The 60,948-nt window shown below is 53.9% G+C and overlaps 1 protein-coding gene across 1 annotated transcript; it reads right to left on the bottom strand.

The window, feature by feature from the left end:
- Positions 1 to 20,614: 20,614 nt before the first annotated feature.
- LOC140392924 (venom allergen 5.02-like) lies at positions 20,615 to 35,129 on the bottom strand. Its single transcript, XM_072478706.1, has 9 exons — positions 34,349 to 35,129; positions 32,534 to 32,696; positions 30,068 to 30,192; positions 29,867 to 29,946; positions 29,469 to 29,587; positions 28,788 to 28,823; positions 25,098 to 25,187; positions 23,716 to 23,814; positions 20,615 to 20,940 (listed from the first exon to the last, which is right to left on the bottom strand). The coding sequence occupies exons 1-9, from the start codon at positions 34,529 to 34,531 to the stop codon at positions 20,897 to 20,899; spliced, it is 939 nt and encodes a 312-aa protein (XP_072334807.1). The 5' UTR covers positions 34,532 to 35,129; the 3' UTR covers positions 20,615 to 20,896.
- Positions 35,130 to 60,948: the final 25,819 nt, after the last annotated feature.

Below are 60,948 nucleotides of genomic sequence, written 5' to 3'. Positions count from 1 at the left end.
TTATGTACGTGTAAAAAGCCTTGGGATTTTCCTTAACCCTATTTGCCAATGACTTTTCGTGACCCCTTCTAGCCCTCCTGACTCCTTGCTTAAGTTCCTTCCTACTTTCCTTATATGCCACACAGGCTTTGTCTGTTCCCAGCCTTTTAGCCCTGACAAATGCCTCCTTTTTCTTTTTGACGAGGCCTACAATATCACTCGTCATCCAAGGTTCCCGAAAATTGCCGTATTTATCTTTCTTCCTCACAGGAACATGCCGGTCCTGTATTCCTTTCAACTGACACTTGAAAGCCTCCCACATGTCAGATGTTGATTTGCCCTCAAACATCCGCCCCCAATCTATGTTCTTCAGTTCCCACCTAATATTGTTATAATTAGCCTTCCCCCAATTTAGCACATTCATCCTCGGACCACTCTTATCCTTGTCCACCAGTACTTTAAAACTTACTGAATTGTGGTCACTGTTACCGAAATGCTCCCCTACTGAAACATCTACCACCTGGCCGGGCTCATTCCCCAATACCAGGTCCAGTACCGCCCCTTCCCTAGTTGGACTGTTTACATATTGTTTTAAGAAGCCCTCCTGGATGCTCCTTACAAACTCCGCCCCGTCTAAGCCCCTGGCACTAAGTGAGTCCCAGTCAATATTGGGGAAGTTGAAGTCTCCCATCACCACAACCCTGTTGTTTTTACTCTTTTCCAAAATCTGTCTACCTATCTGCTCCTCTATCTCCCGCTGGCTGTTGGGAGGCCTGTAGTATACCCCCAACATTGTGACTGCACCCTTCTTATTCCTGATCTCTACCCATATAGCCTCACTGCCCTCTGAGGTGTCCTCTCGCAGTATAGCTGTGATATTCTCCCGAACAAGTAGCGCAACTCCGCCTCCCCTTTTACATCCCCCTCTATCCCGCCTGAAACATCTAAATCCTGGAACGTTTAGCTGCCAATCCTGCCCTTCCCTCAACCAGGTCTCTGTAATGGCAACAACATCATAGTTCCAAGTAGTAATCCAAGCTCTAAGTTCATCTGCCTTACCCGTAATGCTCCTTGCATTAAAACATATGCACTTCAGGCCACCAGACCCGCTGTGTTCAGCAACTTCTCCCCGTCTGCTCTGCCTCAGAGCCACACTGTCCCTATTCCCTAGTTCTCCCTCAATGCTCTCACCTTCTGACCTATTGCTCCCGTGCCCACCCCCCTGCCATACTAGTTTAAACCCTCCCGTGTGACACTAGCAAACCTCGCGGCCAGGATATTTATGCCTCTCCGGTTTAGATGCAACCCGTCCATCTTATACAGGTCACACCTGCCCCGGAAGAGCTCCCAGTGGTCCAGATAACGGAAACCCTCCCTCCTACACCAGCTGTTTAGCCACGTGTTTATCTGCTCTATCTCCCTATTTCTAGCCTCACTGGCACGTGGCACAGGGAGTAATCCCGAGATTACAACCCTCGAGGTCCTGTCTTTTAACTTTCTGCCTAGCTCCCTGAACTCCTGCTGCAGGACCTCATGCCCCTTCCTGCCTATGTCGTTAGTACCAATATGTACAATGACCTCTGCCTGTTTGCCCTCCCCCTTCAGGATTCCCTCGACCCGTTCGGAGACATCCTGGACCCTGGCACCAGGGAGGCAACATACCATCCTGGAGTCTCTTTCACGTCCACAGAAGCGCCTATCTGTGCCCCTGACTATAGAGTCCCCTATTACTATTACTCTTCTGCGCTTTGACCCTCCCTTCTGAACATCAGAGCCAGCCGTGGTGCCACTGCTCTGGCTGCTGCTGTTTTCCCCTGATAGGCTATCCCCCCCGACAGTATCCAAAGGGGTATATCTGTTCGAGAGGGGGACAACCACAGGGGATTCCTGCACTGACTGCCTGCCCTTTCTGGTGGTCACCCATTTCTCTGCCTGCACCTTGGGTGTGACCACATTTACATAACTGTGATCTATGACGCTTTCCGCCACCTGCATGCTCCTAAGTGCATCCAATTGCTGCTCCAACCGAACCATGCGGTCTGTGAGGAGCTCCAGTTGGGTGCACTTTCTGCAGATGAAGCCATCCGGGACGCTGGAAGCCTCCCGGACGTGCCACATCTCACAGTCAGAGCACAGTCAGAGCACAACACCCCTCTAACTGACATTGCGTCAATTAATTAAAATTAAAATTTGTCAGCCTCGAATGTTGTAAGAAGACTGAAGTCCGGACCCAGGGGAATTCTGGAGGAATACAAAAAAGAAGAGAAAGACATTTTAAAGAAACTTGGTGAAAGTTTGTTTTTCTTTTTTTTGAAGGATGAATTTTTTGTTTTTCTATAAAAAAAGATTGAAGAAGGAAAGAACGGTGAAAAAAAAGGAAGAATAATAAGCCGTTGAAGGATGCGAAAAGCAGCGTCGAAGAAGGGAGGAAATGCGGGCTCGCCGTTGAATGAGAGGACCAGCAAAAGCGCTGACAAGATGGCGGATGCCGGACCGCATGGTGGGGCCGCACTACTTACGGTGGAGAAGATGACCGAGGTGATGGCGGTGGAGCTGGAAAAGTAGTTTGCGAGGCACATGGAGGCTTTGAGGAAGGAGACGGCGGTCACATTGAAGTCATTGGTGGAGGAGGCAATCGCCCCGGTGAGAGTAGCTGTGGCAAAGACATCAGCCGAGGTGAGAGAGCAGGGCGAGAAGATGAAGGAAGTGGAGGAGGCCGTGTCGCAGCACAGCGACCAGCTCACCTCGATGGGGGACGAGCTGCGGAGGGTGGTGGAGGTCAACAGAGGACTCCGAGCAAAGCTCGAGGACTTGGAGAACCGCTCGAGGCGGCACAATCTGAGAATTGTGGGCTTGCCCGAAGGGACAGAGGGCCCAAGGCTAACAGAGTACTTCGCTAAGAAGCTGGCCGAGTTGATGGGGGAGGGTGAGAACCCCTCCCGGTACGAGCTGGACCGAGCTCATCAGTCATTAAGGCGGAAGCCCAAAGTGAATGAGCCGCCAAGAGCAGTAATTGTCTGCTTCCATAAGTACTGCGTGAAGGAGAAGGTGTTAAGCTGGGCGAAGCAGGAGCGTGAGGTGCAGTGGGATGGTGCTGGAGTTCGGATCGACCAAGACTTGAGTTGGCAAAAAGACGAGCGGCGTTCGGGCGAGTGAAGGCGGCACTGTACAAAAAGGGGGTGCGATTTGGTATGGTGTACCCGGCGAAGCTGAGGGTGACGTATGATGCCAAAGACTTTTATTTCGAGACAGCGGAGGCGGCTGAGGCGTTTGTGAGGGCAGAAGGCTTGGGACAGACGTGAGGAGCGGAACTGGAGGAGAGACTATGGACTGTGATTGGGGAGCTGGAAAATGTTTTAATGCTATAACTTTCTTTTTACTGACATGAATTGTAATTTACTTCACTTCACATTGTTACAGAGTTAAAGTTATTGGTTGGGTTGATTGGCCTTCTGTGTTGTGACGGTTCTATCTTAGTTTAGTGAATTGTATGGGTTGGGTTGTTTTTGTTTTTTTCTCTGGGACTGGGTGTGAGGGGACGGTATACCTTGGCGGGGGGAGCCACCCGCGCTAGCTAACTAAAGTCGGGTAGTGAACAGAGGTGAGGTGAGAGGAGTGCTGCGGACATTGGAGCCTGGTTAGCAGGTTTCGATGGGCCTACGAGGCGAGCGAGAGGGGGGGGGAAGGGATTGATGCTGGGAGATGTTTTTTCGAGAGGAAATGTAGGGGGGGGGGTTCTTGGGAGGGGGGGAAGGGGTTCGATGTTAATAATGGATCGGGGCGGGTCAGGCTCATGGGGCAGGACCAGGTGGTATGATGATGGTGGATAAGAAGGGTGAGCGGGGGTGGTGGTGAGAGACCCCTAGTTAGGATAGTCACCTGGAGCGTGAGGGGGTTAGGAGGTCCGGTCAAGAGGTCAAGGGTGCTTGCGCATCTTAAAAGTTTGAAAGCTGATGTAGCAATGCTGCAGGAGACTCACTTGAGGGTGAAGGACCAGGTGAGACTTAAAAAGGGCTGGGTTAGCCAAGTGTTTCACTCTGGATTTGCTGGAAGGGCTCGAAGGGTAGCGGTGCTGGTCAGCAAAAGGGTACGCTTCCAGATGGAGAAGGTGGTGGCAGATCAGGGGGGTAGATATGTGATTGTGACAGGGGCGCTGGAGGGGAGGTTAGTAGCACTGTTAAGTGTATACGGTCCCAATTGGGACGATGTGGGATTGGCAAAGAAGGTAAATGGGGTCATCCCCGACTTGGACACACACAAACTGATAGTGGGGGGGACCGTAACTTGGTGCAGGAGCCAAGGTTGGACAGGTCACGGCCGCGCTCGCTGATCCCATCAGGGGGCGAAGGCGTTAGCTGGGCGAATGGTGGAAATGGGAGGGGTGGACCCCTGGAGGTTTCTGCACCCGAGGGAACGGGAGTACTCGTTTTTCTCAGCAGTCCATAAGGTATACTCGCGGATCGACTTCTTTGTGGTGGGGAAGGCTTTGCTGGCTGGGGTTAAGGGGTCGGAATACTTGGCAATTGCAGCGTCAGATCATGCTCCGCATTGGGTGGATATGGTACTGGAGAAGGGGGCAGCGCAGAGGCCGGGGTGGAAATTAGATGTGGGACTTTTGGGGAACCAAGTGTTCTGTGAGAAAATTGAAAAGGTAATTAAGGAATATGTAGGTTTCAACTGAACGGGTGAGGTGTCGAAGGCAGTTGTCTGGGAGGCTCTAAAGGCGGTGGTGAGGGGTGAGGTGATTTCGTTTAAGGCCAGGGTGGAAAAAGAGGAGAGGTTGGAGCGGCAGAGGGTAATAGATGAGATGTTGGAGGTAGATAGGAGTTATGCAGAGGATGGGGACCCAGCGAAGTTGGAAAAGGGGAAGGAACTACAGGCGAGCTTTGACCAACTATCTGCCAGGAAGGCGGTGCGCCAACTGAGATGAGCAACGGGTGCAGTTTACGAACATGGAGATAAGGCATGGATGTTAGCATGGTATGTTAGCAGGTCAGCTTCGGAGGGAGGCAGCCATAAGGGAAATTGGTCAATAGAACAATATATAATAGAACATTACAGTGCAGTACAGGACCTTCGGCCTTCGATATTGCGCCGACCTGTGAAACCACTCTAAAGCCCATCTACACTATCCCATTATCATCCATATGTTTATCCAATGACCATTTAAATGCCCTTAATGTTGGCGAGTCCACTACTGTTGCAGGCAGGGCATTCCACGCCCCTACAACTCTCTGAGTAAAGAACCTACCTCTGACATCTGTCCTATATCTATCTCCCCTCAATTTAAAGCTATGTCCCCTTGTGCTAGCCATCACCATCCGAGGAAAAAGGCTCTCACTGTCCACCCTATCTAATCCTCTGATCATCTTGTAAGCCTCTATTAAGTCACCTCTTAACCTTCTTCTCTCTAACGAAAACAGCCTCAAGTCCCTCAGCCTTTCCTCATAAGATCTTCCCTCCGTACCAGGCAACATTCTGGTAAATCTCCTCTGCACCCTTTCCAATGCTTCCACATCCTTCCTAGAATGCGACGACCAGAATTGCACGCAATACTGTTTTGTACAGCTGCAACATGACCTCATGGCTCCGAAACTCAATCCCTCTATCAAAAAAGCTAACACACCGTACGCCTTCTTAACAACCCGATCAACCTGCGTGGCAACTTTCAGGGATCTATGTACATGGACACCGAGATCTCTCTGCTCATCCACACTGCCAAGAATCTTACCATTAGCCCAGTACTCTGTATTCTTGTTACTCCTTCCAAAATGAATCACCTCACATTTTTCTGCATTAAACTCCATTCGCCACTTCTCAGCCCATCTCTGCATCTTATCTATGTCCCTCTGTAACCTGCAAAATCCTTCCGCACTGTCCACAACTCCACCGACTTTAGTGTCATCCGCAAATTTACCTACCCATCCTTCTACGCCCTCCTCCAGGTCATTTATAAAAATAACAAACAGCAGTGGCCCCAAAACAGATCCTTGTGGTACACCAATAGTAACTGAACATTTCCCATCAACCACCACCCTCTGTCTTCTTGCAGCTAGCCAATTTCTGATCCAAACTGCTAAATCACCCTGAATCCCATGCCTCCGTATTTTCTGCAATAGCCTACAGTGGGGAACCTTATCAAACGCTTTTCTGAAATCCATATACACCACATCAACTGCTTTACCCTCGTCCACCAGTTTGGTCACCTTCTCAAAGAACTCAATAAGGTTTGTGAGGCACGACCTACCCTTCACAAAACCGTATTGACTATCCCTAATCAAGTTATTCCGTTCTAGATTATTATAAATCCTATCTCTTATAATCCTTTCCAAGACTTTGCCCACAACAGAAGTAAGGCTCACTGGTCTATAGTTACTGGGGTTGTCTCTACTCCCCTTCTTGAACAAGGGGACAACATTTGCTATCCTCCAATCTTCTGGCACTATTCCTGTAGACAATGACGACATAAAGATCAAAGCCAAAGGCTCTGCAACTTCCGTCCTAGCTTCCCAGAGAATCCTAGGATAAATCCCATCCGGCCCAGGGGACTTATCTATTTTCACACTTTCCAGAACTGCTAACGCATCCTCCTTATGAACCTCAATCCCGTCTAGTCTAGTAGCCTGTATCTCAGTATTCTCCTCGACAACATTGTCTTTTTCCTGTGTGAATACTGACAAAAAATATTCATTTAGCGCCTCTCCTGTCTCCTCGGACTCCACGTACAACTTCCCACTACTGTCCTTCACTGGCCCTATTCTTACCCTAGTCATTCTTTTATTCCTGACATACCTATAGAAAGCTTTAGGGTTTACCTTGATCCTACCTGCCAAGGACTTCTCATGTCCCCTCCTGGCTCTTCTTAGCTCTCTCTTTAGGTCCCTCCTGGCTAACTTGTAACTCTCAAGCGCCCTAACTGAACCTTCACGTCTCATCTTTACATAAGCCTCCTTCTTCCTCTTGACAAGTGATTCAACTACTTTAGTAAACCACGGTTCCCTTGCTCGACCACTTCCTCCCTGCCTGAATGGTACATACTTATCAAGGACATGCAGTAGCCGTTCCTTGAACAAGCTCCACATTTCAATTGTGCCCATCTCCTGCAGTTTCCTTCCCAATCCTATGCATCCTAAGTCTTGCCTAATCGCATCAAAATTGCCTCTCCCCCAGCTATAACTCTTGCCCTGCGGTATATACCTATCCCTTTCCACCGCTAAAGTAAACGTAACCGAATTGTGGTCACGATCACCAAAGTGCTCACCTACCTCCAAATCTAACACCTGGCCTGGTTCATTACCCAGTACCAAATCCAAAGTGGCCTTGCCTCTTGTTGGCCTATCTACATACTGTGTCAGGAAACCCTCCTGCACACATTGGACAAAAACTGACCAATCTAAAGTACTCAAACTATAGCGTTTCCAGTCAATATTTGGAAAGTTAAAGTCCCCTGTAACAACTATCCTGTTACTTTCGCTCCTATCCAGAATCACCTTTGCAATCCTTTCCTCTACATCTCTGGAACTTTTCGGAGGCCTATAGAAAACTCCCAACAGGGTGACGTCTCCTTTGCTGTTTCTAAGCTCAGCCCATACTACCTCAGTAGACGGGTCATCATCAAACGACCTTTCTGCCACCGTAATACTGTGCTTTCTTAAAAAAAAAATTTTTTTATTAAAGGTTTTCATAAAATATCAACAACAAAATGAGAAAGAAAAAAGAACCCAACAGGGTTAAATACAAAACACAATCTAAAAAAAAGCAACCCCCCAAACCCCTCCCCCCCCTGTACATAAATAATAAATTAACATTAACACCCCGACTTAACACAACAGGTGTATACCCCCCTCAGACCCTCCAGTGTGATGCGCAATCAATTACACTCAAGGCGAAGTGATTCCATAACTGAAGGCTTTAATCTGCTGGAACCTTTTCCCCAGCAGCTTCGATCCAGAAAGTGAAGGCTGCTGGGACGGCACCATCTCTTATACCCCGCCTTCAGGGCGGAGCTACGTAACATAGCCAATGGTAGACTCCTGGGTCTAACCAATGGTCATCAGCCTCTCAGGTACCACAATACCTGGTACTACCACACAGTGTAAATAACATAAACAAAAATAAAGTAAACCCCCCCCCCCCCCGAGCTGCTGCTGCCATTGACCAATGTCTATCGTTCTGCCAGTAAGTCTAAGAACGGTTGCCACCGCATAAAGAACCCTTGTACCGACCCTGTCAAGGCGAATTTCACCTTCTCCAATTTAATGAACCCTGCCATATCGCTGATCCAGGATTCCACGCTTGGGGGCCTCGCATTTTTCCATTGAAGGAGAATCCTTCGCCGGGCTACCAGGGACGCAAAGGCCAGAATTCCGGCCTCTTTCGCCTCCTGCACTCCCGGCTCCTCCGCCACCCCAAATATTTCGAGCCCCCAGCCCGGTTTGACCCTGGATCCTACCACCCTCGACACCGTCCTCGCTACGCCCTTCCAACATTCCTCCAGCGCTGGGCATGCCCAGAACATATGGGTGTGATTTGCTGGGCTCCCTGAGCACCTAACACACCTGTCCTCACCCCCAAAGAAACGGCTCATCCTTGCCCCGGTCATGTGTGCCCTGTGCAGCACCTTAAACTGTATGAGGCTGAGCCTCGCGCACGAAGAGGGAGAGTTCACCCTCCCTCGGGCATTTGCCCACGTCCCCTCCTCGATCTCCTCTCCCAACTCCTCCTCCCACTTACCTTTCAACTCCACTACCGAGGCCACCTCCTCCTCCTGCATCACCTGGTAAGTTTCCAAGATCTTCCCCACTCCCACCCACCCCCCCGAGAGCACCTTGTCCTGTACTGTGTGTGGCAGTAGCCGCGGGAATTCCACCACCTGCCGTCTGACGAATGCCCTTACCTGTAAGTAGCTGAAGGTGTTCCCCGGGGGGAGCCCATACTTCTCCTCCAGCTCACCCAAGCTCGTGAACTTCCCGTCCATAAACAGGTCACCCAACTTTCGTATCCCTGCCCTGTGCCACCCCGAAAACCCTCCACCTGTTCTTCCTGGGGCGAACTGGTGGTTCCCCCGTAATGGGGTCCACTCCGAGGCCCCAACTTCCCCCCTATGCCGCCTCCACTGCCCCCAAATTTTGAGGGCCGCCACCACCACCGGGCTCGTGGTATACCTCCTTGGAGGGAGCGGCAGCGGAGCCGTTGCCAGCGCCCCCAGACTCGTATCCACACAGGACGCTGTCTCCAGCCTCTTCCATGCAGCCCCCTCCCCCTCCATCACCCACTTGCGCACCATCGTCGCATTGGCGGCCCAGTAGTACCCACAGAGGTTGGGCAGCGCCAGCCCCCCCTATCTCTACTCCGCTCCAGGAACACCCTTCTCACCCTCGGAGTCCCTCGCGCCCACACAAACCCCATTATACTCCTGTTAACCCACCTGAAAAACGTCTTCGGGATAAACACGGGGAGGCACTGGAACAGGAAGAAAAACCTTGGGAGCACCGTCATTTTGATTGACTGCACCCTACCCGCCAGGGACAGCAGCCCGCGTCCCACCTCTTGAACTCCTCCTCCATTTGCTCCACCAGCCTTGTAAAGTTAAGCCTATGCAGGGCCTCCCAGCTCCTGGCCACCTGGACCCCCAAATATCTGAAGCTCCTCTCCGCCCTTTTTGGTGGGAGCTCGCCAATCCCCCTCTCCTGGTCCCCTAGCTGAACTACGAACAGCTCGCTCTTCCCCATATTGAGCTTGTACCCGAAAAGTCCCCGAATTCCCTAAGGATCCTCATTACTTCTGGCATTCCTCCCACCGGGTCCGCCACATACAGCAGCAGGTCGTCCGCATAAAGCGACACCCTATGCTCCTCCCCACCCTGCACCAACCCCCTCCAGTTCCTCGACTCTCTCAGTGCCATAGCCAGGGGTTCAATCGCCAGTGCAAAGAGCAGGGGGGACAGGGGACACCCCTGTCTCGTCCCTCGGTGCAACCGAAAGTACTCGGACCTCTTCCTATTTGTGGCCACACTCGCCATCGGGACCTCATACAACAGCCTAACCCACCTGACAAACCCCTCCTCAAACCCGAACCTCTTCAGCACCTCCCACAGGTACCCCCACTCTACCCTATCGAAGGCTTTCTCAGCATCCATCGCCACCACTATCTCCGCCTCCCCCTCCCTCGCCGGCATCATGATAACGTTCAAAAGCCGCCGCACATTCGCGTTCAACTGTCTCCCCTTCACAAACCCCGTCTGGTCTTCATGGATGATCTGCGGCACACAATCCTCAATCCTCGTGGCTAAGACCTTCACCTGCACCTTGGCATCTACATTTAGCAAGGAAATCGGTCTGTAAGACCCACACTGCAGGGGATCCTTGTCCCGCTTCAGGATCAATGAGATCAGTGCCCGGGACATCGTCGGGGGTAAAGCCCCCCTCTCCCTTGCCTCATTAAAGGTCCTAACTAACAGCGGGCCCAACAGGTCCATATATTTTTTATAGAACTCGACCGGGAAACCGTCCGGCCCCGGTGCCTTCCCCGCCTGCATGCTTCCTATCCCTTTGATCAGCTCCTCCAGCCCAATCGGGGCCCCCAGTCCCGCCACCAGTCCCTCTTCCACCTTTGGAAACCTCAATTGGTACAGGAAACGGCCCATCCCTCCCTCCTCCCGTACTCGGATCGGTACAATTCCTCGTAGAAGTCCCTGAAGGCCCCATTGATGCCAACCCCACTCCGCACCACGCTCCCTCCCCTGTCCTTAACTCCCCCGATCTCCCTAGCTGCGTCCCGCTTCCGAAGCTGATGCGCCAGCATCCGGCTTGCCTTTTCCCCATACTCGTAGACCGCCCCCTGGGCCTTCCTCCACTGCACCTCCGCCTTCCTGGTGGTCACCAGGTCGAATTCGGCCTGGAGGCTGCGCTTCTTCCTCAACAATCCTTCCTCAGGCTCTTCCGCATACCTCCTGTCTACCCTCACCACCTCCCCCACCAGCCTCTCCCTCTCCCCCCGCTCCCTCCCTCCTTGTGGGCCCTAATGGAGATCAGCTCTCCCCTCACCACCGCCTTCAGTGTCTCCCATATACCATCCCCATTCGGACCACCCCGTTGTCGTTGGTCTCCAAGTACCTCTCCAGACTTCCTCGGACCCGCTCGCTCACCTCCTCGTCCGCCAACAGCCCCACCTCCAAGCGCCACAGCGGGCGCTGGTCCCTCTCCTCCCCCATCTCCAAGTCCACCCAATGCGGGGCATGGTCCGAAATGGCTATTGCCGAATACTCGGTATCCTCTGCTCTCGCTATCAGCGCCCTACTCAAAATGAAAAAGTCGATTCGAGAATAAGCCTTATGGACATGTGAGAAGAATGAAAATTCCCTCGCCCCCGGCCTTGCAAATCTCCAAGGGTCCACCCCTCCCATTTGGTCCATAAATCCCCTCAGCACTCTAGCCGCCGCCGGCTTCCTACCCGTCCTAGACCTGGAGTGATCCAGTGCCGGATCCAGCGCCGTGTTAAAGTCTCCCCCCATTATCAGGCCCCCCACTTCCAAGTCTGGGATCCGACCCAACATACTCCGCATAAAACCCGCATCGTCCCAGTTCGGAGCATACACATTGACCAGTACCACCCTCTCTCCCTGCAACTTACCACTAACCATTATGTACCTACCGCCATTATCTGCCACAATGCTCGACGCCTCGAATGACACCTTCTTTCCCACCAAGATCGCCACCCCTCGATTTTTGGCATCTAGCCCCGAATGAAACACCTGACCTACCCACCCTTTCCTCAGTCTTACCTGGTCTGCCACCTTCAGGTGTGTCTCCTGGAGCATAACCACATCCGCCTTGAGCCCCTTCAGGTGCGCGAACACGCGGGCCCACTTAACCGGCCCATTCAGTCCCCTTACATTCCAGGTTATCAGCCGGATCAGGGGGCTACCCGCCCCCCTCCCCCGCCGACTAGCATGACCCCTCCTTGGCCAGCACGCGACCGCACCCCACACCCGGCCCGTTCCCCACAGCTCCAGCTCCTCCTTGACCTTAGCAGCAGCAACTCGATTCCCCCCCACCCCCACCCCCCGGGCTAGGACCCATCCTAGCTGGTTTACTCCCCCCCATTGCACTTCCGCAAGTCAGCTGACTCCTGCTGACGCCGGCCACTCCCGCCTCCTCTTCGACTCCTCCCATTGTGTGGCACACCCTCCTCTCCCGCTCCCCATCCACAGGCTCTCCCCCTCCCCCCTCTGTTCTAAGCGCAGGAAACAATCCTCGCTTCTCCGCCCCGGCCCCCCCCTCCAGTCTTCGACGCGGGAAAAAATCCCGCGCTCTCCACCTACCAGGCCCCGCCACCAACCAAAACAGTGCCCAACCCGCCCCATCCACCCCCCCCAACCCGAAAGAGAAAAACACAGAGGAAAAGAAACCTAAAACAATGCAAGGGCCCCCCCACCCCCCGAATAAAAAATAGACATAACATATCCACCGCAGTCCCCAATCGCCCATCCCGACCCTCAGTCTTTGTCCAGCTTCTCGGCCTGAACAAAGGCCCACGCCTCCTCCGGAGACTCAAAATAATGGTGCCGGTCCTTGTAGGTAACCCACAGTCGCGCCGGCTGCAACATGCCAAACTTCACCCCCTTCCTGTGCAGCACCGCCTTCACTCGATTGTACCCGGCCCTCCTCTTCGCCACCTCCGCACTCCAGTCCTGGTATATTTGAACCTCTGCGTTCTACCACCTGCTGCTCCTCTCCTTCTTGGCCCACCTGAGCACACACTCCCGATCGACGAACCGATGGAACCGTACCAGCACCGCCCGCGGAGGCTCGTTAGCCTTGGGCCTCCTCGCCAACACTCTATGGGCCCCTTCCAACTCCAGGGGCCCCTGGAAGGACCCCGCTCCCATCAGCGAGTTCAACATGGTGACCACATAGGCCCCCACGTCCGGCCCCTCCAGCCCCTCCGGGAGGCCCAGAATCCGCAGATTCTTCCGCCTCGATCGATTCTCCATCTCCTTGAACCGCTCCTGCCATTTCTTGTGGAGCGCCTCGTGCGCCTCCACCTTTACCGCCAGGCCTAAGGTCTCGTCCTCATTGTCAGAGATCTTTTGTCGAGCCTCGCGGATCGCCATCCCCTGGGCCGTCTGTGTCTCCAGCAGCTTATCAATAGAAGCCTTCATCAGCTCTAAGCAGGTCCATTTTAATCTCTCTGAGGCAGCGCTGGATACCCTCCTGTTGCTCCTCCACCCACTGCCTCCACGCTGCCTGGTCTCCGCCCGCCGCCATTTTGTCCTTCTTCCCTCCCTTCTTTGGGTCCACCACCACCTTTTTTGTCGCCCCGCTCCTAGTTAAAGCCATATACTGATGGAGAGCTGTTATTAACTCCTTCCCACACCGGGAAACGTCGAATAAGTGCCGTTGGGGGCCCTGAAAAGAGCCCAAAAGTCCGTTTTTGCGGGAGCCGCCGAATGTGTGACTTAGCTCCGCATAGCCGCAACCAGAAGTCCGTAATACTGACCTTGACTAACAATGCCACCCCTCCCCCTCTTTTACTACCTTCCCTGAGCTTACTGAAACATCTAAACCACGGAACCTGCAACAATCATTCCTGTCCCTGCTCTATCCATGTTTCCGAAATGGCCACGACATAGAAGTGCCAGGTACCAAGTAGACACACTTCAAACCACCTTCCTGCCTGCCGGTACACTCCTGCGACCTTGAAACCTTACTCATGACCTCACTACTCTCAACCTCCTGCACACTGGAGCTACAATTCAGATTCCCATCCCCCTGCTGAATTAGTTTAAACCCTCCCGAAGAGCATTAGCAAATTTCCCCCCCAGGATATTGGTCAGGTGAGGGATAGGGCGGGGAAGTTGGTGATAGCTCCGGATCTGATTAACAAGGTCTTTGAGGAATTTTATGAGAGGTTGTACAGGTCAGAGCCACCCGGGGGAGACCGGGAGATGCAGGAATTTCTAGATGGGTTGGAGTACCCGGGGTTAGGGGAGGGGGACAGGGTCACATTAGAAGAAGCGATACTGGAGCAGGAGATAAAAGACGCGATTGGGATGCAGTCAGGGAAGGTGGCAGGGCCGGAGGGGTTTCCGGTGGAATATTATAAAAAATTCAAGGATAAGCTGGCACCCCTGGTGGTGGGGATGTTTGATGAGGCGATAGGGAAGGGGGTGTTGCCACAAACTTTGGGGCAGGCATCGATTTCCCTGTTGCTAAAAAAAGATAAGGATCCGACGGAGTGTGGGTCGTATTGGCCCATATCACTTCTGAATGTAGACGCAAAAGTATTGGCGAAGGTACTAGCGGGTAGGCTGGAGGAGTGCCTCCCAAAGGTGATGGGTGAAGATCAGACGGGGTTTGTGAGAGGGAGGCAGCTCTTTTCAAACATTAGAACGTCGTTATGGCACCAGCAGAGGGGAAGGAAACAGAGGTGGTTGTGGCATTGGACGCTGAGAAGGCGTTTGATCGGGTAGAATGGGGGTACTTGATGGCAGTTCTGGAGCGGTTTGGGATTGGACCAAGATTTGTGAACTGGGTAAAGCTACTATATAAGGAGCCGAGGGCGAGTGTCCACACAAACAACGTCAGCTCGCGATACTTTTCTCTCCACCGTGGGACTAGGCAGGGATGTCCTATGTCCCCCCCTGCTGTTTGCACTTGCGATTGAGCCGTTGGCCATCGCATTGAGAAGTTCGGGGGTATGGAAAGGAATAGTGCGGGGGGATAGAGCACGGGATGTCCTTATATGCCGATGACTTGCTGTTAAATGTGACGGAACCGAGTGTGTCGATAGGGGGAATATTGGAGCTGCTTCGAGTATTTGGGTCTTTCTCGGGGTACAAACTAAATCTAGACAAGAGTGAGTATTTTGTGGTGCCTCGGCCGGGAGTGGGGGCAAGGGTGGGGGGGCTGCCATTCCGTGGGGGGGGGCTGCCATTCCGTAGGGCAGGGACTCACTTTAGGTACCTAGGGGTGCAGGTTGCCCAGGAGAGGGGGGGCTCCGCACGTACAACATTTCTAGTTTGGTGGGGAGAGTCAAAACTGATCTGGCAAGATGGGATGGTCTCCCTCTGTCACTGACGGGTCGGGTACAGGCGGTTCAAATAAACGCGTTGCCGCGATTTCTGTTTATTTTTCAATGCCTGCCGATTTTCCTGCCAAAGGCTTTTTTCAGAGAGATTGAGGGAAGGATTACTTCGTTCATATGGGGAGGGAAGGTGGCCAGAGTGAGAAAGGTGCTGCTACAGAGAGGAAGTCAGGCAGGGGGTTTGGGTCCCCCGAACCTGATGTATTATTACTGGGTGGCGAATGTGGAGAAGGTGCGGAGCTGGGTCAGAGGGGTTGATTCCCAGTGGGTCAGAATGGAGGAGAGTTTGTGCAGGGGGATGGAATTGAAAGCACTAGCAACAGCGCCGCTCCCGATGGCCCCGGGGAAATACTCAGTAATAGTAGCTTCATTGAGAATTTGGAGGCAGTTTCACCAACACTACGGGTTGGGGATAGGGTCAAGGGAAATGCCGATTTGGGGGAACCACAGATTTGAGCCGTGAAGTGGGATGGAAATTTTCAGAAATGGGAGGAGAAGGGGAGTAAGACGCTAAAAGATTTGTTTCTTAGGAAACGGTTTGCAGGATTGAAGGAGCTGGAAGCGAAATATGGCTGGAGCAGGGAGAAATGTTTAGATAAATGTTCGAGATTTTGCCAGAAAGGAGATACGGGGCTTCCCAGAGGAACCGGCCTCCACATTGCTGGAGGAGGTGTTGACGACAAGGGGACTGGAGAAGAGGGCAGTGTCGGCGGTGTACGGAGCTATTCTGGAAGAGGATAAGGCACCACTGGAAGGGATCAAAACAAAGTGGGAGGAAGAATTGGGAGAGGATATGGAGGAGGGGTTCTGGTGTGAGGTGCTCCGGAGAGTGAATGCCTCCACCTCGTGCGCGAGGTTGGGGCTGATACAGCTGAAGGTGGTATATAGAGCGCACCTCACGAGGGCGAGGATGAGCCGATTCTTTGAAGGAGTAGAAGATGTGTGTCAACGTTGCGGGTGGGGCCCCGCTAATCACGTTCATATGTTTTGGTCCTGTCCAAAGCTAGAGGATTACTGGAAGGAGGTTTTTCAGGTAATCTCTAAAGTGGTGCACGTGAAACTGGTCCCGGGCCCTCGGGAGGCCATATTCGGGGTGTCGGACCAGTCGGGGTTGGAAACGGGTGCGGAGGAGGATGTTATAGCCTTCGCCTCGTTGATTGCCCGAAGGCGGATCCTGATGGGATGGAGAGTAGCCTCTCCACCCAGTGCCCTGGCGTGGCGGGGGGACCTGTTGGAATACTTGACTCATGAGAAGGTTAAGTTTGAACTGAGGGGAAGGATGGAGGGGTTCTACAATTCATGTGCGATATTCATCATGCACTTTCGAGAACTGGATAACATCGAACATTAGTTGGAGGGGGTGGATGGGAGGGTTGGGGGGAGGGGGGCGGTGTGTGTTAATGGCGACTATGGGTGATCCCTAATTCCTTTTTGTCATTTGTTTGTGTGAACATGCAGGCTAATGTTTGGGGTTTGGTGGGAGGATGGGATCGTTGTTATTGATATGGGGATTGACATATTTGTTACTGATTATTGTTTATTGTTGGTGGGTGTAAATTTGGGAGAAAATGTGAAAAAGGAGGAGAATAAAAATTATTTTTAAAAAGCTAAGATTCTACCCCCAACACCATGGGCTCATCTTATTAAGTAGCTTTTTGTGTCATACCTTTTTGTCCTGTTCCAGATTTTGATCCTGAAGGGTTGGTACTGTCTCATGCATCATTTGTCGAAGTCCTTGAGAGATCCTGAAGAGCGCTCCTTAATTCCGATTCTGCCTCATCCTTGATTTTGGTCTCCGCAGTGGGCCATTGAAGAAAAAGGCCTGCGTTTTACATCTTGGTTATCATCCCGGACTTGGCTCCCTGTTAATAAGACCATAGGGACTTCCGGTGGTGGCATGCAGATGGAAGTCGCACATTGGGTAGCTCCTACTCGAGGTTCTGGTTTTTGGAGCTTAATACTTGATTTCAGGGCCAGTTTTTGAACAAGCTGTTGCAAGAAGGTGGGGAATGTCGAAGACCCAGAAAAAGCCGCTGGGAAGAAGGGGGCGAGTGAAAGCCCACCGTTGAGCGAACGGGTGAGCACGGCAGGAGGAAAGATGGCGGAGGCCGGGTCGCTGGGTTGGGCCGAGCCCCTCACACTGTAAACTCTGACCGAGGTGATGGCCGGAGGACTCGTGAGGCAGTTCGCCAAGCACATGGAGGTGATATGAAAGGAGATGGCTGCGATGAAGGAGTGGGTGGAGGAGGCGATTGCCCCGGTGAAGACGACGGTGTCGAAGACATCGGCCGAGATACAGGAGCAAGGAGAGAAGTTGAAATGGGGGAAGGAGGCTCTGTCGCAGCAGAGTGACCAGTTCACCTCAATGGGTGAGGAGCTGCGGAGGCTGGTGGAGGCCAACAAAGGAGCCAAGGTGGAGGACCTGGAGAACGGGTCGAGGCAGCAAAATGTACGGATCGTGGGCCTGCCGGAGGGGTGGAAGGCCCGAGGCCGACTGACTACTTTGTGAAGATGCTGGCAGAGCTTTTGGGGGAGGGGGCAGAACCCTCCCGATACGAGCTGGACAGGGCACATCGGTTGCTCAGGCCCAAGCCGAAGGCAAACGAGCCGTCAAGGTCGATTATAATTTGCTTTCACAAGTTTCATGTTAAGGAGAAGGTCCAGAGTTGGGCGAAGCAAAGGCGAAGTGAGCTGGTATTCGGATATACCAGGACTTAACTGTGGAGCTGGAGAGAAGGCCCGAGGATAGGTGAAGGTGGCACTCTACAGTAATATTGTGAGGTTTGGCAGGGTCTACCCAGCGAAGCTGAGGGTGAAGTACAACTCGAGGGATTTCTACTTTCAGACGGTAGAGGCGGCATCATCATAGATTATCATAGAATTTACAGTGCAGAAGGAGGCCATTCGGCCCATCGAGTCTGCACCGGCTCTTGGAAAGAGCACCCCACCCAAGGTCAACACCTCCACCCTATCCCCATAATCCAGTAACCCCACCCAACACTAAGGGCAATTTTGGACACTAAGGGCAATTTATCATGGCCAATCCACCTAACCTGCACATCTTTGGACTGTGGGAGGAAACCGGAGCACCCGGAGGAAACCCACGCACACACGGGGAGGATGTGCAGACTCCGCACAGACAGTGACCCAAGCCGGAATCGAACCTGGGACCCTGGAGCTGTGAAGCAATTGTGCTATCCACAATGCTACCGTGCTGCCCTATAGTGAAGGCCGAAGGACTGGGACTGAAATGAGGGATGGGATTGGGACTTGGACGGAGGGGATGGGGTCTGCTGCCGATACAGCACCTCCTTGGCTCTGTTGAACCCCGCACACCATTTTGCCAGTTCAGCTCCAATGTCCTGGTATATTCGGGGCTTGTTCCCTCCCATTCGCAGTTGCGCTTCCCCCTGGCCCACTGCAGAATCTTCTCTTTCTCCACAAACTTGTGGATTCTCACGATCACTGCCTGCTCTTGGCTTCTGCCTCAGAGACCTGTGCGCTCGGTCCACCTCAGGGGCCTTGTCCAGCACCCACCCCGCCACCAGCCCTGCCAGCATCCTCAAAATGTACCTTGTGGCACCCGCACCTTCCACACCTTCAGACAGGCCAACTATTCGCAGATTCTGCCTCCTCGACCTGTTTTCTTGCTCCTCAACCTTTGCTCTCAACGTCTTGCAAAGGTTTCCTAAGAGTCCCACCTCCGCCTCCAGTGCCACCCTCGATCGCTGTGTTCCGACATTGCCCTCACAATCTCTCGGTACTGCGAACCCTGCACCTCCAAACATTTCTCCACCCTCTCCATCAATCCCTTCAGGGGTGCCACAGTCCCTTCGATGGCCTTCGAGCAATCCTCCTGCATCTCCTTCCTCTGCTGGCGGAACTCTTCCTTGATGAAGGCCATCAACTGTTCCATCTGGGGCTTTCCTACTTGCACTGACCCTTCTCTTTCTGCCATCTTTCCAGCAGCTGCTGCGCCACAAGTCTCTTTCAACTCTTTGGCCAGGTTGTGGTAGTATGTATTGGGGGTCATGTGGGACTGGAAGCCCTAATGTCATTGGCTGACAGATCCCGGGTCCTGGTTGGCCGTTGACCTCAAGCTCCGCCCTGAAGGCGAAGTATAAGAAGCCGGTGTCTTCCCCCGCATGCCAGTTTACTATCGGGCTGCTGGGGAACAGACACGCTTAATAAAGCCTCATCGACTTCACTATATTCGTCTCATGGAGTCTTTGTGCGCTACACAGGTCTTTCACCTTCTTCTGCCAGGTTTGGTAACCAGCAGACATGCCACTCCCGGTGGGTGGGGGGAGGAGGGGGGGGGGGGGGGGGAGACTTCTCCCACCTTCAGGTATACTTTCCCGTCGAAGTTACACCCAATTTCGGATAAAAAGAGCTTTTTTCTGTGCCTTCAAGCAGGAGCTGCCCTGTGTACAACCACTCACACCATAGCTGCCACCAGAGGTCCTCTGCACCCTTTTGTATCTCTCCTCTCTAACCTTAAACCTTTGCCCTCTAGTTTTAGACCCCCCTACCTTATCTACTTTGACTATCTATCTTATCTATGCCTCTCATTATTTTATAGACCTCTATAAGTTCACCCCTAAGCCTCTTAGGCTCCAGGAAAAAATTCCCAGTCTACCTGCCTCTCATTATAACTCAAACCATCAAGTCCCGGTAGCATCCTAGTAAATCTTTTCTGCACTCTTTCTAGTTTAATAATATCCTTTCTATAAAAGGTTGACCAGAGCTGTACACATTATTCCAAGTGCGTCCTTACTAATGTCTTGTACAACTTCAACAAGACTCCCAACTCCTGTATTCAATGTTCTGACCAATGAAACCAAGCATGCCGAATGCCTTCTTCACCACCCTGTCCACCTGTGACTCCACTTTCAAGGAGCTATGAATCTGTATTCCTAGATCTCTTTGTTCTATAACTCTCCCCAACTCCCAACCATTAACTGAGTAGGTCCTGCCCCGATTCAATCTACCAAAATGCATCACCTCACATTTATCTAAATTAAACTCCATCTGCCATTCATCAGCCCACTAGCCCAATTGATCAAGATCCCGTTGCAATCTTATACAACTTTCTTCACTATCCGCTATGGCACCACTCTTGATGTTATCTGCAAACTTATTAACCATGCATCCTAAATTCTGATCCAAATCTTAATATAAATAACAAATGCCACAAAACAGTGGACCCAGCACTGATCCCTGAGGCACAACGTTGGTCACAGGCCTCCAGTTTGAAAAACAACTTCTGTCGCCAAGCCAATTTTATATCCAATTGGCTACCTCATCTTGGACCCCGTGAGATATAACCTTATTCAACAACCTACCATGCGATACCTTGTCAAAGGCCTTGCTAAAGTCCATGTAGACAATGTTCTTGTGTAACAGACTAGAGAAGAGCTGAATGGGCCTCCTCCTGTTTCTGTGTCACAGGCCCGAGAGGGGCTGAATGAGAACCAGATCCAAGAGAGGGGCTGAATGTGCAACGACAAGTGAAAACGTGTTCGAAAGCAAGGTCCAAAAACTTAGCTTGATGCAAACACAATTTCTTTTATTTATTCAAATGAAAGAGAAAAAGGATAATTCGCCAATTCAATGACAGAGCAGATTTGCAGGAAAGGCAGGCCCCGTTTCAGGCCTGTGGTGTGAAGTTAGCCTGATCCCGGCTGAGTCTTGCAGGGGGCTGCTTCGGTCTAGCTCAGCACTGTGGCGTGGAGTAAAGCCTGCGGACATCGTGGTATGCGATAATCCGCCAGACCTGACACACGGCCTCCCCCTTCGCAAACGGGGCCGACTTCTGTCACGTTTACACCTAACTGGGCTGCCACCAATCCTGGGCCGGGCTGGGTTCCTCGCCTGCAACAAAGAAAAGTTAAGAGGCGTTAGCTACATAGAACATAGAACATAGAACGATACAGCGCAGTACAGGCCCTTCGGCCCACGATGTTGCACCGAAACAAAAGCCATCTAACCTACACTATGCCATTATCATCCATATGTTTATCCAATAAACTTTTAAATGCCCTCAATATTGGCGAGTTCACTACTGTTGCAGGTAGGGCATTCCACGGCCTCACTACTCTTTGCGTAAAGAACCTACCTCTGACTGTCCTATATCTATTACCCCTCAGTTTAAAGCTATGTCCCCTCGTGCCAGCCATTTCCATCCGCGGGAGAAGGCTCTCACTGTCCACCCTATCTAACCCCCTGATCATTTTGTATGCCTCTATTAAGTCTCCTCTTAACCTTCTTCTCTCCAACGAAAACAACCTCAAGTCCATCAGCCTTTCCTCATAAGATTTTCCCTCCATACCAGGCAACATCCTGGTAAATCTCCTCTGCACCCGCTCCAAAGCCTCCATGTCCTTCCTATAATGCGGTGACCAGAACTGTACGCAATACTCCAAATGCGGCCGTACCAGAGTTTTGTACAGCTGCAACATGACCTCCTGACTCCGGAACTCAATCCCTCTACCAATAAAGGCCAACACTCCATAGGCCTTCTTCACAAGCCTATCAACCTGGGAGGCAACTTTCAGGGATCTATGTACATGGACACCTAGATCCCTCTGCTCATCCACACTTCCAAGAACTTTACCATTAGCCAAATATTCCGCATTCCTGTTATTCCTTCCAAAGTGAATCACCTCACACTTCTCTACATTAAACTTCTTTTGCCACCTCTCAGCCCAGCTCTGCAGCTTATCTATATCCCTCTGTAACCTGCTACATCCTTCCACACTGTCGACAACACCACCGACTTTAGTATCGTCTGCAAATTTACTCACCCACCCTTCTGCGCCTTCCTCTAGGTCATTGATAAAAATGACAAACAGCAACGGCCCCAGAACAGATCCTTGTGGTACGCCACTTGTAACTGAACTCCATTCTGAACATTTCCCATCAACCACCACCCTCTGTCTTCTTTCAGCTAGCCAATTTCTGATCCACATCTCTAAATCACCCTCAATCCCCAGCCTCCGTATTTTCTGCAATAGCCTACCGTGGGGAACCTTATCAAACGCTTTACTGAAATCCATATACACCACATCAACTGCTCTACCCTCGTCTACCTGTTCAGTCACCTTCTCAAAGAACTCGATAAGGTTTGTGAGGCATGACCTACCCTTCACAAAGCCATGCTGACTATCCCTGATCATATTATTCCTATCTGACCTGCATCTGTTTCCACCGCCTCTTTGGGGCAAATGCACCCCTGAACACGACAACTCGCTCCGTCGAAAATATTCCTCCTCGCCTTGCCCTCAGGTTCTTTTACCGATTACAGTCTGCGAGTCATAGAGTTTTTATAACATGAAAGAGGCCTTTTGGCCTATCGTGTCTGGGCCAGCAATCAAGCACCTATCTATTCCAATCCCATATTCCAGCACTTGTACACCTCGATCAGGTCCCCCTTCTGCTCTCCCCCTCTGCTCTAAAGAAACCAATCCCAGCCTAACCAGCTTCTCTTCATAGCTGAAACACTCCAGCCCAGGCAACATCCTGGTGAATCTCCTTTGCACCCAGTCCAGTGAAATCACATCCTTCCTATATAGTGTGGCGACGAGAACTGCGCACAGTACTCGAGCTGTGGCCTCACCAGCGTTTTCTAAAGTTACCATCATAACCTCCCTGCGATTATATTCTATGCCTCGGCTAATAAAGGTAAGTATCCCATATGGCCTCTTAACCACTTTATCTACCTGTTCTGCTGCCTTCAGGGATCTGTGGACATGCTCCCAAGTCCCTCTGGTCCTCTGTCCTAGCATTCTACTGTTCATAGTATATTCCCTGGCCCTGTTAGTCCTCCCGAAATGCATCACCTCACACTTTTCAGGGTTAAATTGAATTTGCCACTGTCCCGCCTGTCTGATCAGCTCGTCCATATCGTCCTGTAATCAAAGGCGTTCCTCCTCGCGATTTGCCACATCACCAATTTTTGTGTCATCTGCAAGCTTACTGATCATACCCCCCCACATTCCCATCTGGATCATTAATGTACGCAAACACAGCAAGGGGCCCAGCACCGCGGTGTCCCTGCAGAACACCACTGGGCACAGGCTTCCAGTCACAATAACAATCTTTGACCATCATCCTCTGCCTCCTGCCCCGAAGATTCTCTTCAATCTGTGTTCCTTTTTAGCTCCTCGCCCTCCCTCTGATAGAATTCGCTGCTATTTATTCTGTCGAAAACCCTCCTGATTAAAAAGCACCTCCATTTAATCTCCCTCCAAGCCTTCTCTGCTCGAAGGGGGGGAAATATCCCAACCTCTCCCTGCCTCAACAAACTGAAATGAAATGAAATGAAAATCGTTTATTGTCACAAGTAGGCTTCAATGAAGTTACTGTGAAAAGCCCCTAGTCGCCACATTCCGGCGCCTGTTCAGGGAGGCCGGTACGGGAATTGAACCGTGCTGCTGGCCTGCCTTGGTCTGCTTTCAAAGCCAGCGATTTAGCCCTGTGCTAAACAGCCCCTGCTCCCCCAGTTCCTGGGAATCCTCCACACCCTGTCCATGACAGCCTGGATATTGGATCCCAAGCTGTAGTCGAGGCCGATCCTCAGGTCTTGCGGGAGGCTTTCCTCAGGCACTTAGGCCTCACAGGGAAGATTCAGTTGTAACATTGACTTACTGCAGCGTCGGCACAGCAAGGGGCAACTTTCGAAGATGTAGAGGTTGTAGCAAGAGCTGAACCCCAGACCGGAGCAGGTCGCAGCGTTGCGGCAGGGTGCTGTTGGAGGGAGAGCGGAGAGAGTGCAGTGAGTACGGTTAGACATTGGGAGCGATACAAACACTCACACTCACTCACACACTCTTACACACACCTCACCACACACTCACACTCGCACACGTATCTCACACTCTCACTCACATACCTCACACTCACACACAATCTCCCTCACGCACACTCTCACTCACACACTCTCTCACTCACACACATACACCTCACACTCCCTCACCCTCACACGCTTTCACTCACACACACTCTCCCTCACTCACACACACCTCACACAATCTCATTCACACATTCACTCACACAAACCGGAGCAGGTCGCAGCGTTGCGGCAGGGTGCTGTTGGAGGGAGAGCGGAGAGAGATGTAAATACGGTTAGACACTGGGAGATGAAAGACAAAATGCTGGAAAATCTCAGCAGGCAGCATCTGTAGGGAGAGAAAATGTTTCTAGTCCGATGACTCTTTGTCAAAGCTGAGCATCCGCATCCGGCAATCCAGCATCTGCAGTCATTTGCTTTTAGAGAGATACACACACCTCACACACACCTCACACTCATTCACACACTCCTCACTCACACACTCTCACTCACTCACTCACACAGATCTCACTCACACACTCACACACACCTCACACTCATTCACACACTCCTCACTCACACAGATCTCACTCACACACTCACACACACCTCACTCACACACTCTCACTCAGACACACACACACCTCACACTTGTTCACACACACACCTCACTCACACACTCTCACTCAGACACACACACACCTCACACTTATTCACACACACACCTCACTCACACACTCTCACTCAGACACACACATTCTCTCACATACACTCACTCACTCACACACACTCTCACTCACACACATACTCTCTCTCACACACACACACCCACACGCTCTCTAGAGACAGAAAGTCAGAGAATGACAGAGAGAAAGACACACACAGTGGGAGTGTGAGAGACAGAGAGAGAGAGGGTGAGCGAGAAAGACAGACAGGGAATGAGACAGAGAGGAAAAGAAACTGGGAGAGACAGAGAGCGAGAGAGAGATGGGCAGAGAAATAGAGGCATAGAGAGAGGAAAACGGAAAGATTGTGAGAGAGAGGCAGACAGTGAGAGGGTGAGAGAGATGCAGATAGAGAGAAAGGGTGAGCAAGAGAGACAGAGAGGGGAGAGACAGAAAGAGAGAGAGGCAGAGAGAGAGTGAAACTGAGGGAGTATCTCTGAGGTGCAGTTTAGAGAGGATGGGACGGTGACACTCACACTCGCAGCGATTGCCCAGACGATGAGGCAGACACTGACAGGCGCAGCCCTTGACCGTCCCCCCTGCCTCACAGGTAGTGATAGCACAGGCTGCAAAAGAGGAAAGCTTTGATCAAATCTCTCTTCACGTGGAGACAGTGGGTGAGATTCCAACATATCGCATAGAGTGGGAATGTTCGACAGCACCTTCCAAACCTGCCACCTCTACTGTCTAGAAGGACAAGGGGGGGGAGGGAGAGCGAGAGCAGACACATGGGGAAGACCCACCGCCTGCAGGTTCCCCCTCCGAGCCCCACACGCACCATCCCGATTGGGAAATATATTGGCCGATCCTTCACTGTCGCTGGGTCAGAATCCTGGAACTCCCTCCCTAACAGCACAGTGGGTGTACCTACTATGATTAATGTAGGAAATTGTGATAGGTATTTGCTGGAATTCTCCGATCATTGGGATTCCATTTTCCCGCTGGTAGCGCACCCCTACCCGCGGGTTCCCTGGCGGCCTGGCTTCAATGGGAAATCCCACTGGTTAGCTGCGGGAAGATAAAATCCTGCTGCCAACAAAACGGCGCGTGGCCGAGAAACACATGGCTGGGGTACCGGAGAATCTAGCCCATCATATTTTACATTTTGTTGTGGTAATGTTAAAAACCCTGGGTTAAAATACACACAGGCAAGGGAAGCGCGGTGGTGCAGTGGTTAGCACTGCTGCCTCATGGTGCCGAGGTCTCAAATTCGATCCCGGCTCTGGGTCACTGTCCGTGTGGAGTTTGCACATTCTCCCCGTGTTTACGTGGGTTTCGCCCCCACAACCCAAAGATGCGCAGGGTAGGTGGATTGGCCACGCTAAATTGCCCCTTAATTAGAAAAAATGAATTGGGCACTCTAAATTTATAAAAATGGTCGACCAAATGAAAAGGGGTTTCCACAGATGACGCTAGCGTTAAGGGTCCAGGCTGTGAAGATGACAGTCCTTCCAAGATTGCTTTTCTTTTTTCAATGCCTTCCGACCTTTGTCCCAAAGGCTTTTTTTAGAAAAATAAAAGTGGCGATTACAGGTTGTGTGTGGGCGGGGGAAACCCCGAGAGTAAAGAGGGCACTCCTGGAGCGGGGTCACAGAGGGGGGGCCTGGCCCTCCCGAGCTTTATTAATTATTACTGGGCGGCCAACGTATCGATGGTCAGGAAGTGGGGGAGGGGTCGGCCTGGGAGCGAGTGGAAGCGGCATCCTGTAAGGGCACGAGTTTGGAGGCTTTACTGACGGCACCCCTGCCGTTCCCGCCGGCTCGGTACTCTACAAGCCCTGTGGTGGTGGTAGCCCTCAGGGTGTGGGGGCAATGGAGGCAGCACATGGGATTGGGCGTCAGTGTGGTCTCCGATTTGTAATAATCACCGGTTTGTCCCGGGAAGGCTGGATGGGGGCTTCAGGAGATGGCAGCAGGCAGCGATCGAGAGATTTGGGGATTTATTTATCCAGGAGGGCTTTCCGACCTTGGAGGCACGAGAGGAGGAGTTTGAGCTACCGGGCGGGAATGGGTTTCGATACCTTCAGGTCCGGGACTTTGTACGAAGGCTGGTGCCTAGCTTCCCTCTGCTCCCCCTGAGGGTACTACAGGATAGGGTGATGTCAAAAACGGGGGCTGGAGAAGGGAGGATTTCGGAGATATACAAGGAGTTGATAGAATGGGAGGGGACCCCGACCAGGGAGTTGAAGTGGAAGTGGGAAGAGGAGCTGGAAATGGAAAAGGGGAAAAAGCCTTGAAAAGAGTCAATTCATCTTCGTCCTGTGCCAGACCTAGCCTGATCCAGTGCAAAGTGGTCCACGTGACGGTAGCCCGGATGAGCAGGTTCTTTGAGGAGGTGGAGGGTAGATGTGGGCGGTGTTGGGGGTAGTCCGGCTAACCATGTGCATATGTTCTGGGCATGTCCAAAGTGGAGGGGATTCTGGCAGGGATTTGCGGACATTGTCAGAAGTCCTGGAAGGGAGGGGAACCCCGAGTCCAGAACTGGCAATATTTGGGGTATCGGATGATCCGGGGCCAAGGGGGGGGGGTTGGAGAGAGATCAATGTCCTGGCCTTCTCCTCCCTGGTGGCCCGGAGACGGATGTTGCTGGGATGGAGGGACTCGGAGCCCCCACAGTCAGCGATATGGCAGGGTTTCTCAGCCTGGAAAAAATCAAGTTCGTCTTGAGAGGATCAACTCGGGTTGGCCCAGAGATGGCAGCCTTTCATTGACTTCTTCAAAGAAAACTGAATGTCAGCAGTAAGGGGGGGGGAGAAAATAGGAGGCATGGCAGTGTTAGATAAGGACAGGGAACTCAGTATGCAGGTAATCAGGGAATAGGGCGGGGGCAGTAGGGGGACATTGTTTTTTAGGTTTTTTGCTGGCGTCGCCCACACGGGTTTTCCTTTTAAGAAATGTTAATGTGTTAAACTGAAAATTACAAATGCTTCAATAAAATATTTTCTAAAAATTGTTTTTTTTTAAATACACACAGGCAGTATGCATTTGCTAAAGCTGTGATTATAGGGTGGTAAAAATGAGGTCATCATTGACTTTAACCGTTTACTTGTTTACAGAGAGATGGCTGATGGGACCTTTTTTTTAATTTTGGAAGATCTCTGGGGTGTCGATAATTTATGAGGGATTGCATTTAGCCCTAGCTAAGTAAGCCATAGGACATCTTAGTGGGTAGAGACTGAAGAACGCCTAATGCTCGGGATACGGATGATGTCAATCAGGGGAGAAGCCAGGTCTATCCTGCAGTTTGGTGGCCTGCTCCGTGATTTTAAGTTGAGTGTCCGACAAGACAGTTTGCTGGCGATGGGCTTCTATCCTCCCATAGCTTGTCAATGGGATTTCTCATTGAAGTCACCCCACGCTGTTAGGAATCCTGCAGGAGTGCACTGCCAGCAAGAAAAGGGAATCCCAATGGCCGGACATCTCCGGCCAGAGTCTCTACTAAAAGTCAGAACAGAGAAGCAAGTAACCCTGATTGTTAACTTTATTTATCTGTAGCATTTGAACTGCATTGAGTTGCTTCATTGGAATATACCGTGGGCAGGTGTCGATAGTGAGTTAAAGTTTATTTTCTCCTTTTATTTAAGAAATGTTTGAACTATTAAATGTGAAGGTACTTCTTTGGTGTTAAGTGGTTAATTCTGTGTTGAAATTAAAGGTTGTTTGACCAAAACAGTTACCTATTGGTCAGTGGCTCCTATGGTTTAGTGGTCTTCTCTCACAGTCTTAAAAATTATTGGGATCCTCACACGTCCGAACACTGCAGCGGTTAAAGATGGCAGCTCATCCTGGCTCAAGATGGCAGCTCACCCGCCACCTTCCCGAAGGACAATGAGGGATGGTAAATAAACGGCAGGGCCGTGCCTAGCGACAGCTCACACCTTTGGCCCTTGTCCAACTCAGTTAGAGGCCGAGATTGACCTCCGACTTGCGTGAGGGTTCCACGACCCGGTACGACTGTGAGAGTTAGGAGCATGAGTAGGCCACACGCCCACTCAGGCCTGCTCCGCCATTCAATAAGACCCTGGCTGATCTCATTGTAACATCAACCTCACAACCCTGCCTAGCCCCTCCTTCCCCCCGATAACCTTTCACTCGCTGTGTTGACCAACAATCTACCCTGCCAAATGCAAATCGACTCGAACTTGCTAAATTAATAAACACACTTACTGGCATTCAGGCCTTCATCAGATGTCAGGTTGCGTACTGCGATACATTGAAAGGAGATAGTTAATAAAAAATAACACATCATTATAGAGCATTGAGGCGATTAACCCGGTTCCCACACTCCCAGGACAGGTACAGCACGGGGTTAGATATAGGGGCTGATTTAGCACAGGGCTAAAGAGTTGGCTTCTAAAGCAGACCAAGGCAGGCCAGCAGCACGGTTCAATTCCCATACCAGCCTCCCCGAACAGGCGCCGGAATGTGGCAACTAGGGGCTTTTCACAGTAACTTCATTTGAAGCCTACTTGTGACAATAAGCGATTTTCATTTTCATTCATACAGAGTAAAGCTCCCTCTACACTGCCCGCAACAAACACTCGCAGGACAGGTACAGCACGGGGTTAGATACAGAGTAAAGCTCCCTCTACACTGTCCCCATCAATCTCTCCCAAGACAGGTGCAGCACGGGGTTAGGTACAGAGTAAAGCTCCCTCTACACTGTCCCCATCAAACACTCCCAGCACAGGTACAGCACGGGGTTAGATACAGAGTAAAGCTCCCTCTACAATGTCCCCATCAAACTCTCCCAGGACAGGTACAGCACGGAGTAGATACAGAGTAAAGCTCCCTCTACACTGTCCCCATCAAACACTCCCAGGACAGGGACAGCACACAGATACTCACCGCATAACTTGTCCCAACACCATCCTCTGCCTGTGTCGCATTTGGTACAGGGCACGCCAGGCTGGGCAAACTGGTTCTTGTGCCAACCAGTGGCAGGCAGGAACTCCACCTCGTTTCCCCTGGAAAGGTGGGAGGGGGGGGGGTTACAATGAGTGAGGAATGAGTGAGGAAAGGCAAAAATGTTAGTGACTGAAGAGTGTGGAAACCTCGGCCGCTCTCACGGCCACTCCCATTCCCCTGCACCTTTCCCCTCCATGTTCCGGCAATGCAGGGAATGTGCACACTTACAGCAAGATCCCACAGCTAGCGATGTGGTGATCTGCTTAGATACAGGAGTGCGCAAGAGAGAGGGAGTAAAGGGAGTTAATGTATGTGACAGTCAAAGCTGGCATACTCACTGGGGGTGATAATTGCAGACGAGGTAGGTGCAGTTTTTCCCCATGGCGCATCCAAATTTCTGCGTTTTACTCCACACCATCTGTCAATGAAGAGGAATGATTCGTCAGGGTCCCTGGCAGAGAACGAGTGACTCCCTCTTTAACAGGGGTCCCTCACGCTGTCTCTGTACCCGACGGGAGATACTGTAGGCAGACACATACCTGTGTGAATGAGTCGCAGAGCGCTGGATGTGATGTACACTGTGTGTTACTGTAATCATAGTAAGCTAGCATGGAGTACGTCTTATTCATAGCCGAGCTCACGTCCAGAGCTGTACCTGTGAGGTCTGGAGTTTGATGTGGGAGGGAGGGTGAGAAAGGAGATAGTCAGACCCCAGGCAACAGAGTGAGAGGTCAGTCCCTACAACACCATATCACACAGTCTGACAACACTTACACATCAGAGTCTCAATGGCAGTCTCATTGTTACTGTCTGTCTCTCTCTCTCTCTGTCTCTCTCTCTCTGTTTGTCTTTCTGTCCCTGTTGCTGCATTTCTCTCTCTCTCTCTCTATCTCTGTTGCTGTCTCTCTCTCTCTGTACCACTCTCAATGTCTCTCTTTCAGTCTCTGTTGCTGTCTCTCTCTCTGTCTCTCTTTCTGTCTCTGTTACTTTCTGTCTATCTCTGTCTCTTTTTCTGTCTCTGTTGCTGTCGCTCTCTCTCTCTCACTCTCTCTCTCTGACTCTCTGTCTATCTCTGTCTGTCTTTCTCTATCTCTCTCTGTGTCTCTGTTGCTGTCTCTCTCTCTCTGTTCCTGTCGGTCTGTCTCTCTCTCTCTCTCTATCGCTGTCTCTCTCTGTTCCTGTTGGTCTGTCTGTCTCTCTCTGTCTGTCTGCCTCTGTCTCTCTCTCTCTCTCTGTCTCTGTCTTTCTCTCTGTCTCTGTTGCTGTCACTCTGTCTGTCTCTTTGTTCCCGTTGGTCTGTCTGTCTTACTCTTTTCCTGTCTCTGTTGCTGTTTCTCTCTGTTGCTGTCTGTCTATCTGTCTCTCTCTGTCTCTGTTGCTGTCGCTCTCTCTCACTCTCTCTCTGTGACTCTCTGTCTGTCTCTCTCTATCTCTCTCTGTGAGTCTGTTGCTGTCTCCCTCTCTCTGTTCCTGTCGGTCTGTCACTCTCTATCTCTGTCTCTCTCTCTCTGTCTCTGTTGCTGTCTCTCTCTGTCTCTCTCTCTGTTCCTCTCGCTCCATCTGTCTCTGTCTCTGTCTGTCTCACTCTATCTCTCTCTCTGTCTCTGTTGCTGTCTCTCTCTCTGTCTCTCTGTTCCTGTCGGTCTCTCCCTCTCTATCCCTGATTCTCACTCTCTCTCTCTCGGTCTCTATTGTATCTCTCTCTGACTCTCTCTATCTCTCTCTCACTATCTCTCTTTCTATCTCTGTTGCTGTCTCTCACTCTCTGTTCTTGTCTGTCTGTCACTCTCTGTCTGTCTCTCTCTGACTCTCCCTTTCTCTCTGTCTGTCTCTCTCATTGTGTCTCTCCCTTCGTTCCTGTCTGTCTCTCTCCCTGTCTCTCTCTATCCCTTGCTCTCTCTTTTTTTGTCCATCTCTCTCTCTGTCTCTCCCTTACCCTCTTTCTCTATTTATGTCTCACTCTCTCTCTCTATGTTGCTCTCTCAATCTCTCTCTCTCCCTCTCTCCTCCTCCATCTCAATTTTTCTCTCACTCTCCCAAAGTGACCCACCCCCTTACATCTACACTTCTGACCCACCCTCCCTCCCTCCCTCCCACCCTCTCCCTTCCCCCCTCCCTTCCTCCCTTTCCCTCTCCCTCCCGCCCTCTCCCTCTCCCTCCCGCCCTCTCCCTCTCCCTCCTGCCCTCTCCCTCTCCTACTCCCTCCCTCCCTCTTCCTCTCCTCCCTTGCTCCTTTGGGGCAGCACGGTAGCATTGTGGATAGCACAATTGCTTCACAGCTCCAGGGTCCCAGGTTCGATTCCCGGCTTGGGTCACTGTCTGTGCGGAGTCTGCACATCCTCCCCGTGTGTGCGTGGGTTTCCTCCGGGTGCTCCGGTTTCCTCCCACAGTCCAAAGATGTGCAGGTCAGGTGGATTGGCCATGACAAATTGCCCTTAGTGTCCAAAATTGCCCTTAGTGTTGGGTGGGGTTACTGGGTTATGGGGTTATGGGGATAGGGTGGAGGTGTTGACCTTGGGTAGGGTGCTCTTTCCAAGAGCTGGTGCAGACTCGATGGGCCGAATGGCCTCCTTCTGCACTGTAAATTCTATGACATCCCTCCAGTCCTCTCCCCTCCCTCCCTCCCTCCCGCCCTCTCCCTTCCCCCCTCCCTTCCTCCCTCTCCCTCCCGCCCTCTCCCTCTCCCTCCCGCCCTCTCCCTCTCCTACTCCCTCCCTCCCTCTTCCTCTCCGCCTCCCTCCCTCTCCCCTTGCCTCCCTCTCCCTCTCCCACTCCCTCCCTCTCCCACTCTCGCTCCCTCCCCCCCTCTCCCGCTGTCCTCCCCCCCCCCCCGCCTCCCTCTCCCCCTCCCTCTCCCACTCTCCGTCCCTCTCCCACTCTCCTCCCTTCTTCCCTCTCCCATCCTTCCCCTCCTCCTCGCCCTCCCTCCCTCCCTCGATCCCTCCCTCCCTCCCTCGACCCCTCCCTCTCCCTCCCTCTCCCCCTCCCCTTCCTCCCTCGCTCACTCTTCTTGTAGACCAGGATGTTTTGGCCGAGGTTGGCCAGCTCAAATGTCCGTGCCACCTTCCCTCTCCAGGTCTCATAGGACGGACAGTCCCGATAACCAAAAGAAGTGTTGCATCTGTCAGCCACCTCCTGTGCGATCGCTTCCAAATCTTCGTCCCATTCCTGTGCAGGAGAGATCAAGAGGGCGTGGGAGTTAGAGAACAGCAAACAATCCATCAGACAGTGTGCACTCCCTCAGTACTGATCCTCCCACAATGCGGCACTCCCTCAGTACTGACCCTCCGACAGTGAAGCACTCCCTCAGTACTGACCCTCTGACAGTGCAACACTCCCTCAGTACTGACCCTCTGACAGTGCAGCACTCCCTCAGTACTGACCCTCCGACAGTGCGGCACTCCCTCAGTACTGACCCTCCCACAGTGCGGCACTCCCTCAGTACTGACCCTCCGACAGTGCGGCACTCCCTCAGTGCTGACCCTCCCACAGTGCGGCACTCCCTCAGTACTGACCCTCCGACAGTGCGGCACTCCCTCAGTACTGACCCTCTGACAGTGAGGCACACCCTCAGTACTGACCCTCTGACAGTGCGGCACTCCCTCGGTACTGACCCTCTGACAGTGCGGCACTCCCTGAGTACTGACCCTCTGACAGTGAGGCACTCCCTCAGTACTGACCCTCAGACAGTGCGGCACTCCCTCAGTACTGACCCTCTGACAGTGCGGCACTCCCTCAGTACTGACCCTCTGACAGTGCGGCACTCCCTCAGTACTGAACCTCTGACAGTGCGGCACTCCCTCAGTACTGACCCTCTGACAGTGCGGCACTCCCTCAGTACTGACCCTCTGACAGTGCGGCACTCCCTCAGTACTGACCCTCTGACAGTGAGGCACTCCCTCAGTACTGACCCTCTGACAGTGCGGCACTCCCTCAGTACTGACCCTCTGACAGTGCGGCACTCCCTCAGTACTGACCCTCTGACAGTGCGGCGCTCCCTCAGTACTGACCCTCAGACAGTGCGGCACTCCCTCAGTACTGACCCTCTGACAGTGCGGCACTCCCTCAGTACTGACCCTCTGACAGTGCGGCACTCCCTGAGTACTGACCCTCTAACAGTGAGGCACTCCCTCAGTACTGACCCTCAGACAGTGCGGCACTCCCTCAGTACTGACCCTCAGACAGTGCGGCACTCCCTCAGTACTGACCCTCAGACAGTGCAGCACTCCCTCAGTACTGACCCTCAGACAGTGCGGCACTCCCTCAGTGCTGACCCTCTGACAGTGAGGCACTCCCTCAGTACTGACCCTCAGACAGTGCGGCACTCCCTCAGTACTGACCCTCAGACAGTGCAGCACTCCCTCAGTACTGACCCTCAGACAGTGCGGCACTCCCTCAGTACTGACCCTCAGACAGTGCGGCACTCCCTCAGTACTGACCCTCAGACAGTGCGGCACTCCCTCAGTACTGACCCTCTGATAGTGCAGCACTCCCTCAGTACTGACCCTCAGACAGTACGGCACTCCCTCAGTACTGACCCTCAGACAGTGCGGCACTCCCTCAGTACTGACCCTCAGACAGTGCGGCACTCACTACCCTCATCTCCCTTGTCGACCAAATATCTGAGTTACCCAGCTTTGAATATATTAAGTGACGCCAGCCCCCACTGCTGCGTGGGGGGAGAGATTTGCACAGACTAACCACCCTCTGAGGGAAGACCGCCCCCCTCCTGTCCATCTTCAGTAGGAGTGACCCCCTAATTCTGAACCTGTGTGCTCCTCGTTGTTAATTCCCCTGTTTGCCCCAGCCAGGCTACTCACGAGTAGATTCATATCCGCTGCTCTTGGTAATGGCTTCCCCTTGGCATCAAGTCCGGGGAGATTGGCACGGAACCAGTTGTGACTTTCCAATAACTGATCCTTCTCCTGGATGGTCAGCCTATGCCCCTGGGATAGAGGGAGCAGAATGAAAAGGAGAAGGGAGGTGGTGCTCTGAGCGTGCATCGTCAATGCCTATACCTTTTCTGGCTCTCTCTCTCCTTCTCTCTCTGTCTCTTACTCTCTTATATTTCTGTCTCCCTCTCTCTCCCTTTCGCTCAGACGCTCCTTTCTCTCTCGGTCTCTCTCACTCTGTCTCTCACTCTCTATTCCTCTATCTGCCTTTCTGTATTTCTCTGCCTGCTTATCTCTATGTCTCTCTGTCTATCTCTCTCCCGATGTCTCTCTTTCGCTTGCCCTCACTGTCCCTCTACACCACTCTGTCTTTCACTCTCTGTCTCCCTCTATGTCTCACTGGCTCACCTTATGTCTCTCTCTCTCTCTATCTTCAGCTCTCTCTGTCTCTCTCCGTGTTTCACTCTGTGTTTCTGTCCCTCTTTCTATCTCTTTCTCTGTTTTTCTGTCTGCCTCTCTGATGTTCTCTCTGTCTCTCTCACCCTCTCTCTCTGTCTCTCTCCCTCTCTGCGTCTCTCTCTCCGTCTCTTCGCCCCTCTCTCGGTCTTTCTCTCCCTTTCTCTGTCTCTCTCCCTCCCTGACTCACTCTCTCTCTCTGTCTATCCCACAGTCTCTCTGTTTTTCTCTCTCACGCTCTTTCTGTCCACAAACACCAGGGTTTAAATGGTCTGTTGAAGGGGAGTTGCTCCATTCAATTGGGTGCCTGAGGGATGCCCGACTCTGAAAGGTTTTGAGATGCTCAGATTGTTAGGGAGGGTTCACATTCTATCTTCTGTCAACCTGAGATCATTCAGATCCATTTGACCCCGTGTGTGAGTCCCCCTCCTCCAGGCCGTGGCCGCTGACACTCACTGGCCCTGTTCCAGCAACACCCAAATTCAACCTATGTGTTCTGAAACTGCTCATCACCCCCTCCCTATCTCTGTAACCTCCACCAGCCCCAATAACCCTCCCTATCTCTGTAACCTCCACCAGCCCCAATAACCCTCCCTATCCCTGTAATCTACTCCAGCCCCAATATCCCTCCCTATCTCTGTAACCTCCTCCAGCCCCTTCACCCCTCCCTATCTCTGTAACCTCCTCCAGCCCCAATAACCCTCCCTATCCCTGTAACCTCCTCCAGCCCCAATATCCCTCCCTATCTCTGTAACCTCCTCCAGCCCCTTCACCCCTCCCTATCTCCGTAACCTCCACCAGCCCCAATAACCCTCCCTATCTCTGTAACCTCCACCAGCCCCAATAACCCTCCCTATCCCTGTAACCTCCTCCAGCCCCAATATCCCTCCCTTTCTCTGTAACCTCCTCCAGCCCCTTCACCCCTCCTTATCTCTGTAACCTCCACCAGCCCCAATAACCCTCCCTATCTCTGTAACCTCCACCAGCCCCAATAACCCTCCCTATCCCTGTAACCTCCTCCAGCCCCAATATCCCTCCCTATCTCTGTAACCTCCTCCAGCCCCTTCACCCCTCCCTATCTCTGTAACCTCCTCCAGCCCCTTCACCCCTCCCTATCTCTGTAACCTCCTCCAACCACTACACCCCTCCCTATCTAACCTTCTGCAACCCTCTGAGATCTCTGCGCTCCTCCAATTCTGACCTTGCGAACATCCTCCGATTCCCATTGATCCACCATTGGCGGCCATGCCTTCAGCTGCCTGGGGTGACCCTAAGCCCTGGATTTCCCTCCCTAAACCTCTATCTATCTGATTCCCGCTGACTCCCTCTCTCTCTGTATGTTTCTCTTTTTCCCTCTCCCTGTCCCTTAATTTCTCCCTCTCCCTTTGGCTAAATCCCTTCCTCCCTGTCCCTCTCTTTCTCTCTAATCGTACTCTCAAATCAAAACTGCCTCTCTCTCTCTCCCTCTTTGATTCTGTCTGTCTGTCTCTCTCTCCCTCTTTGTCTCTCCCTTTCTCTCTCTCTCTGTCGCATTCTCTGTCTGTCTCTGTGTCATTCTTTCTCTCTCTCTTTGTATCTCCCTGTTTCTCTCTTTCTCTCTGGTTCTTTCTATCTCTCTCTGTCTGTCTCCCTCTCTTTCTGTCTCTCTGACTCTATCCCTCTCTCTTTTTGACTGTCTGTCTCTCTCTCTCTGACTCTTTCTAGCCCTCTCTGACTGTTTCTTTCTATTTCTCTCAGTATCTCCATTTCTCCCTCTTTCTCTCTGTGTTTTTCCAACTCTCTCTGTCTCTGTCTCTCTCTCTCTCTCACTCTCTCTCATTCTGTCTCTCTATCTCATGAGAACGGAGAAGGATGAGGGGCGACTTGATAGAGGTTTATAAGATGATCAGGGGAATAGATAGAGTAGACAGAGACTTTTTCCCCAGGTGGAACAAACCATTACAAGGGGACATAAATTTAAGGTGAATGGTGGAAGATATAAGAGGGATATCAGAGGTAGGTTCTTTACCTAGAGAGTAGTGGGGGCATGGAATGCACTGCTTGTGGAAGTAGTTGAGTCGGAAACATTAGGGACCTCCAAGCGGCTATTGGATAGGTACATGGATTACGGTAGAATGATGGGGTGTAGATTAATTTGTTCTTAATCTCGGACAAAAGTTCGGCACAACATCATGGGCCGAAGGGCCTGTTCTGTGCTGTATTTTTCTATCTATGTTCTATCCCTCTCTTTCATTCTGTCTCTCTATCCCCCTCTCTCATCTTTCTCTCTCTCTCGCTCTATCTCTTGCTCTCTGCGTTTCCCTCTTTGTATCTTTCCTCTTTCCTCTTTGTGTCTTTTCTCTGTCTCCCTCTGTAGTCTCTCTATCCCTCTCTCTATATATGTCTTTCTCTCTGTGTGTCTTTCTACTATCCCTCTCTTTCTCTGCATCTCTGTCTCACCCTCTCTGTCTCTCTTGCTCTCTCTGTCTCTGTCCCTCACTCTCTGGGCGTGATTTAACCATAAGGTTTCTAAGTGTGGTAGCGAGCAGGAAATGCTGCGAGCTTCCTGACGCTTGGTCCAGTGAGGCCTCACTGCTATAAAATGTTAATAGGCCCACGGTAGCACAGTGGTTAGCACAATTGCTTCACAGCTCCAGGGTCCCAGGTTCGATTCCGGCTTGGGTCACTGTCTGTGCGGAGTCTGCACATTCTTCCCTTGTGTGCGTGGGTTTCCTCCGGGTGCTCCGGTTTCCTCCCACAGTCCAAAGATATACAGGTTAAGTGGATTGGTCATGCCAAATTGCCCTTAGTGTCCAAAATTGCCTTTACTGTTGGGTGGGGTTGCTAGGTGGTGGGGATGGGGTGGAGGTGTTGACCTTGGGTAGGGTGCTCTTTCCAAGAGCCGGTGCAGACTCGATGGGCCGAATGGCCTCCTTCTGCACTGTAAATTCTATGATTCTAGGATTCACTTAACGAGGCCCCACAAGCTTATCACCGCAAATCATGGCCCCGCCGAGTGATTCACCAGGACCACACTCGCCAGCCCCCTGCTAACAAGGGAGAGAAGCACAGCCAACCCCACACAGCTGTGCTGTCGAGTAAACCAGCCCCACGCTTTTGTGACGCCGACCTTGGACTGCTGGATGTGGTGGAGGCCAGACGGATGCCCGAGGGTCTCGGAGGGTCAGCCACAAGGCAACCATTGCCCCATTGCTGCAAGAAGGTCAATGACGTCCATCAGCCGCTCGGGAGAGTTTGCACTGGACCCCCAACCGCACCCCCCCTCACAATCCCACCCCTATGCTCCCTACCCCCCCAATCTGGCCCATCTCCCCAAGCCCCCTTCCACAGCCCTAAAGCCCCTCTCCCTGCCCGCCCCTGCGAGTAACATGCATGCAGCTAACGATGCCCCCACTGTGTCCCTGCAGGAGACGTTGGCCCATGACCGATGGGGGAGGGCCCAGACGGGCGGCAGGATGCCGCACATCGGAGTACTCACCCTCTATGAGGAACGGACCCTGGAGGTCGCGGAGCTGGCCGAGGACGAAGCAGTGACCACCGTAGAGGGCGGCACACAGGTGAAGATCCATTGGCACCCACCCAGATGACCTGCCAAACATGGGTTATTGATGACATACCGACTGACCCATCCCTCCCATTGACCACATGTCCATTCTTTTTTATAGTCTTTATTATTGTCACAAGTAGGCTTACCTTAACACTGCAATGAAGTTACCGTGCAAAGCCCCCAATCGCCACCTTCCGGCACCTGTTCAGGTACACTGAGGGAGAAATCAGAATGTCCAAATTACCTAACTGGCGGAGGAAACCGGAGCACCCGGAGGAAACCCACGCTGATACGGGGAGAACGTGCAGACTCTGCATAGACAGTGACCCAAGCGGGAATCGAACCTGGGACCCTGGCGCTGTGAAGTGCTAACCACTGTGCTACCGGGGCCCCCCTCCCACCGGACCTGCAGCCGATGGCACTGGCCCAGTTGGGGTGTCCCGCCTCGCTCCCAAGAGAACTTCTTGGAGGAGAGCTCTGAGGATGCCACCATAATAGTCACAGTACAGCTGTCACTCCCACCCTCTACCAGCGCAGAGACACACAGCTACACGGTGGGCGATAGTAGTGGACAGGCTTCTGGTGCTCAATCTGGTGAGCACCATGCTGCTGCAGATTAAGCGGAAGCAGGAATCCCCGGTCGAGACAGCAGTCAGGGAGGGGTGCTGGAGGCCAGGGCCCAGCTGGGTCCCAGCCAGATGCTGAGCCCGTGAACCAGGGTTACCCGGAGCTGATGCAGATGTTAGGGAGCGGCGGTGACATTCAGAGGGAGATGACAGCGACTCTTCAGCAGGTCCACAGCCTATTGGAGGAGTCCCAGAGGCTACAGGCACAGGAGATGGTGCCGGCAATGAGTGGCACTGAGGCCAACACTGCTAGGGTGGCGACCGCAGTGGAGAGCCTGCTGCATGATGTCGGCACCATCAGTGATGGTGTCCAAGGCGTCGTGCAGTCGGTGACAGCCATGTCTGAGGGTCTCGACAACATGTCCCAGCCACTGGGGGACATTTCCAGTACCAGGTGGATCTTGATGAGGCTTGATCTTGATCTTGAGAATGTCCCAGTCCCAGGTGGGCCCTGCAGAGCATATCCTGGTTAGTGGGGGACGTGTCCCAGTTGTAGGTGGGCATTGCCGGGGGCGTCAACACTGTTTTACATAGAACATAGAACATAGTTTTGCAGACATCGGGAGCCACCAGGACTAGCCGAGCCAGATGGTGTTAGGGCAGTAGGGGCTCGCACCCCTTCGTCCCGAGGTGAACCGCAGGGCTCTATGGGCACCGACCCATGGGCTGGGTGTCAACGCGGAGTCATCCTATGGAGTGGCAACAGTGGCCACCAACTCCCCCGAGTTCCACCCTTGATAATGCCGTGTCTTGGGAGCAGCACGGTGGCACAGTGGTTAGCACTGCTGCCTCACGGCGCTGAGGTCCCAGGTTCGATCCCGGCTCTGGGTCACTGTCCGTGCGGAGTTTGCACATTCTCCCCGTGTTTACGTGGGTTTTGCCTCCGCAACCCAAAGATGTGCCAGCTAGGTGGATTGGCCACGCTAAATTGCCCCTTAATTGGAAAAAATGAATTGGGTACTCTAAATTTATAAAAAACAAGATAATGCCGCCTCTTGCAGTCAGGACCCGGAACAGTGCGGCATGGTTGTGAATGTGCCGCCGGAAAGTGCGCTGGGGCGCTCCGGCCCCAGAGACCCCAGTGGACGCCCGCCAAGGGCATCAAGGGCACAGAACATGGTAAGCAGCTGGGGACACACCTGGACACAGCGGCCGGGCACGGAAGACTAAGCAGGTCGAAGATCAATGAGAGGGCACTGGTGGGTAGGGGGTAAGGGTGGGGGGAAGGGTCTGGGAACGGTGGGGAGATTGGGACGGCACCATCGGGAGAGTGGATTAGTTGGGGACACTCTTGTAAACCATTAAATTGTGTTGGTCTCGACCAATATGATACCTCTGGCACTTTCGTCCGCAATGCGGGCCAAGCACCAACCCCATGCTCCAGCTCCCCAGTCATGGGAGGCCCTTGCCCCCCACCCCCCCCCAACCTGGGCACATCACATGCAGGTGATGGGTGCGAGCAGGGGTCAGACATAGATTTCTGCGGGTTATCATCACCCCCCCTGCCCTTGACAGTGACCCGCTGACGGTGCCAACACAGTCCCAGCACCCTGGGGTGATGTGACACAGAACCTGGGAGAGTGGGAAATGGGGGTGGGGGGGGGAAGGGTGTGGGGGAAGAGGGGTGGGAAAGGGGCAATGACGGACAAGGCCACGTCCTATGTGAAGCAGACGAGGACTTGCCGGACACTCACCGCTCCCACCTGTACTCCATCCTCAGGCTGGTCCTGCGGGTCTCACTGGGCCCGCCCTCTCGCCTCTCCTGGTCTGCTGTCTTCTCATCCTTGGAGGTGTCACTCTCCCTGCACATCCAGCATGTCGCCCGCTGCTGATCCAGGCTGTGGAGGATACAACAGACCACAACAAAGCAGGTGACCCTCAGAGGGTGTACTGGAGGGCACCATCAGAGCGATCGAAGCATCGGAACCACATCGTGAGGAGTCTGATGCTCCGCTCAATCACAGCCTGGGTGGCCACATGGGCCCCGTTGTATTGGGTCTTCACTTCGTCACCTACCTCCAAATGGCGTCATTAGCCAGGTCCTCAGCGGGTACCCCTTATCCCCCAAGAGCCAGCCGCCCATCCTGGGTGGTTATCGAAGAGGCTGGGGTTGACCGACTGCCCCAGGATGTAGCTGTCATGCACACTCCCCGGGGAGCGGGCACACGGGTGCATGATCTTCATCTGGTGGACGCACATTTGTTGTATGTGAGGGGCAGCACGGTAGCATTGTGGATAGCACAATTGCTTCACAGCTCCAGGGTCCCAGGTTCGATTCCGGCTTGGGTCACTGTCTGTGCGGAGTCTGCACATCCTCCCCGTGTGTGCGTGGGTTTCCTCCGGGTGCTCCGGTTTCCTCCCACAGTCCAAAGATGTGCAGGTTAGGTGGATTGGCCATGATAAATTGCCCTTAGTGTCCAAAATTGCCCTTAGTGTTGGGTGGGGTTACTGGGTTATGGGGATAGGGTGGAGGTGTTGACCTTGGGTAGGGTGCTCTTTCCAAGAGCCGGTGCAGACTCGATGGGCCGAATGCCCTCCTTCTGCACTGTAAATTCTATGAGTCGAACCCCTTCCTGTTGGTGTCGGGCATTTCCAGACGACCCGGTGAGTGCAAGGCAACATATGAGCAATCTATTCGCCCCTGCGCCTGGGGCATCCCAGCGATGGTGGAGAATCCAGCTGTCTGGATATCTTGTTGGGCTTGGTCCATGTCAAAGTTTATATTATATAGTTTTTTGCCCGGGCAAAAAGGGTGCCCGTGACCTCACAGATGCATCTGTGGGCTGTGGCTTGAGAGATGCCGCATAAGACCCGCTCGAGCCCTAGAATTACTCTGAGGCGTAGATGTTCAGGGCTGCGGTGACCTTGACGGCCACAAGTACCCTCCTCCACCACATGGTGCCAAGTCCGCGTGGACATGGCGCAGGTACCACACCATTTCTTAGTTAAGGCGGAACCTCCTACAGCACACGCTGTCATCTGATCGAAAGACCAGCGATGTCTGAACACCTTGGGCCGTCATGGGCCTCCCCCTTTGGGACCTTCCCCTCTGGGTCCCTCCCTAGCCTGACGGACGGCCGGGTCCTCAGGGTGTGGCGCAAGGCCTTCTGGCCGCCTAGCCTACCAGCAGCACCACTAGGGCATGTTCCGCGGTGTCCAAGATATCGTCCATCCCGTGTAATATATGTAAGGTATAAGAGAGGGTCTGGCAATCAGTGGTATTTTCCACCGCGGGACCCTCCATTACTCCTCATCCACCCCCTCTGAGCACTGAACCCGTATCCTCGGGCTCATCGCCCAGGAGCGAAGTTCGCTATTCACCTCTTCGGGTCCCCACAGAAGCCCTTCCGCCAGCTACACATTTAAAAAAAAAAAATTTTGAGTACCCAATTCTTTTTTTTTAACCATTTAAGGGGCAATTTAGCGTGGCCAATCCACCTACCCTGCACACCTTTGGGTTGTGGGGGCGAAACCCACGCAAAACACAGGGGGAATGTGCAAACACCACACGGACAGTGACTCGGGGCCGGGATCGAACCTGGGACCTCGGCGCCGTGAGGCAGCAGTGCTAACCACTGTGCTGCCGTGCTGCCCTGGCGTCACATTTTTCAAAAGGAGTACTAATCTGCATCAGTACTTGCTGGGGAGGGGGTGAAATGACAGGAGGCTGTTGGATAGGGGGTCGCTCCCATTAGTTGGATGGAGATTGGAGTAAGTGATGATTATTAGTTTCTTGCCATACAGGTGAGATCTTAATTAAGCCGAAGGGAGCAGACCGGTGTGATCACAACCAGATTGGCGCCCGGCGCAGTTCGCAATTCTGGCCTCTCGCTTAAGTGCAAGGCGGCCATTGAATTGTGTCCTCTGTCTCTCTCTCTTTTTCTCTCTCTATCTTTCTCTCTGTCTCTCTCTTTTTCTCTCTCTGTCTGTCTCTCTCTTTCTCTCCGTCTCTCTCTGGCTGCTATCTCACTCTGTCTCTTTCTCTCTCTTTGGTTCCCTCTCTCTCCTGTCTCCTTCTCTCTCTTTCTCTCTTTCTCTCTATCTCCCTGTCTCTCCGGCTTTAGGAAGCTCCTTACAACCGACTGTTTTGTCCGGGTGGCTGCTCACTTGTCACTAATGTCCCCCTCTGTTTCCTGGGGTAAATCTGCCCCATGAACACTCAGGCCAAACACCAGGGGGAGGTTAAATCCAGCAGGAATGGTGCTATGTAAATGGAGGGTGTGAAGTTGTTGCAGTTTGGGAAGATGCTGACTGGGGGTGGGGTAGAGTGAGGGGGTGTTTGTGATGTGGGGGAGATGAAGGGAGAATGGGAGGTGGTTGGTGCGCTGTGTAAACATTGACGATTACCCTCTGGCCGTGTTTGTGTTAAACACTGGCTCATTATGGAGAGCTCAGTGATCTGCAGTAATTCGCCCTGAGCAGTGAGGGACAGATAATGAGCGGCCTCTCCCTGACCCAATGATACCCCTCACCCCCCCCCCCCCCCCCCCCACACACACACACATATCCCTGAAGTCTTATTGTGTTCCCCAAAGGCACTATGGCCAGGGTCTCTCTCTCTCTGTCTCTCTTTGTGTCTCTATTTTTTGTCTTTCTGTCTCTATCTCTCTGTTTTGTTCTCTCTCCCTCACTCTTTACCTTTCTCTCTTTCCTTTTCTGTCTCTGTCCCCCTCTCTCCCTACTTCCCACTCCATCTATCTCTCCCCCAATCTCTCTCTCTGTCTCCCTCTCGCTCTCCCTCTCTCTGTCCCTCCCTCCCACTCTCTCCCTATTATTCTCTCCCTCTCTTTCCACCTCTTTCCTTGTTCCTCTCTCACCCCTCACCCCTCTCCTCCTCCTCTCCTGCCCCCTCTCTCCTTTTCTTGCTCACTCCCTCTCTTTCTCTCTCTCTCCCGTCCATCTCTCCTCTCTCTTATTCTTCCCCTTCTCTTTCTCCCTCTCTCCCTGCCTATCTCCCTCTCTCTCTTTCTCTCTCTCCATGGTCCCCATTTTCCTTCTGAATTTGTGCATCATCTCTGCTCCCACCCTTGTGAGCAGTGAGCTCCAGGTCATTCTGTTAAAACAGATCTTCCTCAGCTGCCTGTCCCCCCCCCACCCTTGACCAATCTGTGCGCCCTGCTTCTGGCCCCCTCCGCAAACACCCCGATTGTCCCTCTCCCATCAGCTAATGGGGTGAGCGCACCTTAAGGTCAGAAGTGGGGATTTTCACTGATGATCAGCACTAGTCATGACTCCTCAGACACTGAAGCAGTCCGTGTCCAAATGCAACGAGATATGAAATGAAATGAAAATCGCTTATTGTCACAAGTAGGCTTCCTACTGGGATCTGGACAATATCCAGGCTTGGGCCTGACCAGGGCGAGTAACATTGGCACCACACAATTGCCAGGCAATGACCATCCCTTACAGAAGGTAATCTAACCATCTCCCCCCCATGACATTCAATGGCATCACCATCATTGACTCCCCCCGCTATCAACATCCTGGGTTTACCATAGACCACAAACTGAACTAAGACCAACCAGTTAGAGAGAAAAAAAACATTTGAAAATATTTTTATTGAAAATTTTGCACTGAATAACAAAACTTTGCAGAACAATGGTAGCACAGTGGTTAGCACTGTTGCTTCACAGCGCCAGGGTCCTAGGTTCGATTCCCGGCTTGGGTCACTGCCCATGCAGAGTGTGGTGGTATGTATTAGGGGTAGTACGGTACCTGTGAAGCCAAGAGGCTATTGGTAGACAGACACTGGGTCTTACCATTTGGGTATTTGATTTTATATACCGATGGGCTTATTTTATCCGTAATGGAGTACGGACGCGAGTATTTTGGAGACAGGAATGTGCTGGGGTTATATACAGACAACATCACTTGTTGTCCTATATCATACTCCGTTGCATGTACTGCCTTATCAAAACAGGCCTTGCTCTGTTTCTTGGCTCCACATCGTTGGGCTATGTCTGACCCATGGCCACAGTACCACCATCCACCCGGACCATCCCTGCATGCGGCTGTGACACTGCAGCGCACGGTCCCGTCCTCTGCCTGGGGGATGTTGATGGCGGCCCAGGGGGAAGGGGGCAGACTCACCTGGGGCTGAGGTAAGACCACCCCTCACACACACACTTGCGCTCAACGTACATGACACCCCCGCACGCTTTGGACAGAGCACAAAGGCAGCTTCTGTAGGTGTAACATTGACTTTAATAACCAAAGGAGTTCATGCACGTGCCCTAGCCCCTAAAACTCATCTGTGCCCTGCACCCGTGCCAACTTACTCAGTGTCTAATTGTTTGGCCTTACGGGCCCTTTGACTACGTCTACGTGGTTCCCCAGACGGTACAGCAGAACTGGAGGTGGACTCCTGTGATTCCTGCCCTCTGACACTGGATCCCTTTGGCGGCCGTTTCCTGGGGCGTCCTGGCCTAGATGGGCCAGGCTGCGGCCCGGGCGACTGGGATGGCGAGCTGCCAGCCTGTCCTGCCCGTTGCCCACCCAATGCACCTGGGACGGAAGGGGGGGAGTCCGATGTGTCGCGGTGTTCCCGGACCTCCCCTACAGGGGGACCCGGGACGGACCACACCACCTCCTCCTCCCTCGGGGTGCCCGATGGCCCCCAGGCCTCTACATGGGTGGGGGAGGCGAACGGGCTGGCCATCCGAAGCCCCCCCGGCATCTGGCGCTGCCAGTCCTGGAGGCCCGTGCTGGTATCGACAGGGGTCTGCAGGTTTGCAGCCATGGAGCCCAGGGGGTTGGCAAACCCTGTCTGTGACAGTGCGACGCCGGCTCGCACATGGCCACTGGCGCCGATGCCCTCAGCGATGGCCTGCAGAGACTGGGCCATGGCCTGCAGAGACTGGGCCATGGCCTGCAGAGACTGGGCTATGGCGTTGAGCGCCTCTGCCATCTGGCGCTGGCACTGGCTCATGGCCTCCTGTGAGAGGGCAGCCATGTCCTGGGCCACAGACGCCGCCTGCACGGAAAGCCCCAGGCCTCGCAAACCATTCCCCATGTCTGACACCGTCGCACCCATTGCCTCCACCGCGGACACCACCCGTGCGGTGTCAGCCTGGGTGGCACGCATGACCGGGACCACTTCCAGCTCCTGGACGCGGGTGGACTCCTCCACCTGCGACTGCAGCCGCCGCAAGCCGGCCGTCACCCTCTTCGCTCGTCTCCGGGTCGGTGGTTGCATCGGATCTATGTGTGGGTGTGGTAACTGCAGGAACCCGGGATCCATCTGGGCGGCAGATGTTCGCTTGGGCTGGGCTGCCCTCCGACCGCCCGGCCCCTCTGCTGCTCCTACCTCCACCTGCTGTACCGGGACGGCTGTGTTGTGCGCACCAGTGAGTGTAGCAGACGCCTCATCACTAAAGTGCCCAACCGAGGTGAGTGTTTCTGCGATGGTGGAGGGTGTTGGTGACAGCAGTGGCGTTGTGTCGTGCTCTTCGTCCCACTCTGAGTCCAAGGCACTTTGGGGTGGGGGTTCGTCTCCACCCATCCACTCTGAGTCACTGTCCGGTATTTCGTCTTCCTGGGTAGTGCTGTCCCGGGTAGTGGTGTCCTGGGCAGTGCTGTCCCGGGTAGTGGTGTCCTGGGTAGTGGTGTCCTGGGTAGTGGTGTCCTGGGTAGTGGTGTCCTGGCTCGGATGTGACGGGGGCCTGTGGCTGCCCCCCTCGTCGCTGGGTGGTCGCTCCCGCACGTGACGGGGGTGTCGTCTCCCTGTTGCTCCAGGTCTCTCCGTCTCCCCGTGGTGTACGAGGGGCATCCTGCGGGCGTCGCATGCTGGAGGGTCCGGGTCTCTCTGTCTCCCGTGGCCTCCGAGGGGCATCCTGCGGGCGGTCTGCATCTGCGGGGATGGGTGCCTGGACGTTTGCTCCTGCGATACACAATGAAGCCTGCATGGTTAGACATCAGGCAGTGATCAGGTGATATGGGGGAGGGGGATATAGGGGAGGGGGGATATGGGGACGGGCTGTTGGTGGCTCACTTGCTACTACGAACCCGACCTCTGCATCAGCAACCTCCCGGTCCTCAGGTCCGCCAGCCAGTTCCAGGGCCCTTTCCTCGTGTTCGGTCAGTGGCCTCTCATCAGCGGGGCCTCCTCCAGTCCTCACATGCTCCCTATTGTTGTGTGCGCGCTTCTCCTGTGGGGGGGGGGCGGGGTGGGTTAGGGTGGTGGCAGGGGTAAAAGGCAACACTGTTAGGCAGGTATATGAATGCACGGCATCGGTTGCGCATGCATTGCAGAGGTTAAGGTTAGGGTTGGATTCACTTGGGGATATGGGGGATATGGGGAGGGGGGGATATGGGGGAGGGGGGATATGGGGGATATGGGGGAGGGGGGATATGGGGGATATGGGGGAGGGGGGATATGGGGGAGGGGGATATGGGGGAGGGGGATATGGGGGGAGGGGGGATATGGGGAGGGGGAAATGGGGGGAGGGGGATATGGGGGATATGGGGGAGGGGGGATATGGGGAGGGGATATGGGGGATATGGGGGAGGGGGGGATATGGGGGAGGGGGATATGGGGAGGGGGGATATGGGGGAGGGGGGATATGGGGAGGGGGATATGGGGAGGGGGATATGGGGGAGGGGGGGATATGGTGGAGGGGGGATATGGGGAGGGGGGATATGGGGGAGGGGGATATGGGGGAGGGGGGATATGGGGGATATGGGGGAGGGGGGATATGGGGGAGGGGGGATATGGGGGATATGGGGGAGGGGGGTATGGGGGATATGGGGAGGGGGATATGGGGAAGGGGGATATGGGGGAGGGGGGTATGGGGAGGGGTGATATGGGGAGAGGGGATATGGGGGTGGGGGGATATGGGGATATGGGGGAGGGGAATATGGGGAGGGGGATATGGGGGGGGATATGGGGAGGGGGATATGGGGGAGGGGGGATATGGGGGAGGGGGGATATGGGGAGGGGGGATATGGGGGGAGGGGGGATATGGGGGAGGGGGGATATGGGGAGGGGGGATATGGAGAGGGGGGAGAAGGGGGATATGGGGGAGGGGGGATATGGGGGATATGGGGAGGGGGGATATGGGGGGGGGATATGGGGGAGGGGGGGTATGGGGAGGGGGGATATGGGGGGGATATGGGGAGGGGGAATATGGGAGAGGGGGATATGGGGAGGGGGATATGGGGGAGGGGGGATATGGGGGGAGGGGGGATATGGGGGAGGGGGAAATGGGGAGGGGGAAATGGGGGAGGGGGGATATGGGGGATATGGGGGAGGGGGGATATGGGGAGGGGGATATGGGGGATATGGGCGAGGGGGGATATGGGGGAGGGGGGATATGGGGAGGGGGGATATGGGGGAGGGGGATATGAGGAGGGGGATATGGGGAGGGGGATATGGGGGAGGGGGGATATGGGGGAGGGGGGATATGGGGGAGGGGGGATATGGGGGAGGGTGGATATGGGGAGGGGGATATGGGGGATATGGGGGAGGGGATATGGGGGAGGGGGGATATGGGGGATATGGGGGGAGGGGGGTATGGGGGAGGGGGGATATGGGGGAGGGGGGGATTTGGGGGAGAGGGGATATGGGGGATATGGGAGGCTCACCCTGCATGCTCTGATGAGGCCGTTCACCTTCTTGTGGCACTGGGGTGCCTGTTCGTGGTGTCAGGGCCGCAGCGGTGACGGCCTCTGCCACTTCCCTCCACAGACGCGGCTGTGGCGTGGGGCAACTCTGTGGCCGTGCCCGGGATACAGGGCGTCCCTCCTCTGCTCCACTGCGTCCAGGAGCGCCTCCACATCCCGTGACTCGAACCTCGGGGCTGAGCGGCGGCCAGCCATCCAGTCGGGTGTTCCGGTCGGGTGTTCCGGTCGGGTGGGGGGGAGCAGCGCGGCCTTATGAGCCACGTGCCCAAGCGCGGATCCCGTTACATCACTGTTAGCCCATTTCGGGCCGGAGACTTTCGACCCATTTTTCCGACGTGACGCAAGTCGGATTTGCGCCGTTTTTTTGCACCGATCGGCGGACTTTGCGCCGATAACGGAGATTTTCGCCCAGGGAGTGAGAGAATGTGGAACTCGCTCCCACAGGGAGTGGAGAGAATGTGGGACGTGCTTCCACAGGGGAGTGGGGAGAATGTGGAACTCGCTCCCACAGGGAGTGGAGAGAATGTGGAACTCGCTCCCACAGGGAGTGGAGAGAATGTGGAAATAGCTCCCACAGGGGAGTGGGGAGAATGTGGAACTCGCTCTCACAGGGAGTGGAGAGAATGTGGGACTCGATTCCACAGGGAGTGGGGAGAACGTGGGGACTCTTTCCCACAGGGAGTGGTGAGAATGTGGAACTCGCTCCCACAGGGAGTGGACGAGAATGTGGAACTCGCTCCCACAGGGAGTGGGGAGAATGTGGAACCCACTCCCACAGGGAGTGGAGAGAATGTGGAACTCGCTCCCACAGGGAGTGTGGAGAATGTGGAACTCGCTCCCACAGGGAGTGGGGAGAATGTGGGACTCGCTTCCACAGGGAGTGGAGAGAATGTGGGACTCGCTCCCACAGGAGTGGAGAGAATGTGGAACTCGCTCCCACAGGGAGTGGAGAGAATGTGGAACTCGCTCCCACAGGGAGTGGAGAGAATGTGGGACTCGCTTCCACAGGGAGTGGAGGGGATGTGGAACTCGCTCCCACAGGGAGTGGGGAGAATGTGGAACTCGCTCCCACAGGGAGTGGAGAGAATGTGGAACTCGCTCCCACAGGGAGTGGAGAGAATGTGGAACTCGCTCCCACAGGGAGTGGAGAGAATGTGGGACTCTTTCCCACAGGGAGTGGAGAGAATGTGGAACTCGCTCCCACAGGGAGTGGGGAGAATGTGGAACTCGCTCCCACAGGGAGTGGGGAGAATGTGGGACTCGCTCCCACAGGGAGTGGGGAGAATGTGGAACTCGCTCCCACAGGGAGTGGAGAGAATGTGGGACTCTTTCCCACAGGGAGTGGAGAGAAAGTGGGACTCGCGTCCACAGGGAGTGGAGAGAATGTGGGACTCGCTCCCACAGGGACTGGGGAGAATGTGGAACTCGCTCCCACAGGGAGTGGAGAGAATGTGGAACTCGCTCCCACAGGGAGTGTGGAGAATGTGGGACTCGATTCCACAGGGAGTGTGGAGAATGTGGAACTCGCTCTCACAGGGAGTGGAGAGAATGTGGGACTCGATTCCACAGGGAGTGTGGAGAATGTGGAACTCGCTCCCACAGGGAGTGGAGAGAATGTGGGACTCGATTCCACAGGGAGTGGGGAGAACGTGGGACTCTTTCCCACAGGGAGTGGAGAGAAAGTGGGACTCGCGTCCACAGGGAGTGGAGAGAATGTGGGACTCGCTCCCACAGGGACTGGGGAGAATGTGGAACTCGCTCCCACAGGGAGTGGAGGGGATGTGGAACTCGCTCCCACAGGGAGTGGGGAGAATGTGGAACTCGCTCCCACAGGGAGTGGAGAGAATGTGGAAATAGCTCCCACAGGGAGTGTGAAGAATGTGGGACTCGCTCCCACAGGGAGTGTGGAGAATGTGGGACTCGATTCCACAGGGAGTGGAGAGAATGTGGAACTCTTCCCACAGGGAGTGGGGAGAATGTGGAACTCGCTCCCACAGGGAGTGGAGAGAATGTGGGACTCGATTCCACAGGGAGTGGGGAGAACGTGGGACTCTTTCCCACAGCGAGTGGAGAGAATGTGGGACTCGCGTCCACAGAGAGTGGGGAGAATGTGGAACTCGCTCCCACAGGGAGTGGGGAGAATGTGGAACTCGCTCCCACAGGGAGTGGGGAGAATGTGGAACTCGCTCCCACAGGGAGTGGGGAGAATGTGGAACTCGCTCCCACAGGGAGTGGGGAGAATGTGGAACTCGCTCCCACAGGGAGTGGGGAGAATGTGGAAATAGCTCCCACAGGGAGTGGGGAGAATGTGGAACTCGCTCCCACAGGGACTGGGGAGAATGTGGAACTCTTCCCACAGGGAGTGGGGAGAATGTGGAACTCGCTCCCACAGGGAGTGGAGAGAATGTGGAACTCGCTCCCACAGGGAGTGGGGAGAATGTGGAACCCACTCCCACAGGGAGTGGAGAGAATGTGGAACTCGCTCCCACAGGGAGTGTGGAGAATGTGGAACTCGCTCCCACAGGGAGTGGGGAGAATGTGGGACTCGCTTCCACAGGGAGTGGAGAGAATGTGGGACTCGCTCCCACAGGGAGTGGAGAGAATGTGGAACTCGCTCCCACAGGGAGTGGAGAGAATGTGGAACTCGCTCCCACAGGGAGTGGAGAGAATGTGGGACTCGCTTCCACAGGGAGTGGAGGGGATGTGGAACTCGCTCCCACAGGGAGTGGGGAGAATGTGGAACTCGCTCCCACAGGGAGTGGAGAGAATGTGGAACTCGCTCCCACAGGGAGTGGAGAGAATGTGGAACTCGCTCCCACAGGGAGTGGAGAGAATGTGGGACTCTTTCCCACAGGGAATGGAGAGAATGTGGAACTCGCTCCCACAGGGAGTGGGGAGAATGTGGAACTCGCTCCCACAGGGAGTGGGGAGAATGTGGGACTCGCTCCCACAGGGAGTGGGGAGAATGTGGAACTCGCTCCCACAGGGAGTGGAGAGAATGTGGGACTCTTTCCCACAGGGAGTGGAGAGAAAGTGGACTCGCGTCCACAGGGAGTGGAGAGAATGTGGGACTCGCTCCCACAGGGACTGGGGAGAATGTGGAACTCGCTCCCACAGGGAGTGGAGAGAATGTGGAACTCGCTCCCACAGGGAGTGTGGAGAATGTGGGACTCGATTCCACAGGGAGTGTGGAGAATGTGGAACTCGCTCCCACAGGGAGTGTGGAGAATGTGGAACTCGCTCCCACAGGGAGTGGAGAGAATGTGGGACTCGATTCCACAGGGAGTGGGGAGAACGTGGGACTCTTTCCCACAGGGAGTGGAGAGAAAGTGGGACTCGCGTCCACAGGGAGTGGAGAGAATGTGGGACTCGCTCCCACAGGGACTGGGGAGAATGTGGAACTCGCTCCCACAGGGAGTGGAGGGGATGTGGAACTCGCTCCCACAGGGAGTGGGGAGAATGTGGAACTCGCTCCCACAGGGAGTGGAGAGAATGTGGAAATAGCTCCCACAGGGAGTGTGGAGAATGTGGGACTCGCTCCCACAGGGAGTGTGGAGAATGTGGGACTCGATTCCACAGGGAGTGGAGAGAATGTGGAACTCTTCCCACAGGGAGTGGGGAGAATGTGGAACTCGCTCCCACAGGGAGTGGAGAGAATGTGGGACTCGATTCCACAGGGAGTGGGGAGAACGTGGGACTCTTTCCCACAGCGAGTGGAGAGAATGTGGGACTCGCGTCCACAGAGAGTGGGGAGAATGTGGAACTCGCTCCCACAGGGAGTGGGGAGAATGTGGAACTCGCTCCCACAGGGAGTGGGGAGAATGTGGAACTCGCTCCCACAGGGAGTGGGGAGAATGTGGAACTCGCTCCCACAGGGAGTGGGGAGAATGTGGAACTCGCTCCCACAGGGAGTGGGGAGAATGTGGAAATAGCTCCCACAGGGAGTGGGGAGAATGTGGAACTCGCTCCCACAGGGACTGGGGAGAATGTGGAACTCTTCCCACAGGGAGTGGGGAGAATGTGGAACTCGCTCCCACAGGGAGTGGTGAGAATGTGGAACTCGCTCCCACAGGGAGTGGGGAGAATGTGGAACTCGCTCCCACAGGGAGTGGGGAGAATGTGGAACTCGCTCCCACAGGGAGTGTGGAGAATGTGGGACTCGATTCCACAGGGAGTGGAGAGAATGTGGAACTCTTCCCACAGGGAGTGGGGAGAATGTGGAACTCGCTCCCACAGGGAGTGGAGAGAATGTGGGACTCGATTCCACAGGGAGTGGGGAGAACGTGGGACTCTTTCCCACAGCGAGTGGAGAGAATGTGGGACTCGCGTCCACAGAGAGTGGGGAGAATGTGGAACTCGCTCCCACAGGGAGTGGGGAGAATGTGGAACTCGCTCCCACAGGGAGTGGGGAGAATGTGGAACTCGCTCCCACAGGGAGTGGGGAGAATGTGGAACTCGCTCCCACAGGGAGTGGAGAGAATGTGGAACTCGCTCCCACAGGGAGTGGGGAGAATGTGGAACTCGCTCCCACAGGGAGTGGGGAGAATGTGGAACTCGCTCCCACAGGGAGTGGGGAGAATGTGGAACTCGCTCCCACAGGGAGTGGAGAGAATGTGGAACTCGATTCCACAGGGAGTGGAGAGAATGTGGGACTCGCTCCCACAGGGAGTGGAGAGAATGTGGGACTCGCTCCCACAGGGAGTGGGGAGAATGTGGAACTCGCTCCCACAGGGAGTGGGGAGAATGTGGAACTCGCTCCCACAGGGAGTGGGGAGAATGTGGAACTCGCTCCCACAGGGAGTGGGGAGAATGTGGGACTCGCTCCCACAGGGAGTGGGGAGAATGTGGAACTCGCTCCCACAGGGAGTGTGGAGAATGTGGATCTCACTCCCTCAGGAAGTGGAGAGAATGTGGAACTCGCTCCCACAGGGAGTGGGTGTAGCACCATCGATCACACACGAGGCGAGACGGAGAGAACTTCAATCGAGGCTTTATTGAGCAGACTTGTTCGGACTTGTTCCCCAGCAGCTCAGTCACAGAATGCAGCTAAGGGGAGTAATACGGGTTCTTATACCCCTCCTATCTGGGTGGAACCCAGTAGGCGGCAGATCCATTCGGGACCCAGCATCTGTCCTCCAATAGCTCCTCGGCATTCATGGTGTACCGTGGGCGAGATTCTCCCGCCCCCACCAGTTGCCGAATTCACCACCACCGGATATTCGGCAGGGGGCGGGAATTGCGCCGCGCCGTTTGGCGGGCCCCCCCGCGCGATTCTTCGGCCCGGATGGGCCGAAGCCCAGCCGCTAAAATGCCTGTGGAGAGAATGTGGAACTCGCTCCCACAGAGAGTGGGGAGAATGTGGAACTCACTCCAAGGGAAGGTGACTAGAATGTGGAACTCGCTGCCTCAGGGAGTGGGGGGTGAATGTGGAGTTCACTCCCACAACGTATGGGAAACGAATGTGGAACGTGCTCCCACAGGGAGTCGGGGAATGTCGAACATGTTCCCACAGGGAGTGGGGGTAATGTGGAGCATGCTCCCAGAGGGAGTCAGGCGAATGTAGAACTCAGTCCCACAGGGAGTGGGGGGGGGGAATGTGGAACCCGCTCCCACAGGGAATGGGAGGCGAATGTGGAACTCATTCCCACAGGGAGTGGAGGGGAATGTGAAACTCTCTCCCACAGAGAGCGTGGAGGGAAATAGGGAGCTCACTCCCACAGGGATTGGGGGGAATGTGGAATTCGCTTCCACAGAGTGGGGGGAAATGTGGATCTCACTCCCACAGGGATTGAGGGTGATTCGCTTCGATGTGATTAAGGGGGGTAGGGGAAGCTGAATGAAGACAGAAGTTGTTTTTCAAACTGGAGGCCTGTGACCAGTGGTGTGCCTCAGGGATCGGTGCTGGGTCCACTGTTATTTGTGATTTATATTAATGATTTGGATGAGAATTTAGGAGGCATGGTTAGTAAGTTTGCAGATGACACCAAGATTGGTGGCACAGTGGATAGTGAAGAAGGTTATCTAGGATTGCAACGGGATCTTGATCAATTAGGCCAGTGGGCCGACGAATGGCAGATGGAGTTTAATTTAGATAAATGTGAGGTGATGCATTTTGGCAGATCGAATCAGGCCAGGACCTACTCAGTTAATGGTATGGCGTTGGGGAGTGTTATAGAACAAAGAGATCTAGGAGTACAGGTTCATAGCTCCTTGAAGGTGGAGTCGCAGGTGGACAGGGTGGTGAAGAAGGCATTCGGCATGCTTGGTTTCATTGGTCAGAACATTGAATACAGGAGTTGGGACGTTTTGTTGAAGTTGTACAAGACATTGGTACGGCCACACTTGGAATACTGTGTGCAGTTCTGGTCACCCTATTATAGAAAGGATATTATTAAACTAGAAAGAGTGCAGAAAAGATTTACTAGGATGTTGCCGGGTCTTGATGGTTTGAGTTATAAGGAGAGGCTGGATAGACTGGGACTTTTTTCCCTGGAGCGCAGGAGGCTTAGGGGTGATCTTATAGAGGTCTATAAAATAATGAGGGGCATAGATAAGGTAGATAGTCAACATCTTTTCCCAAAGGTAGGGGAGTCTAAAACTAGAGGGCATAGGTTTAAGGTGAGAGGGGAGAGATTCAGAAGGGCCCAGAGAGGCAATTTCTTCACTCAGAGGGTAGTGAGTGTCTGGAATGGGCTGCCAGAGGTAGTAGTAGAGGCGGGTACAATTGTGTCTTTTAAAAAACATTTAGATAGTTACATGGGTAAGATGGGTATAGAGGGTTATGGGCCAAGTGCAGGCAACTGGGACTAGCTTAAAGGTAAAAACTGGGCGGCATGGACTGGTTGGGCCGAAGGGCCTGTTTCCATGCTGTAAACTTCTATGATTCTTATGATTCTAAGTGAGGCAGGAACAGAAGGAATGTTGATGGGAGGGAAGTCGGAGATGAGGAGGGAGTGGGAGCTGGTTGGTATGTTTTGTAAACACTGACATTTATCTGCTGGCCGTGTGAACCATTACTGTGTCACTTAATATGGGGAGGGGAGGCCTACAGTGACTCACAGAAAAATACCACAGCGAGAGGTGAGATAAGGGACGAGCCGTCACTGACCCTGTGATCCACCCAACCACACCTCTCTATGAACCCACTTGCTGCTGTGCAGAACTCTCCAGGGGGAGGTGTGAGAACTGGGAGGGAGACAGAGAGATAGAGAGAGCCAGAGAGAGAGAGAGATACAGAGATACACACAGAGACAGAGGGAACAGAGACAAAGGGAGAGAGACAGGGAGAGAGAGACGGAGAGAGAGCGACAGAGACAGAGGGAGAGAGACAGGGAGAGAGACTGAGAGAGCGACAGAGACAAAGGGAGAGAGACAGGAGAGAGAGAGACAGAGAGAGACAGAGAGAGAGACAGACAGAGGGAGAGAGAGACAGAGAGAGAGAGACATGGCGAGAGGGAGCGACAGAGAGTGACAGAGACAGAGGGAGAGAGAGACAGGGAGAGAGAGAGACAGAGAGATTCAGAGGGAGACAGACAGAGGGAGAGACAGACAGAGACAGAGACAGAGAGAGACAGAGAGAGAAACACAGAGAGAGAGAAACAGAGAGAGAGAGACAGAGGGAGGGAGAGACAGAGACAGAGAGAGAGTCAGAGAGGGATGTTGCTAACTTTTGGTTGGTTCTTAATTTGGCTCTATTTCATCACGTTTGCTCAAGAGTCGCCAGGTATCTTTCGACACCGCCACAAGGTTCAGAACCGAATACTGATCAATGACTCGATACACCAGTTAGTAAGTTCAAAAGCAATGCTCATTTATTTACACACAGTCAAATCTACTCATGCATAAACTCGACAAACTAAACTACCACTATTACTAAAGCCTATACTTAGCTTTGGGCACCCACTCAGTCAGAGGAACAATGGCCGTTGCTCGGTTCTGAGGCTGCTGGGTTGAGCTGTTTACAGGGTAGCAACTAGGAGCGTCTATCTCGTAGCGTGCGTTGACTTGGAACTTACTTGGTCTGCTGCAGCTGCTAGGCTGGTCTCTCTCTTCGCTGAGAGCCAAAGCCAAAGGAGGAAGATTCTCCCATCGGGGATACCTTTTATACCCAAAAGGGCTTCCCGCTCTTTTAGGCGGGCCTTGAACTTGGCCTGAACTAATTGGGTCTTTCCCAATCATCGGTATCGATTTTCCTCCAATAGAATGATGGTTCCCTGATCGCTGGGCGTGTCCTGGTGACTGTCGGTCTGCTTTGTCTTTGCTTCTTCTGGCGCCGGGGAGTCTGTCCTAACATTGTGTATCTAAATGTTTCACTTTTGTCCCCGGAGATGGCTCATTAGTATGTAAATCGTTTGGTAGTTTCTGTCCTGTCTGAGCGTTTAAGGTTCTAATCAACAGACAGAGCTTACACCTGCTTGTTTCTTAGCATTGTCCAATTTTCCCTGCATTCTTTACAAGTGTCCATTTTGAGATCGGGACGTGGCCATCCCAGATGGCTACAGGGAGAGACAGAGGGAGAGAGAAACAGAGAGCGCAGAGACAGAGAGAGTCAACGAGGGAGACAGAAAGGTCGAGAGAGAGGGAGACAGAGAGAGAGAGAGAGAGAGAGGGAGAGACAGAGAGAGACAGACAGAGGGCGTCATTCTCCGACCCCCCGCCAGGTCAGAGAATGGCCGTTGGCCGCCGTGAATCCCGCCCCCGCCCTCGCCGAAGTCTCCGGTACCGGAGGTTGGGCGGGGGCGGAAATCAGGCCGCGCCGGTTGGCGGGACCCCCCGCTCAATTCTCCGGCCCGGATGGTCCGAAGTCCCGCCCAGAAATTGCCTGTCCCGCCGGCGTAAATCAAACCTGGTATTTACCGGCGGGACCAGGCGGCGTGGGCGGGCTCCGGGGTCCTGGGGGGGGCGCAGGGCGATCTGACCCCGGGGGGTGTCCCCACGGTGGCCTGGCCCGCGATCGGGGCCCACCGATCCGCGGGCGGGCCTGTGCTGTGGGGACACTCTTTCCCTTCTGCTTCCGCTACGGCCTCCACCATGGCGGAGGCGGAAGAAACTCGCCACACTGCGCATGCGCGGGAAACTGTCGGCGGCCGCTGACGCTCTCGCGCATGTGCCGGGAAACTGTCAGCGGCCGCTGATGCTCCCGTGCATGCGCCGCATTTCTGCGCCAGCTGGCGGGGCAACAAACGCCATTTCCGCCAGCTGGCGGGGCGGAAATCCCTCCGGCGTCGGCCTAGCCCCTCAATGTTGGGGCTCGGCCCCCAAAGATGCGGAGCATTCCGCACCTTTGGGCCGGCACGATGCCCGTCTGATTGGCGCCGTCTTTGGCGCCAGTCGGCGGACATCGCGTCGTTGGGGGAGAATTTCGCCCAGAGAGAGAGACAAAAAGAGAGTGAGACAGAGACAGAGAGAGAAACACATAGAGCGTGATGCGACCATCAATTCACACAAAACGAGTAGAAGTTGATGTGTTAGGCAGGTTGGTTCGATGTGGACTGCACTCGATGCAGGGAAGTTAGAAACAGACGTTTAACACAGGAGAAGATCCAACACTGTTTTATTCAACTAGTTGAACTGCTGTACATATTCAGCTGTGGGTCGACACTATACTGATCTGATTAGTGACCTTGTAGTAGCCTGGCCAGTCTTACTAGCTACTGCATGGTGTTTGTGCTTGCTAGCTCGTGGACTCTGACTGTCTCAGTGGCTGGGTCCCGAGAGAGCGGGACACCTGGTGCCCTCTGGCTTTATAGTGGTAGTGCCCTGTCTGCTGATTGGCTGTGCTCTTTTGTATGCTTACTGGTCATCCTATGTGTCAATCACTGCCTGTCGGCATCTCATTATATACATGAGTGGATATTATGACAGAAGTGATGCACAATCAATTGCACAAAGACTTGAGTTGGATACAACTGAGGCTTTATTGCTCTAAGATGTGTGGCCTCCCACAGCAGCTGGCGAAAAGGCTGCAGCATGGAGGACACACACATTTATACTCCGCCTACTGGGCGGAGCCAGCAGGCAGGGGCTACCGATGTACCTGTAGTACAGGTCCTATCATACATCACCACATTCACCCCCTGTTAAAATTGAGTCTGGCGGGGGTGGTGGAGAACTATATACAACAACTGAATTTTACATTTACATTTACATTTACAATATTTGAGAGAAAAAAAATGTCTTTTGAAGTCCAGTGGACCAGTTAGAGGTTTAGCTGGTCTGGGGCCTTGAGGTGCCGCTGGGAGCGACACATTGGTGGCGGCGATGCCGATGCTGGTCTGGTCTTCGGTGACTCCGGGGGCGTGCCAAAATCCTCTTCATCCTCGGGCATGGGCAGGGGAGGACGGATGGTCCTGGGTGGGTTGCTGGGAGCACCGGGGGAGGACAGGATGACGCCGGGCCGGAGGGGTGTGTGTGTGTGGAACCTGCTGGTGCCAGGTCCCTGAGGGAGACAGTATCCTGGCAGCCATTGGGTTACGCCATGTAGGCATATTGGGGGTTGGCATGGAGCAACTGCACCCTCTCCACCAACGGGTCCACCTTGTGGATTCGGACGGATTCGGACGGATTCGGAGAAGGACGGGTCCTGGAGCTGTGAGCCAAGTCGGGAGCGACTCCCCGGAAGTGGACTTCCTGGGGAAAGCAAAGAGACGTTCATGGGGTGTGTTGTTAGTGGCGGTGCACAGTAGTGACCGAATGGAGTGTAGCATATCAGGGAGGACTTCCTGCCAGCGGGAGGCCGGGAGGTTCCTGGACCGTAGGGCCAGCTGGACGGCCCTCCATACCGCCCCGTTCTCCCTCTCTACCTGTCCGTTTCCCCGGGGGTTATAGCTGGTCATCCTGCTGGAGGCGATACCCCTGCTGAGCAGGAACTGACGTAGCTCATCACTCATGAATGAGGATCCCCTGTCACTGTGGATGTAGGCGGGGAAGCCGAACAGAGCGAAGATTGTGTTGAGTGCTTTGATGACAGTGGCAGACGTCATATCGGGGCATGGGATGGCGAAGGGGAACCTGGAGTACTCATCGACCACACTGAGAAAATACGTGTTACGGTCGGTGGAGGGGAGGGGCTCTTTGAAATCCATGCTGAGGCACTCAAAGGGGCGGGCGGCCTTCACCAGGCACGCACGATCCGGCCGGTAGAAGTGCGGCTTGTACTCCGCGCAGACCTGGCAGTCCCTGGTGATTGTCTGCACTTCCTCGACGGAGTAGGGCAGATTGCGGGCCTTTATAAGATGGTACAACCGTATGACTCCCGGGTGACAAAGGCTGTCATGCAGGGCCCGGAGTCGGTCTACTTGTGCGCTGGCACATGTACCTAAGGATAGGGCGTCTGAGGGCCCGTTGAGCTTGCCGGGGCGTAATTAATAATCTCGTAATTATAGGTGGAGAGCTCGATCCTCCACCTCAAGATCTTATCATTCTTGATCTTGCCCCGCTGTGTGTTATTGAACATGAAGGCTACCGACCGTTGGTCAGTGAGGAGAGTGAATCTCCTGCTGGCCAGGTAATACCTCCAATGCCGCACAGCTTCAACGATAGCTTGGGCCTCTTTTTCGACGGATGAGTGCCAAATTTCTGAGGCATGAAGGGTGCGGGAAAAGAATACCACGGGTCTGCCTGCCTGATTGAGGGTGGCGGCGAGGGCGACGTCTGATACGTCGTTCTCTACTTGAAAGGGCAGCGCCTCGTCTACTGCGTGCTTCCCGGTCTTGGCGATATCGTCTCTGATACGGGCGAAGGCCTGTTTTGCCTCGGCCGTCAGGGGAAAATGGGTGGGCTGTATGAGTGGGCGGGCCTTGTCCACATAGTTTGGGACCCACTGGGCGTGGTATGAAAAGAACCCCAGGCAGCGTTTGAGGGCCTTGGGGCAGTGGGGGAGGGGGAGCTCCATGAGGGGGCGCATGCGGTCGGGAACGGGCCCCAGAACTCCGTTCTGGACCACATAGCCGAGGATGGCTAAGCGGTTCGTGCTGGACACGCACTTCTCCTTGTTGTAGGTGAGGTTTAGGAGAGTGGCGGTGTGGAGAAATCTGGCAAGGTTGGCATCGTGGTCCTGCTGATCATGGCCGCAGATGGTGATGTTGTCTAGGTACGGAAAGGTGGCCCGCAAACCGTACCGGTCGACCATTCAGTCCATCTCCCTTTGGAAGACCGTGACCCCGTTGGTGACGCCGAAAGGAACCTGAGGAAGTGATAGAGGCGACCGTCTGCCTCGAAGGCAGTGTATGGACGGTCCGATTTACGGATGGCAAGCTGGTTGTAGGCGGATTTGAGGT

The sequence above is a fragment of the Scyliorhinus torazame genome, chromosome 16 (assembly GCF_047496885.1).
Source record: "Scyliorhinus torazame isolate Kashiwa2021f chromosome 16, sScyTor2.1, whole genome shotgun sequence".
In the NCBI taxonomy this organism is placed as follows: Eukaryota; Metazoa; Chordata; class Chondrichthyes; order Carcharhiniformes; family Scyliorhinidae; genus Scyliorhinus; species Scyliorhinus torazame.
This window is presented reverse-complemented; position numbering and strand designations above follow the sequence as displayed.

What these genes read in the sequence shown, in the direction of transcription:
- LOC140392924 (XM_072478706.1), bottom strand. Translation starts at nt 34,531, where the DNA reads ATGCACGCTCAGAGCACCACCTCCCTTCTCCTTTTCATTCTGCTCCCT. An exon ending in CAGCGGATATGAATCTACTC is followed by an intron (nt 32,697 to 34,348) that starts GTGAGTAGCCTG and finishes TCTCCTGCACAG; the next exon opens with GAATGGGACGAAGATTTGGA. An exon ending in GTGTTGGGACAAGTTATGCG is followed by an intron (nt 28,824 to 29,468) that starts GTGAGTATCTGT and finishes AATGTATCGCAG; the next exon opens with TACGCAACCTGACATCTGAT.